Source organism: Amblyomma maculatum, chromosome 8 (genome assembly GCF_055883805.1).
Source record: "Amblyomma maculatum isolate TAMU_Amacu chromosome 8, ASM5588380v1, whole genome shotgun sequence".
NCBI classification, from domain to species: domain Eukaryota; kingdom Metazoa; phylum Arthropoda; class Arachnida; order Ixodida; family Ixodidae; genus Amblyomma; species Amblyomma maculatum.
In genome coordinates this window covers 65,895,303-65,967,391 of record NC_139351.1, presented here as the reverse complement: position 1 = coordinate 65,967,391, position 72,089 = coordinate 65,895,303, and the positions used below count along the sequence as shown (strand labels likewise).

Here is a 72,089-nt window from a genome sequence, read left to right as displayed (position 1 = left end):
GCACTCACCAAACCTCGCAGCCAAGAATCCAACGCAGTCGTTCCGATGCAGGCAACCAGTCATCACACAGGGCTCGTTGCACTGCTCCCGCCTTTCCGCTGAGCTGCTTTGATTCACGAGTCACGCCTCGGACATCTCCGCTCTTCCCACCAGATGTTGCACCTCGGTCAGGCCTGTCTCGTTTCACCGACCACAATCACTGCTTGGTCGTCCTCATCTCTCCGCTTTCCGCTGTTCCCCAGTTGTTGGACGACGGTATCGCCTGGCTCGTCCCTCCAACCACGGTTACGGCTTGGTCGTCGTAGTCCCACCGCTGTTCCCCAATTGTTAGGTTTGGTTTTGCGCGCCCCTCGGTGGCGTTGGCCTGGAGGCTCCTTGGTCGGCGGACGGCATCAAAGGTGCCAGCAAAGACGAGGCGTCTTCCAACGAAACAACAACCTTTACTACAACATTGTGAAAGAACAGGCAGAGAAGCTGACCCGGAGAGATTACAGACACTCTCACACAGCTGGTGTCTAGCGTCGTGCCAACGGCGCGTCAAAGTAGTCTCTCTCTCAGCGGAGTCGGCCGCTGCTTTTTATAGTTTTTCCAGTTCACAGGGAAAGGGTAAACACTCACAGGAAAGGGAGAGCCAAACATGTTGGTTCACGACGAATGACTCAATCGCAGGTGTTCCGACCTCATCTCCTCCACCTCCAGCAGACAGGAGAGGGCGACGCACTTTCCCTCGAGCTCCAGGCTTGGCCAGCTTTTGCACACACACGCACGCACACACATTTGGCGCGTGGCAGGAACACGCTGAGACTTGTCGGCGGGAGGAAGCGTTGCGCGGCCGATGAACGGCGCCGAAATGGCCGATCCGCTCGCGGTTCTGCCTGTTGCTATGCGGTGGCCGCGTCAGCTGTCCCACTTCTCGGTGGAGAAACGTAACAGTAGGAACAAGTCTCTGGTAATCCTAACAGACTCCAAAGCAACATGCAGGAACTACACACGCGGCAAAATAAGCAAGGAAGCGCTGAGCATCCTCCTCGAAGCAAGGCTTCCAAATAAGACCTTAAGACACAGGATTTTCTGCATACCGGCACACACCGGGATAGAGGGTAACTCGAGGGTAGACAGCCTAGTTCGCGAGATCACGAACCGAGCAGGGCAGTCAGGAGCCCTGGAGGACCCCATAACGGTTGAACCAACGTATACAGAAATACTAAACTGCCACAGAGGGCGGAGATTCAAATACCCACCACCCCACACATCATTAACATAGCACGAGGCGGTCTGCTGGCGGAGACTGCAAGCAGGGACTTTCCACAATCTATACATACTACACAAGATGTTCCCTACACAATACAGGGACACATGTCCGTGGTGCGGGGCAACCCCCACACTATACCACATCACATGGGAATGCGAACGAAACAGAGCCTTCCACAAACTAAATAACCCGAGTGCGGAACAATGGGAGGGTCTGCTGACCAGCAGCGAGCTCACGGCCCAAAGGGCACTGGTGCGGCACGCCTGCGAAGCAGCAAGACTCAGCGGTGCCCTGGAATAGGGCGCCGACCTTGTGAAGAGGCCGAAGATATGAAGACATCGGCCCGCCACTAAAACCAGAATTTTTAGAGCAATAAATGTTTTTTCTCTCTCTGTCGTCTCCTGCTCTGGAAGTACCTGTCCGAGCGTCTGGAAACAGATGGGGAGGCGCGGTTACTGCAGCGCTGGCATACACGTTTCTTCGTTGTTCGTCCGGATGTTCTCGCCATGCCGCACTCCTTTATTGAGTCTTATAAAGTGTCGTGTGGTGTTTCTTTTGGACATCCCCCTCTCTTCTCCCCCCCCCCCCCCTCTTTTTTTGGAGGGATGTTGAAGTCTTAACACGTGCATGTTGTGTGCTTTCCAGCTTGGCATTAGTGCAATGGTCATTGTGCAAGATAGACCTACAGCTTGTATATCATACTTTGATATAGTGTTGGACAGTGTGTATAGTATATAGTGTGTATGTGTATATATGTTGTAATTAACTTCTCTTCAGTGTCATTCCTTCAAGATTTAAATTAGCATTGCGAACGCATTTTAATATAGAAGCATTGTTTTCGTATGTGAGATGAATGCTGGTACGTTTCGTGTGCCTCATTTTCTTCTGAATGCATACCCTAAAGATTGTAGCATTAAATGTACGGCAATTTTGTAATGTGTCGAAGCAGACTGAGGTTATACTGTTTGCTTGTATGAAACAAAGGTTTTTCGCCTATCTGTTGTATTGGGCTCTAAAAACGCGGTTTAATGTAGATGCGTTCTTTTCGTATCCTATATCCCATTCAAATTGGCGAACCTTGTATTAGGGGTCTGCTTTATGGCCATTTTGAATCGTGTTCTCCTGTGCGACTAGCACGTGTTGTATGCTACAGACTGCGTGTTCGATTCCATTAACTGTGTAGTCCTCTGTATATGCGTGCCTGCAAGTTCCAAGCAGGTTCATGACTGTTTCAAAGAGCTAGGTGCTTACCTTTCAGATGGGCGCAACATTATGGTGGTCGGGGATTTTAATCCACCTTTTTCTCAAAATGTGAAGCCCTCTAAGAGTGGTTGAAAATTCGTCTGCTACTCGTTGAAAACGTCCTAGGGAGATACAGCCGCCAGTGAAATCACAGTGTGTGGATGGATGGATGGAATATATAGGAGCGTCCCCTTTGAAACGGGGTGGTAGCAGTAGCTATCTTGCTCATTTTTCTCCCTATATCTTAATTGTTGTTTTGGTTATACTATACCATCATTCTATTTATTGAATTTTGATTCTACATTATTAACATTATGTCACTTCTCTGCTTTTAAGCCACCAATTTTCCAGTCGTTTTTTGCTAGCTTCCAACGCCGGTTTATTCAACCGGCACAGGTATCTCTAAACCTCAGAGCTTCAGGAAGAGTGACTGCGCCTGCATCGATTTCCAGATGGATACCATTACATTCGAATATAACATGGTCAATTGTTTCACTGCAGTTACCACATACAGCACATGCGTCATCTTCATTGTTACATTTCTTTTTGTAGCTGCGTGTTCTAAGGCACCCTGATCTAGCTTCAACAAGTAGGGCACTGCCTCTTGAGTTATCAGAGAAAGTTTCCTTCCTGATCTGCCTTTTCCACTTTCGGTATAATTCCACGCTCTGTTTCTTTTCCATCGAATTTATCCAATTTTTACCTTCTGTGTTCTTCACCTGTTGCTTAACGCTCTTTATTTCTTTCCCCTTGTGACCAACATACTTACTGGTTAGTTTCCTAGTTATTTTCCCCCATTGTGAGTCAACGCTGTTTATGTATAGGTATTTAAATACTTTAGCTGCCCATCTGTTACTGTTCAATTTCCTCAGGCGTTCCTCATATAATATTTTACTCTGAGTTTCCCGTACTTCGGAAGATGCCCAGCCCATATCTTCCTGTACCGCCTCCCTGTACCGCCTCAGTGTTCTTGACAGCTACCGCCATCTATCGCATACCCCTGTCACAAATATAACTACAAATGGCCTCCGAGATAAGCTATGGCTGGGCCGATTTCGGGGGCCAAGAAATGCGCATGCACAACTTGGGTTGGTGGTTTGCTTTCAACCATAAGAAAGGCGCGTCTGCGCAGAGCGGCCTTGTGAAAAAGGTGGATTGCGCGCTTGATACGCTTTCAAATATTTAGGGTGCCGGTTGAGGTAGGCCAGGAGAGAAAGCCGAGAGCTGCGATGCCTGGATGAACAGTTTGCGCTAACTGATGCTAACTGATGCTTTCTACCTACGTCATGGGTGATTTTTTCTGTCTACATGATGCCACAATATTTCCTTGACCCATCTGATAGGTCGTATGTGTCGCCCTGGCTTGTGGGTAGGGTGTGTGCTGCTGCTTCCCCGGCATCACTGTACATCACCGAAGGGAAGGGGACAGTAGCAAGAGGTTGTAGGGAGGAATTTGTGATGGCCACTACTGCTCCCTCATCCGTGCATGCGGCGTCCACCCATACGGCGTCCGTTTCGGAGCTGTAGTATTTTTTTTAGTCGATATTTATTGCCTCAGGGCATCAGTAGGTTATGAGATGAAGGATGAATAAATGATTAAGTGAATGGAAAAAGGTTGGCTGATTTTATGAAGTCCAGAAGTGAGCGATGATGAGATCCCTGCGTCCAAGTGACGTATGAGGCAGGATTGGTTGCTGAAAGGCCAGCTATGCTCAGGTGCCGGATTCGTGTTGGCTTGAGTGCTGGGCAGTCCCACAGCAAGTGGTGGATGTCGGCCTCGACATCTTCGTTGTTACAGATCAGGCATCCTGGGCGAGGATATAAGTGTTGGAAGTATGACCACGTCCTAGTTACAGCTGGTGTAAGGGCAACACCGACCCGGATCCTCCTAAGCGCAACCTCCCTGCACGGGTGAGACCGCGGGGAAGGGATATCGCACACGGATGGATAAGTGCACGTGTGCGGCGCCGGAGGTGCTCCTTTCTTGACAAAAGGAGGGTAGCGTCGTCGACTTCGAGAAGCCGTGGGATTGATGCGTCTTGGTTCACGAGGCGGGTTGCAAAATCAGCTTGACTTTGGGAAGGCAGCAGATCCCGTGGGACCCACTCAATGCGTATTGATTGTGGGATGCGCGCCGCAAGCTGGTGGATGTCCTGGCAAATTTTATGGCAGCGGCTGACACGTCGGAGCAGACGTACTGCTTGAAGTGCGTCAGTGCGGATGACAACGTGGGCTGTAGGGAGCATGGTTATAGAAGTCACGGAGCAGAGTGCCTCCTGAACTGCCACAAGCTCAGCGCAGAAAGATGTAAGTGGTTCCGAAAGCTGAAACGTAGTTGTCTGATTCAGGCTAGGTCTCCGTGCACAGTAGATTGCCGTTTTGGCTTCACAGCCTTGCAGGCTTCCATCTACGTACACTACTATGGAATCTTGAGGCAGGTTAGTATCTTGCTCTTCAAATCTCTGGCGTAGCAACGATGCAGAGTTGGCAGACGTCGGTCTGCGGATGTCAGTTGGCTTGTCTCCTAACTGTATAAATTTCCAGGAAGGGAGAACTGGCGCAGGTGGCTGAAGAATAATGTGTGACGTTGCATACGCCCTCAGTGCTTGCGTGGAATGTGACAAAGTGGCCTTGAGTCTGCGAGCATCACGGCGCTGCTGCACCAGTTCATCGATGGTGTTGAGCTGCGCATTCTCCTGTAACGCTACGACCGGTGTGATTCGTGGAAGGCATGTTATGGTCCTCATAGCTTCTCGATTTACGGCTTCAAGGCGATCCCATTGTGCCCTTGTAAGATGCTGGAACTGGGCCTGATAAACAATACGGGGCTGCAGAACCGCCCTCACTAACTGGCGTGAAACAGACGAGCCGGCGCCACCCGTTTTAGGTGCAATTCTTCTTATGAAACTTATAGTTTGAAGTGCTTGCTTTTTTGCCTGAGAGAGCCAAGAAGTCGCTGATCCTGATTGGTGAATTGTTAAGCCCAGAATTTTCAGGCTCGAACTTTCTTGTATTGGGGTGCCTGATAGAGAGAGACGAATTGGATTTGAGGCAAGTTTACGGCGTCCCCAGCGGTTGGCGACTGACGTGTATGAAGTTTTACACACAGAAAGTTGAAGGCCAATGGAGGATGCGTAATCAGAGGTTACGTCTAATGCTGACTGAAGGGCGGCCTCTTAAGTGAGATCATGGTGAGTGCTCCATACCGTGATATCATCTGCGTACTGCAAAAACTTGATTTCAGGGATATCATGTAAGCGCCACGCCAATGGGATGAAAGTAATATTGAACAACGTCGGAGACAATACTGATCCCTGGGGCACGCCACGTAGTGAAATGAATGAACCAACAGTGTCACCGCTGAGGTGTATTGCAAATTTTCTTTCGTACAAAAATGATGCCACAGAAGTGCGTACTCTCGGAGGGAGATGAAGCATGTCAGTGGCATTCAGTATTGCAGCATGACTGATGTTGTCATATGCCTTTTCAACATCCATTGCTAATATGGTACGTACATTGCGGCTGCGGGTAGATGATAGAACTGATGATGCCAAGACAGCCAACCCGTCCTCTGTACCTATGTATGGACGAAATCCAATTTGAGCAGGGTGATAAAAATCGTGCTGTTCAAGCCACCAAGAAAGTCGTGTGGCTAGCATTTTCTCTTCGAGCTTGCAAAGCGTTGATGTTAAGGAGATTGGTCGTAAGTTAGCGAGGTCCGTTGGAGGCTTCCCAGGTTTGGGAATAGGGATCACGACAGCGGTTTTCCAGCTCTCGGGTACGACACCATCAAGCCACACTTTGTTTATGGTGTCTAGTAGTTGAGGAAGTGCCGCAGTACTGAGGTTCTTGTAAACCTCATACTGAATTTTGTCCAGGCCGGGCGCTGTTTTCCGAAAAGGAGCTCGCAATTGCATCTGCGTCGGCAGCAGATGGTAGTTTCCATGCGTCTGCAGGGATACCTGCCAAATTAAAGTTTACAGCTGAAGGAGGCAGTATATCGTATTTTGGGAAAACTTCGAGCAGCTTCTTTGGCGGAATCGCCCGGCGACAGATTAGCCGCAAAGCATGCTGTTGCTGCTGCGTCAGTAGAACGACGACCGTGTTCCATTGCACGAAACGTTCGCCATACTGAGGCATTCGATGATTTATCAGAAAATTGTTCACACCATGCATGCCACTGGCATCTCGAGAGATCGCGTTCATATCTCCGAGCCTTCGCGGTAAGACAATTCAATCGTGTACGTAGCAGCCAGCTCAGCTTGACGGCGGGCTGCCCACAAGTTAAGCAGGCCGAGATCTGGTGCCGGTCGACCTACATCAATCCAGGTAGTAGTCGTAGCGCTGTTTAGTGCTCTCTGTATACGGTCAACAAGGAGTGACGGCGAATCTGAAGACATACTGTCGAGACATGAGCGAAAGCTGTCCCAGTTTATCACAGAACATTTGCGGCGTAAAGGGCGGAGAAGGGAGGGATGGAGACCGATGAGGATAGGGTGCTGATCACTTCCCCAGCAGTCCGGCTCTATGTGCCATGAGGGAATTCCTGCGCCCAACCACCACGTCAAGTGTGGAGCATAGGCAGCACTACGTATGTGACGCACAGGCCGTGTTGCTGTCCCAGGGAGATTAAGCAGAACAAACAGGGCATCAGTGAAGGCGTCCCGCACACGCGTACCACCGAGGGCTTGCAGTCGGATACCCCCAATCTGTGTGAGGGGCGTTAAAGTCGCCTCCGACTAAAATTGGACACCCGGGGTATTGTCGACGAACACTTAATAACCAGCCAAGATTAATACGGGAAGAGGCGCCTCCAGCTGGTCGAACGTAATAAGAAACAAGAACAACGGTTCCTTTCAGAAATTTCGCAGCAACTGCTACTACCTCTTGGTATGATGTGCACCAGTTTTCGAGAGAAAGGCGTACATGAGGAATACGCGTTTCAACATATATCGCCGCCTTTCCCGGGGGAGAAGCAGTCTGCACGCGACGGTCGGTCATTGAAGGAGACACGTAGCCGCTGAAGCCAGGAATAGATGGCAAGGCGTTCGTTTCCTGAAGTAACATAGCCCACACCCGAAGCTTGTTAAACTCAGTCGGGTCTTGAACTCGGCCACCTTCATGGAAATGCCTCTACAGTTCCACTGTAGTACACCAGGACGACCGGATTTCGCCATTTTTGTGTGCTAGTCCAAGCGCTGTAGTATCACAGATGTCAGGTTAGACAACTGGTTGACCATATAGCGGAGCAGTGATGTTGCAGAGTTATCATTGGGCGTTGTGGTACTCTGGGAAGAGGCAGCAAATGGCTCTGTTGCGCGGGATGAAGGCGGTTGTGTTGGGCAATTACTAGATTTGGCGGTTACTTCTGCAGCTCGCCGACGTCGAGCAAGCATTTCGCGGTGTTGTCGGAGCTTAGAGACCTCTGCTAAGAGACGATTGATTTGCTCATCCACTACAGCCATATCGTCGTCTGGTAGATCAGTACACTGATGTATTGGCTGTTGTCGACGGCGTTTCTTGAGCACCGTATCATTAGACTTTGTCTTAGCTGGAGGTGCATTCGAAGCGGGCTCAGGAAGTTCTGGCCACTCGTCATCATCCCACTGAAGAGCTGCAAAGCGATTGGATGTCTGCACCGGTATCATGTCCTCTATTGGCCAACGCTTAGTGTTCCGAAGACGAGCCTTCTGTGTTGCCTTTTGCTTTGTCGGACAACTTGGAGATGTTATCTCGTGGTCGTCCGATTTGCAGAGGCCTCATCGGTACGTAACTTTTCTTTCAGACGCACCTTCATCGGCAGTAGCAAAGGGGCAAGATTTGCGCATGTGCCCTGCCCGAAAACAGTTATAACAGTAAACTACACTCGGTTTATACGGCCGTGGCCTTAATATGCAGCCGTAGTAGTACAGACAGGCTGGGAGTGTCGGAGGGCCTTGCAAGGTGATCATGCAGGAACGCCCCTATCCTATGTGTCGGGCCTGTGTGACTCGGTGCGTTGGGCAGTACAGCTCACATTGAAGGGTGGTTTGATCTTCGTTTATGTCGACGTTGTAAACGACGCAACGCTGCAAGTCGGAGCCTTCAACTAGATACACTTGCACAGGCACTGAGATCTCACTTGACTGAAATATAACTAAGCGTTTGGACACGTTCCACCGCAGTAAGTGTCGGGAGCCACACAGCTATAGTGTTTGACTTCTTCCTTGCCGTGAAGCCCCGAAAACCTCTGGTTCCGAGACACGCGTCCAAGTTGGCCTGGATGATCCTGTTTGGTATATCGGTGAGGCTTTTGTTGGCTAGAGATTTAATCGCCACTTTATAAGATGACGATCCCGGTGTAGGTGAAACATAGTTTTCGATAGTTAAACAGGATCGCTTTCCTTGATAGCCACCACTTGCCGAGGACGAATTCGGTTGATTATCTTCCGAAGGACGCTTGTGAGGGGCACGGGTGCTTGTTGATACGGATGGTGGAGCCGATAGGTCCATTGGAGAGCTTGTCTCCTCAGGTCGCACTGTTGGATGCGCATCTCGTCGTGTTAGCTGAGTGGCCATAGCCGTGCTCCGCCCAGAGAACAGTTCACTTACGGGCTGTTGTCCATTTTGGGAAGGCTGAATGGGCGCTGGTGCTGAAGAACCGGGAGCACCAAGCTGGACCTGAGGCCGATGGTCAGGTTGAGGTGTCGACGGCAGGGCAGGAGTGGCAGCGAGCAACTCCGGCGAAGCTACCTCTGCCAGCGTGGCAGCCGCAGCACTAGCCCCAGCCTCCGCGCCGACCTGAGCTGCAATCATGTATCAGTAGCATGCGCCGGAGGTCTCGCAACCTGACGCGGAGAGGACGTCTGGAGCTTCCTCGGAAATAGAAGATCCACTTTTCTGGGGACAGGACAGGTGCTTACAAGGACGGCAAGAATTTTCAGAGGAGCGATGAAGCCACCTTAGCAGGAAGACGCTTCTTCTTCTTCCAGCTGTAGTAATTGTAGCAATTGTGGAGAGCCTTTGCTCGGCAGCGCAGCTCGTAATGTGGGGAGTGCATGCTTCGAGAGAGAGGTTTGATGAGAAGGTCTCGGTGTAGGGGGCGGTAGGGTCATTCGTTGGGATGCGAATGTTTAGCCTGTGGAATATGGCGGCCGGTGGAGGTCTCGTTGAGACAAAGGGGATTGTGTATAATAAACGGCTGAAGACGAAGGCGTAAACACGACGACATAGGTCGTTCTCCGGGCCGTCATGCCTCTATGGAGGCCCCAGACTCGGAGGAAGAGGTGCGATATCGCGCCTGTCATTTGCTTGAGTTTCTTGGAGGTTGCAGTGTTTTCTAGGCTCATGGAACGAAATCCCGTGAGCGAGATCTGTGCATCGCATCTGTGCGCTGATGCGTCACTTGCTAATAATTGATGCATGAGGGAAATTAGGAATGAAAACAGTTGAGGGTGATTGGTAATGAATAAATTTATACGATAGTTATCGATGGATTTAAACAATAACTATCATGAGCAATAAAATAATCATAAAATTACCGTGGAGCGACCATTAAGTCAGACGACTTCTGATGACTGTAACTGACTGGAATTGAGTAACCATGTTTTGCTATGAGTGGTAATGACTACATATGACTCAGTATGACTACGTAACGAGCAGTATGTCAAACGACGACTTTTAATGGCCACAACTGACTGGAAATGATTAAACATGCTTAGCAATGAGTTATAAGAACTACAATGACTAGGCATGGCTTAACATAACAACGGAAAGACTAATATGTCAAGCAACGACCTGTAGTGGCCATACCTAGATGAGTACAAGAGCGGAACACAGGATGAGCGCTAACTTGCAACTGAAATTGGAAGCAAAAAAAATGGTTGCTGTGTTTTATGTAAGAATAACAAGTGGAGGGGATATGGCTGATCAGGGAATCAACAAAGCGAGAAAGGTTTTCCGTTACAGTTCCTATGCCTGAGACAATTGGTCGTCCAGGGACGCCAGGCTTGTGCACCTGAGGTAATAAATAGAATCTGCCTGGAATCGGGCTTCGTGAAAAAATGGAGTGCTCGTCATTATCAGTGATTCTATTTTCTGTGCACTGTTTGTCAATGGCTTCTTTGATTATAGAATAGAACTGTTTCAGTGGCATCAACTACCAATTTCTTATACATGGAATCGGCCAATTGCCTGTGAGCCTCCGCGATGTAGTCAGTCGTGTTCATGATGACGATCGCACCACCCTTATCGGTGGGCTTGATGATATGTACGCTGTTGTTTGTCAATTTCTTAATCGCGCTTTCTTGAACTGAAATATTGTGTTTAAATTAACGCTGCCTATCATAGGTGCCAATGATGTCCTTTTGAACTGCCTTTATGTAAATAACATAACAATTCAAACCTTATCACAAGGAATGTGCAATTTTAAGATAGTCGTACTCTGCGTCAAGCAGCAACAATGGAGGCGAGCTCACACAGTTGTCACCTGACTGTCCACAACCTCCCGGGATCTAAATTGTGACAACGCCTCCACAGAGCTCACGTTTCCTCGAACAGTATGTATGTATGTATGTATGTATGTATGTATGTATGTATGTATGTATGTATGTATGTATGTATGTATGTATGTATGTATGTATGTATGTATGTATGTATGTATGTATGTATGTATGTATGTATGTATGTATGTATGTATGTATGTATGTATGTATGTATGTATGTATGTATGTATGTATGTATGTATGTATGTATAACTTTATTAGGGAGCCGGCAAACGACGGGTTAAAGCGTCGTGACGCTGGCCAAGCGTCTACCCGGGGTTAAGCCCTACTCTGCACTACCTCATTTGGCCCGTTTGGGGTGGGTTGTGAGGCTTGTGCTTTTCGAGCGCACCCCGGGCCTGCTAGACGGCCCATAATTGAATGTCCTTGTCTGGATTTTGCACAGCACTTTGAAGTTCCGGCGGGTATGTCCTGGATGCAGCTTCGGTCGGGAACCTGGCACAGTCCCACATGATGTGCCATTGGTCCGCCGGACCCACTTGACATACACTGCACATATCACTCGTGTAGATGTCCGGGTGGAGGACGTGTAGCATTGCCGGGGCTAGGAGTGACCCGGTTTGCATTTGCCTTAGGATGACCGCCTCCTCCCGACTAAGTGCCGGGTGAGGCGGCGGCATTGTCCGTCGAGCTAGGCGGTAAAATTTTGTCACTTCATCGTAACTGGTCATTCGGTCTTTTGTTTCGAACCACCATTCGGAACGGTCCTTCTCGGGGGCGCGGAAGGTAAGCGCTCGCGCCGCCGAATGGGCCGTCTCGTTGTGATTCGGTGAGGATGCACAATCTCCCGCGTGCGCCGGGAACCATTTGATGCGGATAGTGTTGCCGCGGTCTTGAAGCTGTTCACGGAGGCAGCGTCCGGAGGCAGACAGCGTCCTATCCGTCCCGTATATTGAAAGCTGCAAAATTAAGGATTGGTGTAAATAACCCCGCAGGCACACTCCACAAAGGTATCGGAGTATCGCTCATCACACCCATTCCTTCTCTCCTGCAGTGTATCAAATCTATCAGTGGCAGCACAGATTCGGCCGAGTTTGTTCTTTAGCTAAAATCACCATGTCAACGTCCTATCAATATGCTACCTTCTTAAGACTATAGATACCGTGAAAGTATGGGACAATCGTAAACTTTTTTTCTTTTTGTGGCTTTTTCTTTTAGTTCCCTTCCTTTCATTAGGCTTAGCTTTTGTTATTTTACTACCTTATGCGCCGTCGCAGCGAGCACTGAATCTGGGAACATTGAGTTTTTCAGTCTGGCCACCTGTTCGGCGAAATTGTGATTAGTCTGGAGAGAAGATGACTTGATTATGGACAATTTTAATGCATTTGATACAATGTCGTTCTTAATCAACTTGTGATGACAAGAAGAAAAAAATAACGGCAGTTTATTAAGACAGGCGTGTTCCAGTGAATTTGTCAGTTGATAGTGAATACCTGTTCTGTCTTTCTTCGTCTATGTCCTCGTCCTTGTGGTGCCGACCAGCTCGCCCAGTTCTCTACCATTTTGCTAAATATGCTGTTGCGCTAGTGTTAATTTTTCAGAACATTCAATAGTGCATGCATACGCAGCAAGATATGTGCCATTCTAAAACACTTGACATATTTAGATTACTAGAAGCAACATGCGACAAGATTGATCCGACGTACTCGTCAAAAGGTTACGCCATTACCCGTACTCTTAATCTCTTTCCATAATATTTTTAGTATATTTTCTTTGTTAACCGGAGATGAGAAGAAGATGTGAGACTTTTGATTCTTATCACAAAGGCGGATACCGCTCAAAGCACTATCTGACTTCAACGAGGGGGCAGCTACTAAACGCGGGCTCCAGGTCGTTATTGTCTTTGTTGCAAGACGCCTACACCCGCTCCCTCCTTCCCCACCAACGCACGAACACACACGCAGTCGCACGCATGCAGGCACGCGTTACATCCATAAGAAGGCGCCTCTATCGATCCCCATCATTCGCCGTGCCTCATTAACCACGCCAGCGGCGACAAACATTGCACGCAACGCTGAACCCGTTGTGGTCAGTCCAGCTCGTTTCGACTCCTTCGTTGCTGTCGAACTTCGACGAAGACAGCATTTATGCTTGGACACAACTCGGCCAGAGGATGGTAGAAGAGGTGCGCAGAAGAAGCCAGATGGTACACACCTGTCCAGTAAGGGCTCACGTGGGTTTGCTATATTGTTCGCCGATACAATCTGTGTGCCTGGCAGGAGTACGCTAGAAGAGATAGGGTGATCTGTCTGCACCTTGTAATGGTAGAAGCTGGCCTGATTGGTTCACCGGTTTGTGAAACAACGCTAAAGATACGGACGCGGCTGAAAATGAAAACACGCGACGCTTGCGGTGATACTTTTTAAGGGCAGATGTTTCGACATTAGCGCACCATCGTTCGAAAGTCGTAATTAAGTTTGTTGTGGGAAGGTTTGCAACTAGATGGCATTGTCATATCTGAACCTGGGCGTCGGGGAAACACCTACAAAGACCTCCTTGTAGAAAGGAAAGAGTTGAAGTTCCAAGCGCCCCACGTCTTATTGTTCGAGATTTCACGCCATAACGATACATCTTCTCATATAGACCCAAATTTTCCTATTTTGGAACGGTTCCCTGGTCGGAGCTTGCAAAATCTAGCAACCTGGAAAAATACGAGTTCCGGCTCTCTAACGTCCCGGAAACTTCGAAAAGACTCCCTCCATCCATTTAGTTTTAGCTCTCACGTTCTCTGAAAAGGGGCAAATTTCAGAATAGGAGTTGGCCATCACAGCCGGAATAAACTCGCCCGCAGCAATCATCGTGTGAAATTTCTTCGTGACGTAAATAAAAAGCCAACCATCGCATCATATTATAAGTTCAAGAATATGTTGAAGCATTTTGCTTGTTTACTACAATCTAATATCCCAAATTCGGTTGAGAGTGCATACGTGGGGAAATACGAAAGCATTACTAGTGACATACGTGTGGCCTCAATTGGACCACAACTCTTTCTACGTGCATTAAAGTGCTTTGTATGAATCTCTGTTTCTGTATTTGTTGCGCACCATTCCGGCGATATTCGGGCCTCCTGGCTGCAAGGCGACGGCTTCTGAGTCGGTGCATTAAGGAGGCCTGTCCCGTTGGGCTTTTGTACAGACGTAGATTATTCACTGCCCATTGCACTCACGTTCACACACAATCGGCCTCTATGTACCTCTGCGATGAACTCGTTGTGGCTGTAATGTGCTGTCCCCATTGTTAGCTTCTGCAAATTGATGACATGTGATCCCATGACGTCACAGACAGAAACTCCTGACCAGTTAGAGCTGCCCACGTCACCTACCAACTACTACTAGCGAAAGACACGCTGGTGAGCAGGACCACGATATATGCTGTCCAAATTGACAGGCGCAACATAGATTAAAGCGCTGTAACAAAGCCTTACTAACGTGCCTGCATAGCCTAGGAGTAGCGTGTCTGACACTGGCTCCAAGGGTAGCGGTAGGTACAATCCTCATCTCAAATTTGCTGCCCAGGCTGACAGCCCCTGCAAATTCTTTCATGGCATGTGGTCGCGTGACCTCACAGAAACCGACGACCAATCAGTGTCCGGCTATGTCTCTTCTACGAAAGTCCAGCTGCCATGCTCGTTATTTATTCAACAGACAGGCAAGTTTAACCATGGCCTCTGAAATCAGCTGCGCTGTAACGGAGAACTTGATCGCAGAGGTCACATGTATAATTCCTACCTTAGCGCCATCTGGGAGCTGCCGCTTAAAATGTCGGAGCGTTAACCCTACCCAAACCTGGTTAAAGCTGTTTTCAAAAATGTACACTGGTCCACAACGCCAAGCACATTTATCTTGGTGTGCCATTCGGCAGCAATCGTGAAAGCAGGTCGGTTTGGGCCAGCAACGCGGATGAAATGAAAAGCTAACTACCCGATGAGGTGGACGTGGCCTGCCGGTATTCGCGCGTGCTACAATTTGCAATGTTTTTCTGGCTGCCAAAGTGATATATCTTGCAGGCCCTGTACTGTACACGAGCGAATATACATAAATTCATCTGTGTATTTGCGACTTTATATAGGACTCCAGTGAGAGAGACGTGATGGACAAATCAGTTTCGACCAATATCTAAGAACGTTGCTTTCGACGAGTCAGTGAAGGAGGCCTCGCCCTGTCTCAATTGTTTCTGCGTCAAGTGGTTCTGCGGTTCATGTTTCCCCGCGACCAAAAAAAAAAACCTTTCCTTCGGCGTTTTGTCCAGTTTGTGTTGTTCAATGTATTGCCGGATTTTCTTGTGTCATCTGTCGAAAGTGGACGTTACGGAACATCGCGTTACCTCCGCGAGGTGGTTGCGTCTTATCGCTTCCTTAAGCGTTTCTCGAGGGAAAATCTGCAACCAGTTAAGAGAAAAGACCTCATGAATGCTTTAGTTCACACAGTTTTCCCAGTCCCTTTGTATCGCTCATATTTCATGGTCGCATCCGGGAGATAGGTGCTAAAGCGAGTAAAAAAGTTGTGGGCCACGCCTGTAACGAAAACTTTTTTTCACCTCCACAATGGTACCCTGACAGTAAAAACCTGGCTGAACAAAAAGTGCATTTAGGTACCTCGGGGCACGCAGTGTTTCCTCTGCAAAAAAAAGAGAACAAAGAACACGTCTTTATTTACTGCAGTTATACCGTGCTCTTCTGGGATGAGCTGCAACGCACATTGAAAAAACACCACACCACACGGTGATAGACACAGAAATGCCTTAAGGCACAATTTTCCTCCCGCTGGGGTGGTACAGTGGTAAGACGCCCGACTACAGTACGGAATACCCGGGTTCGAACCCGACCTCGGCGGCTGCATTTCGATGGAGGCGAAGAAGAGGCGTCCGTGTACTGTGCGATGTCAGCGCACGTTAAATATCCCCAGGTAGTCGAAATTACTCCGTAGCCCTCCACTACGGCTCCCCTTTCTCTCTTTCCACTTTAACTCCCACCTTCCTCCCTTCCCTTACGGCGCGGGTCAGGTGTCCGCAGACACAAGTGTGACAGATACTGCGCCTTTCCTTCCTGTGAACCAATTATGATTATGATTGGGCACAATTTTCCTGCAAGGTATCCACGCAGTGCGGCGCAGTGTAATGGCTTGCCAGCACTGCGACCCTGGGACCTAATCTGTACATGAACATTTTAAAGCGAAATCCTTTAATGGATTAAGCTCGCGGTCGTGTCTGTCTGTGCGCTGGAATCGTGCCGGCTGTGGCCTCTGCTCCGCGCAGTACCACAACCACCTCCCCTCAGCAACCGGTGCGCTAGTGAGGGGCGCCCAATATTCTAGAGCACTATACAGCTGTGCATAGCAACCCTGACGTCAAACAGTAGCGGTAGAACGAGCGTGCGCGCGTCGGCGGTGTCCACCGCTCCTACGGCCTCGCAGTTGAGTGAGTGAGACGCATGGCTCCGCAGCGGCCGTTATTCCGCCCCAAGCGGTTCGGGGAAGCGGCAGCGGACGCCGGATTCCCCCAACACTAAATGACAGAAGAACATGTATAGAGTCCCTCGTTTACTACAAGCTACTTTGGGTAATTCAACTGTGCTCCTTCCACTGGGGCGCCATAGTGGGTTGACCACAAGGCTTTCGCCAAGCACATTTCAGAATTTCCACAGTGTCTTGGGTAATTTTGTGGAGAGCGCTGCGAAACTCCGTTAGGTCCCGATCGACAGGCTGCACCAAAGAATCTACCGTCCTGTTTGAAAAGCTAATGCAAATAAAAATGTTACATTACACATTGACAGTTAGGAGTGCTATAGGTGTGTGAAAACATAGCCTATGCTTATTGCAACCTATTATACATGTATCGTGTTATATTCTATCGTATATTGCATTGTACATTACTGTATTATAGCGTTTTGTTATCGTACGGGAGAAAAATAAGCGCAAAGGAGGCGAACACAAGGCAGGAGACAGGACAACGCGCTACTGTACAACTGTAGCGTTTAGGTAAAATTCTAACAATGACATAAAATTTTCAAGCGAAACACCGGCTGCCTTCTGAAAGGGCACGACCCCGTTCTTTTCTATGCATTCGCGAACGGCTATAACAATTCTTTATGGGCAATGGAATGAAAAAGTTCCTTGGCATCAACAGAAATGCCCAACTTGCTTACTGTTTTGAAGAAAGGTAATTATTTCCAAAGAGGGTTTTGTGGCGAAAGAATCCCTAACCGCAAGCTGATCAAAAGCTACTGACTTATAAAGCGCTGCCAAAACCCTCGCTCGCTTACGATGCAACGAAGAGACACACCTTCTTTATGTGTCTCCGCAGTAAAAAATATGCTAACACCCTTTCCCTTGCAGTCACTTATAGAGTTTGCTAACCTTGGTAGATTAAATTCGTTTCAGAGAGCTACGGCCCTTGACTTCGCTCTGGTAGGTTTGAGTTATACATTCCCGTTGGTACCACGATGAACCCTCTTTCGTTGTCTGCTTGCACCAACCGCAGACTCTTCTTGAAGTACTTGACCACGGTGTTGACTGTAGACGCAGAGACAGCCATCAACATTCTGTGGTCTGTGCCTCGAGCTTCCTTTTCTCGCGGAATTTAATTTCAGCTACCCATTCAGGGTACCGGCAAAAACAGAATAGACACAACCAGGCATATGGCGCGCTTGTCTCCCAGCTCTGACCGCAAAATTCTGCACAGACGTTTAACGAGACCATAGGAAGGATGGACTGTGCCGAATTTTGGTGGCATCGTGTTCTCGGCAAACTACCAAGGCCACCAGAAAGGCAGAAGGCAAGGAGTATCGATGTGAAGGTACTCGGTGAGGTTCGTCTGCCGGAAGAACTGAACATGGTCTTGGCTAAAGAACCAAAGTTCAGTCATGAGAAGAGTGGCAGGAAAGGCACCAAAGGAAGATCGGGAGTGTTGTCTGTTGGATGGAGTGAGTGTGCTCTTGAGAACAGAATCCAAGCGAGGGACTGTCTCTGGGTCTGCATTCAACACCGTGGTCAAGTACTTCAAGGAGAACAGTCTGCGGTTGGTGCAAGCAGACAACGAAAGAGGGTTCGTCGTGGTACCAACGGGAATGTATAACTCAAGCCTACCAGAGCGAAGTCAAGGACCGTAGCTCTCTGAAACGAACTGAATCTACCAAGGTTAGCAAAGTCTATAAGTGACTGCAAGGGCAAGAGTCTTAGCATATTTTTTACGGTGGAGACTCATAAAGAAGCTTAGGAGCTTTCTGAGTAACCGGACGGCCGAAATCAAGATTGGCAATATAGAAACAGAGACCTTCTCCCCGCCCAACAAAGGGACACCTCAAGGAGCAGTCATTTCGCCCACGCTGTTCAACGTGGCAATGATTGGCCTGGCCAGGCGCCTTGAGAAGGTGGAGGGCATACAGCACGCTATGTATGCTGATGACGTCACCATCTGGACGACCACAGGCTCACTCGGGGAGAAGGAAGCGAAATTGCAAGAAGCAGCATCTGTCATCGAAGAATATCTAAAGCAGAGGGGCTTGGAGTGCTCATTAAGAAAATCAGAACTGATCAGATTCTGGCGAGGGAAGGGCAACCGCTCTGCTCCCACAGATCAAGTCCACAAGCTCGAGATCCGGCTGCAAGGGGAGACAGTACCCGAAAAGACAACCGTGAGGATCCTGGGGATGTGGCTCCAATCGAATCAAAGGTGTCAACACACACTTAATCTGCTCAAGACCTCGACCCAGCAGGTCGCCCGAATGATAGCACGGGTGACCAGCAAAAATATGGGGATGAAGGAGCCCGACACACTCAAACTTGTCCGGAGCCTCGTTATTAGCAGAGTAGCGTATGCTCTACCCTACTTCAATATGACCAAAGGAGAGGAAGACAGAGCGGACGCCATCATCAAAATGGCTATCAAGACCGCACTCAAGCTCCCCAAGAACTCACCGAACCACAAGCTAGCAGATCTGGGTCTGCACAATACAGTACAAGAATTAGCAGAAGCCCAAATCAAGTCACAGCTAAACAGACTTCTACAAACGAGGACGGGAAGACGGGTGTTGAAAAGACTGGGATATAGCACACACCTGCAGGCTTATAACAAGACAAGAGAGGTATCGCGGGAAGTCAGAAATTGGTACCGAGTTCGGCCCATACCAAGAAACATGGACCCCTGCCTACACCCGGGAAGGAGGCAGGCAAGGGCAGAGTATTATGAAAAAACATTCGGCCAACAAGACACGTCAAGGTTCACCGACGCAGCCTTATACGAAACCAACGCAAAGAGGGCGATAGCCACGGTCACAGTCTGCGAAGGCTGGGAGGCAGTTAGCGCCTCGATCCAAAACTGTACAGTCACGGAGGCAGAGGAAGTGGCTATCGCACTGGCCATTAGGCAAGGAAGAGAAACGGGAGAGAGTCTGACGATACTGTCAGACTCTCAATCCGCATGCAGAAATTTTCAACGGGGTAAATTATCTAAGGTAGCGCACCAAATCCTTTCTTCCACAAGCGAGCCAACAAAACAATACACTCAAACACTAGTGTGGATTCCGGGGCTTGCAGGGATCACGGGGAATGTGTACGCAGACAGGGTAGCACGAGGACATGCAGCCTACCGTGCGCCCAACAGTCTCGGGACAGAGGACCTGATTCCGCTTGACCCTGACTACACCACAATACTACAACACTACAGAGGCTTGCGGAAAGTATATCCGGAGCCGCATAAAAAGCTCAGCAACGAGGAGGCCATAGATCTGAGGCGGCTACAGACGGGCACCTTCATTAATTTATACATATTACACATGATGCATCCCACGACATTCAGAGACGAGTGCCCATGGTGCGGGAAGACCCCTACCCTGTACCACATAACATGGGAATGCAGCTCACATCAACTACAAAAAATTGAAAACCCAAATGAAAGACAGTGGGAGGCCTTGCTGGCCAGCTCTGACCCGGAGGCTCAGCTCTACCTGGTCACAAGAGCTCGCAAACTGGCGAAAGCCAGTGGTGCCCTGGACTGGGGGCGCCAACTGCTCGTCAGCCTCGGTTGAAGAGGCGAAGATCCCCGAGCAGATAATAAAGTTCACTCACTCACTCACTCATAAAGAAGGTGTGTCTCTTCGTTGCATCGTAAGCGAGCGAGGGTTTTGGCAGCGCTTTATAAGTCAGTAGCTTTTGACCAGCTTGCGGTTAGGGATTCTTTCGCCACAAAACCCTCTTTGGAAATAATTACCTTTCTTCAAAACAGTAAGCAAGTTGGGCATTTCTGTTGATGTCAAGGAACTTTTTCATTCCATTGCGCATAAAGAATTGTTATAGCCGTTCGCGAATGCACAGAAGAGAACACGATCGTGCCCTTTCAGAATGCAGCGGGTGTTTTGCTTGAAAATTTTGTCATTGTTAGAATTTTACCTAAACGCTACAGTTGTACAGTAGCGCGTTGTCCTGTCTCTTGCCTTGTGTTCGCCTCCTTTGCGCTTACTTTTCTCCCGTACGATCATGAACCAACTAGCCCAGCAACAAGTTTTACTTAAGTGTTTTGTTATATTGTATCCTACAGCCTTCAAGGCAATAACAATAAAAAAATCTGCGGTAGCTGAGTGTTGTTGTTGTTGTTGCTGTTATTGTTGTGGCTGTAGGAAGAAAGAAAAGAAAATGCACGGGCCTGCTACTGGCTCTGTAGCAGAGTCACCTCCGCTTCCTGATTGATTTGATTTATTTATAGGAAGGGAAAGGCATGGTAACTGTCTCACTTGTTTTCTGTGGACACCGCAACCGCGCCGTAAGGTAAGGGAGGAAGGTGGGAGTGAAAGTGGAAAGAGAGAAAGAGGAGCCGTAGTGGAGGGCTACGGAGTAATTTCGACCACCTGGGGATCTTTAACGTGCGCCGACATCGCACAGCACACGGACGCCTCTTCGTTTCGCCTCCATCGAAACGCAGCCGCCGAGGTCGGGTTCGAACCCGGGTACTCCGGCACAGTAGCTGGGCGTCTTACCACTGCACCACCCCGGTGGGGCCCTCCGCTTCCTCGTGCGGACAGAAGAGAGAAAGTAGAGAAGAAAGAAAAAGAAGAGGGAGAGGAAGACGCGCGCCGAAACAGCCATCGTCCACCACCGAAGCAGTAGCGGGTGCAATGACGGCATACAACAGATAAAAATTTGGTGGCTGGCTAGCCCCCGCCGCAAGCCGCGTTGACCTACCAGTCCCAGCCCCGTAGGGCCAGCAGCCACCCTTCACCACCTCCTTCGCGGTAGCTGAGTGGCTAATACTGCTGTCATACGGGCGCAGCTGAACTCCTTTTAACTCCCTTCAACCAAGGTAGTCTTTATCTCAATGGATATACATGCCGTGTCACACAGCAGTCCTTTAGGAAAGGAAGTTAAAGAAGTTCCTAGCGTAAGCAGTTCCGATTATCTCCCTCGAGCAGGTAATGTGTTTATGACTAATTTTAATATTGTAGCACAACGCAAATCATGGAAATAAGTAAACGCAAATATCCAAGCATGCACGCAAGAATTCTGCAACCACATTGTGGCCTGCAGGACGGACAAACCCTGTCTTCCTGTTCGCGCTGTTTTTATTGACAACGGACAAACCCACAAGAGATGTTTCCCCTGATGGGGCTGGTACAAATGGGTCGCCACCGCTTGCGGTGGGGGAGGGCCTGGCACCGAATTTTTATCTGTTCTAGGCCGTCATTGCACACGCCACCGCTGGTGGTGGACGACAGCTGTTGTTGCGGCGCGCGTCTTTCTTTCCCTCTTCCTTTTCTTACCTATATTCTCTTCTACCTGCACGAGGCAGCGGAGGTGGCTCAGCTACAGAGCCAGTAGCAGGCCCGTGCATTTTCTTTTCTTTCTTCCTACAGCCACAACAACAACAACAATGCTAGTTAAATAGCGCATTTCTTTCACATGAATGAAGAATATCTATATTTCAAATTTAATTCCAACTGTTGAAAAGAAAGCAGTTAAAAATTATTTTGTATGCATGCACAAAACGAACAGCGCCTAAGGGGACCCCGACGGTGTCTTTGAAAAGCTCGTTCTTAGCCGTGTGACATGGCGATAACTCCATTGCAACTGAACTCCCTCCGTGGTCCTTTATGGAAAAAAAGTTCGAGGGAGTTGGGACTTGTCCGTGTGACAGAAGTACAAAGACAATCAGCTACTGAACCTGAGCCAGTTCGAATCCGACCAGTTGTAATCGCCTGTGATTTTTTTTAATGTGAAAGCCATATAGAGACTGCCACCTTCCTCCCTTCCCTCAAGTTTAACAGATGCGGCGATTTTCCTTTTTAAACCAGTTTACAAGCAAAATTTGAAAACATAACCTGGTTAGGTGTAGATGCCCAACCAAAAGGCACCTCCTTTTCCCCAATACCGGCTAGTGTTTCGATGGAGGTGAGACAAAGCGCCATCCGTGTGCTGTGCGTGCTGAAGGGGGGCTGATCCTGGCCCTGATGGGGCTGGAACAGATAGGTCACCGTCGCTTGTGGCGGGAGCTAGCCTGCCACCGAATTTTATCTGTTGTTGGCCGTCATTGCACCCGCCACTGCTTCGGTGGCGGACGACGGCTGTTGATGCGGCGTGCGTCTCTCCCTCTTCTTTTTCTTTCTTCTCTCCGCACGAGGCAGCGGAGGTGCTTAGCTACAGAGCCAGTAGCAGGCCCATGCATTTTCTTTTCCTTCTTCCTACAGCCACAACAACACCATGTCAGCGCGCCTTAAAGATCTACAGGTGGTCGCAATTACTGTAGCCCTCCACTGCTGCTTTCTTTCCCACTTTCAATCCCAACTTCCTCCCTTCCCTTACGGTGCGGTTCAGGTGTCCACAGAAACAAATGTAAGATACTGCGCACGACTTTCCTTTCCTGCGAACCAATTACTATTTTGATGGAGGCGAAACGGAGAGTCGTCCTGAGTTTTGCGATGTCAGTGCATGTTAGATATCCCGAGGTGGTCGAAATTACTCCATAGCCCTCAAATACGGCTCCTCTTTCCCTCTTTCTACTTTCGTCGTTTCTAGTGGCGCTGCTTTAGCTCACCTCCTCCATTCCCATACGGCGCGGTTCAGTGTCTACAGAACAAGTGTGACAGATAAAGCGCCTTTTCGTTCCAGTGAACCAATTATTATCATTATTTTTAAAGAAAAACGATGTACAAAAGTACAAGGGGTGTTCTTTTCCCGAAAACCTAACTTATTGTTAAATTATCCCCCCCCTCCCACGCCGCGGTGACGCAGTGGTTAAGATGCCCGACCATTGTTAAGGAGTTCCCGTGTGCGTGCCCGACCGCCGGCGCCTGCGTTTCGATGGAGGTGAAACAAAGAAGCGTCCGTGTGCCCTGCGATGTACGTTGTTGTTGTGGCTGTAGGAAGAAAGAAAATGCACGGGCCTGCTACTGGCTCTGTAGCTGAGCCACCTGATTGATTTATAGGAAGGGAAAGGCGCGGTAACTGTTTCACTTGTTTTCTGTGGACACCTCAACCGCGCCGTAAGAGAAGGTAGGAAGGTGGGAGTGAAAGTGGAAAGAGAGAAAGAAGAGCCGTAGTTTAGGGCTACGGAGTACTTTCGATCACCTGGGTGTCTTTAACGCGCACTGACATCGCACAGCACACGGACGCCTCTTCGTTTCGCCTCCATCGAAACGCAGCCGCCGAGGTCGGGTTCTAACCGTGCGCACAGATGAGAAAATAGAAAAGGAAAAAGAAGAGGGAGAGAAAGACGCGCACGGCAACAAAAGCCGTCGTCCACCACCGAAGCAGTGGCGGGTGCAATGACGGCCTACAACAGAGAGATAGAGAGAACTTTTATTCGTCCAACAGAGTGACTATCCCGCTCTTCGGGGGTTAGACCCGGAAGGTGGACAGTCGCCTTAGTTGCAGGCCGGTAGTTCTTGGACTCAGCGGCATCTTCGGCCAGTCGAACAATTTCTCTTTGGGCTCTTGAGTCTGAGCTTCGCAGAGGGGTCTCCCAGGCGTCTTTAGTTATATTTTTAGCCCTGCCTGGTGACTTTGCACATTCCCATATGTGATCTAGAGATCCCCTTTCCTTACATAGTGAACATAGGTCTGATCGTATTTCTTGGTATTTCTGGCCATATATGATTGACAAGAACTGGGTTCGGGTATGTATTTGTCCGTAGCTTTCTCCATGCTACTGCTTTCTTTTTGCCTAACGTGGAGTCTGGTGGTGGTAGAACCCTCCTGCTCAGTCTGCAGTGCATTGTTATTTCGCTATAGTTAATCAGGTCCTCTTGTTTGCCTTGCTCCGGTGGCACTCCTCCAGCCCGGTGTGTGAGATCTCGGGCTAGTTTGTGTGCCGCCTCGTTTCCGGGCACGCCTGCGTGGGCTGGCGTCCAAACAAGGGTGACGTCTCTTTCAATTCGCTTTTGATCGAGCATTCTACCCGCGATCTTTGCTGTTACTCCAGCGGTGTAGCTCCTGATTGCGCTTTTGCTGTCACTGACTATGTATTTTGCCTTGGTCTGAGCAAGCCAGTGCTATTGCAGCCTGCTCCACTGTCTGTATCGATTTTGTTTTTTATAGAAACTGCTGTAACCATTTCTCGCTTGCCACTGAGTACGACTGCATTCATTTTTCCTTTGCCGCAGTATGCAGCGTCTACATATGCAATTCTACCTGAATTTTCCGTCTCGAATCTCCGTGTCTGTGTTTCGGCCCTTTTCTCTCGCCTTTGCTTATTATATTCAGGGTGCATGTTCTTTGGTAACGGGGGGATATGGATCCGTTTCCGGACCTCCACTCTCATTTCCTCTGCCATGCCCCAGTATTCCTTCGGTTGTATACCTATTTCCCTCAATATGTTCCTTCCATCCTTAGTTTTCTCTAGCCTTCTTTGTTGTGTACCTAGTGTTGCCTCAATTATTTCATCTAAGGTGTTGTGTATTCCCAGCATCATTAGCCTGTCCGTGGAGGTACTTGCCGGGAGGTGTAGTGCTCTTTTAATGCATTTTCTGATCATGCTATCGCTCCTGTCTTTTTCGGCCTTTTTCAGATCTAAGTATAGCGTGGCATACCCGACCCTGCTTATTACGAAAGCTTGTATGAGCCTTAATAGGTTACTTTCCTTAAGGCCTCCTTTTTTATTAGCTATTCTCCTTATAAGATTTGTCGTTTTGTATGACCTGTCCTTCCAGTTTCTTTATCATTTCTCCGTTGTACCCGTTCGTTTGGAGGACCAGTCCTAGCACCCTCATTTGCTCGACTTTCGGGACTGCTCGTCCCTCCACTTCTATATTTACGTCCACTTGTTCTTTTTGGCTCAGGTGTTTCGGATTGTATATAAACAACTCCGATTTTTCTGAGGAACATTTCATGCCCCTCTCTTTTGCATATTGTACAGTGTTGTTTGCCGCCTCTTGTAATTTTTGTTCGATTTCAGCATCGCTGCCTTTGTTTGTCCAAATGGTTATGTCATCCGCATATAGGATGAATTTTATGTCTTATTTTCTTTAGCTTTTCTGGAAGTCCACGCATGGCTATGTTGAAAAGTGTGGGCGATAGCACCGCTCCTTATGGTGTGCCCCAGCTCCCCAGTTCGAATATCTGAGATTCGATCCCCTGGTATCTTACTTTTGCTTTTCTGTCTGTTAGAAAATTTCTTACATATTCATACATCCTTTCCCCTACGTTTAGTTCCGTGAGGCCCTGCAGAATAGCATCGTGTTTTACACTGTCAAATGCCTTCCTCAGGTCCAAATTAAAATTACTTTACCATCTTTTGATCTTAATTTTACTATATCATGGTGTATCCTGAGCATAATATCTTGCGTACTAAGATGTTTTCTAAACCCTATCACCTCCCGGGGCCATAGCTCATTCTCCTCCATGTATCTGGTCAGTCTCCTCTGAATCACATGTTCTAATAGTTTACCTACACAGGATGTGAGTGATATTGGTCTCAAATTATCGACCGTCGGAGGTTTTCCGGGTTTGGGTATTAGCACTATATCAGCAAATTTCCATTGCTCTGGGATTTCCCATGCTTTCCAGCATTTCTGCATGAAATTAGCTCAACTACCGAGTCGTTATCCAAGTTCCTTAGCATCTTGTTTGTTATCCCATCCGGCCCTGGGGCCGATTTTGTCTTTAGTCTACGGATTTCTGCTACCACTTCAGCTACCGTTATGGGGGCATCTAGTCGCTGGTTTGGATGTCCCTTGTAGGTTTCTAATTTATCTTTCCTTACTTTTCCGATGATAAAATTCGGTGGCTGGCTAGCCCCCGCTGCAAGCGGCATTGACCTACCGTCCCAGCCCCGTAGGGCCAGGAACTGCCACCCTTCACTACCTCTCCTCTCTCCAACTAAGCTGCAAGTAACATCGATGCCATGCTTTCTAGCCACCTCATCGGAGGAAAATAATAATAATAATAATAATAATAATAATAATAATAATAATAATAATAATAATAATAATAATAATAATAATAATAATAATAATAATAATAATAATAATAATAATAATAATAATTGGTTCACTGGAAAGAAAAGGCGCAGTATCTGTCACACTAGTTCTGTGGACACCTGAACCGCGCCGTAAGGGAAGGGATGAAGGTGGGAGTGAAAGTGAATAGAAAGAAATAGGAGCCATAGTGGAGGGCTCTGGAGTAATTTCGACCACCTAGGGATTTTTGACGTGCACTGACGTCGGTCGCAAAGCACACGGGCGCCTCTTCATTTCGCCTCCATCGAAACGCAGCCGCCGGCGTTCAGGATTGAATCCGTTTGTAGAAATTGCCAATGCAAAGGAGCAGATAAGGCAACAGTACCTTCTTTACTAAATATGTACCCTTAAGCGTAGAAACTATTGTACACACGATGTTATACGTTTGCGCAAAAAAAAAAAAAGAAACCCTTTACAAAAAAGGAAGCTATTTGTTTTGCAGAAAGCAAAAGTTTCATTTAGCAGCCCATACGTTGATTAAAAGACGAAGGAAATAATGACCGAATAATTGCCCCGCCGCGCTGATGCAGTGGTTAGGATCCCCGACTACTGTGCGGGAGTACTCGGGTTCGATCCCGACCACCAGCGCGGCTGCGTTTCGACGGACGTGAAACGGAGAGGCGCCCGTGTGCTGCGCGATCTCAGCGCACGTTAAACTCCCCAGGTGGTCGAAATTACTACGTAACCCCCACTACGGTACCTCTCTCTCTCCACGTTCAATGTCACCTTTCTCCAATCTCTTACGGCGTCGTTCGTGTGTCACAGAACAAGTGTGACAGCCCTAAACAACAACGCAAGGAACAACACGGGGTCTCTCCCCTGATGGGGATGGTACAGGTTGGTCACCGCCGCTTGCGGCGGGGGCTAGCCTGGCACCGAATTTTAGAGCGCAGCTCTTTGGCGTCCGTTCCTGGGTTTCGCGTCGGCGTCGGCCTCGTAACCAGCTCCGCCCCCCTTTCATCCTCCCAGCGCTAGCAGCGACCGACTGATACCGCTGGATGCCGCTGACGCCGCTAGAGAGTCAAGATAACGTGACTGCATAGAACACCGTCGCCGCCATGCAGAAAGAGGAGGGGAGGGGAGGGTCCCCCCCCCCTTGTTCCTGTGTGGCGGATAGGGTGCTCTTCAGTTGCCGACGCGCCGGTTATTTCACGTAGGCCCCGGCACGTCGACGAATACGTGACCACCTACCCACGGCTAGACCTGGTTCTTGGCGCTGCGGAAGCGAGGGTATCATATTGTTTGCGTCGGCATCGGCGGCGTTGTCCCTGAAACCAACTCCGCAGCTGGGGTTGACTCACTATCGGCGTCAGCAGCATCAGTCAGTCGCTGCTATCTCTTCTCTCCTCCCTTTATCGCGTTGTCCGCTTGCTGCGCGCGCTTCTGCCCCCATCGTTTGCCGCTGGGTGTACACGCCGCCCCCCTGCCCCCTCTTCCTGCGAGTCTCCGGTTGTCAAAGCGCCGGCTCGAACTTAATTCCTTTCTTCGCGCGCTCTAAAAAATTCTGTGATAGCGCATACATGTGTTGCTCGATTTCTTTGCCTCAATCTATCGAAAAGGTGAAACAGCTTATTTGCTGCGCTCAAATTTCGCATTAGGAAGTAACGTAATCGTCGGTAATTTTTATCTGTTGTAGGCCGTCGTTGCACACGCCACCGCTGGTGGTGGACGACGGCTGTTGTTGCGGCGCGCGTCTTTCTTTCCCTCTTCCTTTTCTTTCTTCTCTATATTCTCTTCTCTTCTATCTGTAGGCGTCGTGTGCTGTGCGATGTCAGCGCACGTTAGAGATCCCCAGGTGGTCGAAATTACTCCGTAGCCCTCCACTACGGCTCCTCTTTCTCTCTTTCCACTTTCACTCCCATCTTCCTCCCTTCCCTTACGGTGCGGTTGCGGTGTCCGCAGAAAAACAAGTGAGACAGTTACCGCGCCTTTTCCTTCCTATAAATAAATCTCTTCTATCTGCACGAGGCAGCGGAGGTGGCTCAGCTACAGAGCCAGTAGCAGGCCCGTGCATTTTCTTTTCCTTTCCTACAGCCACAACAACAACAACAACACGGAGACACGCAGGAGAATAGAGGGTGTCTTTTCTTGCCTGTGAACCAACTTAATTCACGGAATAAACCAATTTGAATTGTAAATCCAAAAGTGAATTAAGAAAAAACGTGCATCACTTTAGAGTGTTATCAAACTATGTAGTAACAATCTGCCGGGCGAAAGGCTGAAAAAACACAACCATTGAACACAAAAAAAGCGCACCACTTTATTGCGAAATATTTAACACTTTATTGGCCTATGATGGTGCAGAACTTACACCTGATTCCACACAGGACGTGTGGAATAAAGTAAAGGCCAGCGACAATGCGGATATTCAACCCCAGCCGTAACATATGTAGTGTGTCGCCATCACTTTTCGGACGCACCTGTTGACCACCTTTCATTCTCCAACCTTTTCTTTCTCCGATTTTCCCAATGAAGATATACCTGACTTGGGGTTCTATCTCCTGCATCTGCTGCTCACACGAGAAAAAAAAAAAAAAAGTCCGGCAGCAGCTTGTTGATTGGGAAGACCGCTCTGATTGGAGACATATGTTTTCCCAAAAATCGAGAATGCGCACTTCCGGGAGCACCTCAAAAATTAATAAACAGCTTTAATACGAATTTAAAAAAAGCATGTTAACTGTTCCAGACGCTGGTGTACTACAGTGAGAATGATTAAATTTTTAGCCTTGTTGGCTGTTCAATTTTTACTATCGTTATTATTTAATTATCATAACTATTTTTATTAGCGTTCGAGTGCACAATTCACTCGTACGAATCACCAAGTTTTGCGGCGTCAAAAGAGAAAAGTAGTAACAGTAAGGTTCACATTTTTAGCAACTGGATCTTATTTCTGTCACCTGTAGTTTTACCAGTCGGCTCCATTAAAAGTTGGTTTATATGCAGTCATTTTCTTTCAAACTGATTTGCTATGTTATCTTTTGTTTATGTTTGCGCGGGGAAAGCGTCGCTACAGCATAATTCAACTGGGAGTAAGTCGTCAAGTTTGAAAGATAGTTTGAACTTCGCGCGAGTGAAGGTCGCTTGTGGTGGCGTTGCTATCGCAATCTCCACTCTTATGGGAACATTATTGACGTTCTGTGCTTTTCAGCACTGACCGGGAAAGCACAAAAATCACCTTAAGCGCACCGCAATGCATTTAAATTCGTTGAGAGCGTTGGGGTGTTACTACAATAAACACCTGCTGCCCGTCCTCGGCTGACGAATTGGATGCTTGGAAAATATGATACAAATGAATGCTTTCAGTTTCACCCTTCTACCGATGCGAAAAAGGACAGTGCCCCAATAAACGACATGACCTATTTCTAAGCCAGTAGAAAATATAGAACAAAATGTTCTTTGCATAGAATATGTGCGGCTTATACGCAGGTCTCTTTTTCAACATGAAGTTTTCTATTACCAGCTGAAAAGCGCGAGTTTTATGAGCCCTCATTAATGCTTCGTTTCTGTGCGGTGATAATATTTAAAAATATGTAAGATAACAACCGAAGCTACTAAAGACCGCCGCCGGTCACCAGACCGACATCAGCACCGTTGGCTGACCTCTTCAAAGATTAATGGTGCTGCAGAAGGAACAAGGCGAATTTCGCGTGCTCAAGGAGCAAAAGAAATAAGTGGACAACCCGGATTGATTTACGGTCGCCTGCAGTTTGTGCGTCTTTGCTCGTCGAACGGAAAAGCAAGGATAGGGAAACGAGTGGAAGTATAACTTCGCTTCCGACGGAATCGATTTTGTGCTTGACCCGGATGATCGGCTGCGTCTGTTGCCGCGGCAACTATGCCGAGAGAAGCCAGAGCCACGTGACACAGGCTCGACCAATCGCTCTGCACATTCTTTCCCGCGCTTCAGAAGCAACGAAAAAAATCCCGCGCCTTCCTGGAGTTGCCGGCGCGACGGTGTCCGTGAGTCTTGTGCCTGCACTTATTCGACGTGCTGCGTAGGGAAAGCCCATCAGTTTACCTGATTCCAACGCCCTGTCAAAATGGTCATCGAAATCGTCGAGAACACGGTGAGAAAACCTTCATACTTGTGATACTGATCAGCTGGGTGAACTTTGCTCACGCTTGAAACTCCAGCAGCAGCCGCCGCCGGTTTTCGTAAGTGCCGATGTCGGCGCGTAGGCCTAACGCGAACTCTCCGTGGCCCTTCTTTCAGGGGCGTTTCGACTTTACGGGAAGGGCCTTGCGGGCGAGATATATCGTCCGTGCCTTGCCGTGGCTTATGTTTTTTTGCGAGATCCGCAGGTTCTAGCCCAACGCCGATCCGAAAACTCTATCAACGAGTTAGTGGAATAGCTTGGCATGCATGCATGTGGGTGGGCGGGCGCCAGACGAGCAGCCGCCCCCCTCCTCGCCGCTGTTTCATTCATTCAGTCGTTCTCCAAAGCGCGGGCAGTCGTGGTGGGATGTCGCTTTCACCGAGCGCGCGGGGAAGGCCTCTTGTGGTGTTTAGGTACAGTGCATTCCGAGTGATGTATTTATTTAAGCGCATATCTACTTCGTAAACACAGAGCTCTCTTGATATCTTATCTCTGCTTGCTGGAAAGTTGATGGAACGAATGAGTAAGAAAACCAGAAAGTAAACTGGACGAAAAGGAAAAGAGCAAGAAAAAAGTTCGGCAGCTTGCCAACTGCCTGCGCAGGTGGCTTTTCTTGGTTATTTTAATCGTTCCTCGCTGCTGTTTTGTCGTTTCAGTCAGATGTGGCTGGTTTTGTCGGAAACCTGCCGTTCGCAACTTTCTGGCTGCGCATACAATTTTTTTTTTTTTCTCTCTTCCTTCCCGGACTTTCCTGTTCAGTTCCTTCTTCGCTTGCAATATCTTACTCATATGTGACGGAGCGGTGGTTTTCTTCGCCACGCTCTCGCTCCCTGAAGTAGCTAGTCTCAAGGACGTCACTTCGTGTGGTTAATCGGGTGGTGTCAGCTATGTTCGCCAGGCACTTAGGCGCCTGACACGCCCACTCTCGTCTGCATGAAAAGAAAAATAAAAGCGCTGGAACAAAGGTGTGTTTCTTTATCGACACAATGCAGAGTTTTAGGACTCAGTAGTGCGCGTTACTTATGCGTAACCTGCGTTCCCTGCGGAACACAAAGGCTTGCGTTGATTACCGCGCCTGGTTCAGCTTCGTACGTGGAAATCTCGAGCGCAGTATCTGCTCTTCGCTGTTTTGTCTGCTCACAACCCGAGTAAGAGGTGACGAGGTATCTTTAGTGCTCGCTGTTTGCAGTACGTGGCGACCTACTTTACCGGCTAAAGGGGCGTCCGGAAACGGAACCTCTTGGGGCAGCAGCGTTAGAGATAAACTTTGGGAGCGGGAAGGACACGGGCGAGGCAGGTGATCGTGTGGAAAGCTGGAGCGGTGAACTTCCTTTGTGGCGGGCAATGTTAGCTGCCTGCCATTTCGATAGTGCGTGCAATGGACATTACTCGGACGATTGCACTGATTATTGGAGAGCTCTGTCTGCTCAGGGCCACATGCAGAGAGAGAGAATTTACAGGCTTGCTTTATCGTTGGACCTTTGTATTCAGAAACGGCAGTTCTCTTTTTAATATTGCATGATCATTGACAGAGTTGAAGGTGAACCCAAATTTTAATCACTATGGCTGTCTCCCTCAAAATTCTGTGCGGGGTGGTTGGCTCAAGAATATTTCTGCACCTGAAGCACTGTAGATGCTCTATTTTAGCCGTACATTTTCTTCTGTCAAATTATGAGTCAGATGTTAGAATCCATATTTCACCGTGTGGTATTTTCAGGTACTGGAGTTGATCCATGTACGCTAATGTTTGACATATTTTAAAGAAGAAAACATATTTGCAAAAATTTTGGTGTCTATGCACATTGAGTAAAAAAGTGGCATTGAATTGTACATGACTCCGTGTGGGTAATTTTATGAGCAGGTCAGTGCAAGTGCAAGGCTTGCAATCAAACCATAATTGCGGGCAGTAGTTTTATATGGCATTGCAATGGGAGCTGAGTGTGTGAAACAGTTGGGCGCATATCCACAAAGTGTTAATGTTTCCTGCCCACTGCACTTGGTGACAACTTTCTGCGGCTGCGCAACCAAAGCTGCAGAGCTGTCACGCACGAGCTCAGTGCATAACAGAATATAGTCCCTCCAGAAATTTATTAGAGCGCAGTCTGTAATATTCGACTATTGCGGAATTCACATCACATCGAGAGTATACTGCAATAACCAGTACAGCGGTTAGTGTAGAGAATTTTAACTTTAGTACAGTGCACCATGCTCAAGCCAGTGGCTGCAACACCTTTCAGAAATCCCGCAAAGCATACATGGGCCACGCCTGCTGCATCTCTCCATTGGTTTTTGCACGTGCTTACAATGTGCTTGTTTTGACAATACATGTCATGTGGGGTATTGATTAGCCGAGAGTTTAAGTTCACGTAGGCTGCAGTGGTGTAAAGGGTCACATTTCTGTGTTGTTGGGGGCTCGAAAACTATTAATTCAACGTAAAGGCAGCGTAAAGAATGAATTTCATGGGTTAGACTGGTGCACGTTAGTTTCTGCATATTTAAATGCTTGGAGATTGTTACAGCACTCTTGCTAGGCACTGCTTGATATGCCAGTTTGAATAAGCCAGGCTCATCAAAGCCGGCTGTTATTTCTGGCTCCTATGAGTCCAGCTCGTCATGTGTTTTGTAGCACTCTGTGTTCAGTTAGCATTGAATAGGGTCTGTCCAATACAAATTTTAGTGTTCTTTTGTGAATTAGAGATTTCTTCTGTGGAATACGTTGCGACCAGTAATAAGTTCAATTTGAGAACTTAAGGTGTTTCTTGCGAGGCACTGCACTGCCCTAGCATGGCATCAAAGTCAGTTTTGAAAGCTTGCTCTTGGGTCGTGTCAGTCTTGTTTTTTTTTTTCTTCTTTTTTTTTAATAACTTATAATCGTCGACCAGTGTGTTTTCCCACCTTTTCAGTTGTCAGGGAATTGAAGACTGAAATAATCGTGGAGAGCATGGAAAAGTCAGACCTTGAAAATGTTAGCCTGCTGGACTCCTTGCTATTCTGCTTGCTCTGTTTATTTGTATTTAATTTGTCAAAGGGGGAGGACATTCCATGTTGCATTAGTAGGGCAACCAGTGTTCCTCAGTAATGTATGCCGCCTCTATTTCCGGTCATAAGCACCAGATCTAGAGAAATGTGGCCAGTCTTTGAAAAATTTAATATACCGCCTCTATAAAAATAATTCACATTCCCATTGTTAAGTTTGTTGAGAAAAGTGCTAGTTGTTAGATTTGAGAGGACTAGACGGACATGAATATCTTTAAGAGACCATTGAAGAACTGTGCTTAGTAGGAATTGATTCTCTGGGCCTTTATTAGCACCGTAGCATTTGTCTAGGAGCAAAAGATCCACTATTGATGAGAAATCATATTTTCAACTTTTAATATTGGAATTTACAAGGACTTGGTGATCACAGTCAGAAGTGGGCTGAAGTCTAGTGTCCAATAAATTGTGTTGATGCACCACAGTTCCATTAAAGAATCGCTTGGCAGTGATACGGGTAATATAATTGCTGCCACCTGCAATTTTGCAGGTGCGATGCAGGAACTTGAGGGCAAATCTGTTTAGAATTTAGCCATATGTTGACGCTGAAGCATAAAGAAAAATAAAGTAACATTTCAGTCACTTATGGTCATATGCCTTTTTATTGCACAGAAGAGCTGGAAAAAGGAAAAACAGGCATGAAAAACTGAGTCAAGGTATCCCAGACACTTGATGAACCAAACGTTGCTTTAACCATGATTCCCTAGGCGGCACAGCAAACTTTGGGCCGAGAGAAAGGACTCAAGATGTAAAGGGCTCGCCCGCTCCACCTTGCAGCGTGCACATCGTAGGTGACGTTACATTGCCAGCTTACGTGTAATGTGTCCTTTCTCTCGGGCCAAAGTTTGCAGGGCCGCCTAGGGAATCACGTTTAGAGCAACTATCTTTGGTTCGTCAGGTGTCTCGGTTCAGCGCCGTCCTTGTCGTCTCGTCTTGTCCTTGTCTCTTTGTTCCGCTATATATTTGTTCAAGACATGTACCAACACGGCCAATTTAACACGTTAATCCCAGTACATTTGGTGTTATCCTTAACCGCACAACTTTGAATAAGTGGTAGGAAAAGACATTGTAGCTCGATGCTCAAGTTGCTTAGCACGGAAGGCCCGTCTATTGGGTTTTACTGAAGGCGGTAAATCTCGTGCAGTTTTCTCCAGTGTCCCTTTAGTATTTCTAGATGAGTCGTATACATAAATATGATCAAATGTGGTGAGCAGGAAAACAATGAAAGTTGCTTGGGCTTTGAAGTAATAAGGTAGCTTTTGTTAAATACAGAAATCTGATACAAAAGTGTTCTTATGTTTCAAACAAATGTTTTTATAGTCCTAGCAGCAGTTTTACTGCCACCTTCCTGAATTTCATCTTTTCTCGGCCCCCTTAAAGGGAAGCTGAAGCGGTTTTCAAATTGCATGAAATGCTGTGGTTGGGAAGAAAAGACCTCGAAAATCATATGTGTAAATTTTTTCTCGATTCTGTCCGTTAGAACAGCCGCAATCGCCTTTTAAAAACCCGCCGCGGACACGCCCCCGCCGCCTCCGGAAGCGCCGGGTTGGGGGATGTCAAAATTGGAGAGCTGGCGGAAGTGACGCCATTCACGGAGAGCCGGTCGGCCGTCCTGCCCGTCCCGCATTGCTTGCTCCGCTGCGCCTCGCGCTTTGGCGTGGCGAACGACGATTCAACGTAATCCTTTGCTAGTGCCGTTTGTTTTTTCTAGTTCGAGCGTTCTGTGTCGAGTAGGTGTAGCGACAAGTGGCCATCATGCCGTCGTTCTGCGCAGCATTCGGCTGCGCGAACACCGCCTTACTGAGACATACAGTCATGAACTCTTTTGAGCTTGTTACACACTGCGTGCCTTTTAGCTTTTTCTTGATTTCTTGCACCTCCTGGCAGCACAAGCAGTCCTCTTCATTATTCATCAGCGCGCAGCACATGCAGCTGCACCTGATTGAACAAAATTCGATTATTTGAACTTAAGAATATTTGAGCAATGCAAACAATTTGCATTTGTGAACGCTTGACAAGGCTGATGATCGACAATGGTATAGCGTTCGGGCAAATTTTTCCTCGAGTAAAAATGGCAAACTCGTCGAGCCGCGGTATGCATATATCTGTTGTAAGTCATTCTGCTGGCTGTCTCGCTGCGCAACACCACCAACTACATCCTGCCGAAACAAGACCAACGGAAAGCCGCAGACAAAGAGGTGCACAGGACGACGCGGCAAAGATCTGCCTCGTTTTCTAGCTGGCTTTACTTGTTTAAAATGTGCCAATTCACCTAGCTCTCCACTCTACTATATCTCGTAGGACGACAGAAGAAAAAAAAAATACAGGGGCGCACTTAATAGTACACACGAATAGCTTCCTCTGTCATCTCGTTACACTGCAGTCCAGCAGTGAACTCACTAAACAAGTTTGGCGCTCTTCCGTAGTAATAAAAGGCCTTCGGATGTAAGTAGGCACCGTGCTCTAAATAAATGAAAAACAAATGCTTTACCTCGCGTGACTCGTGTAAGCATGCCGGCGTTTTGAATTCGATATTACAGGTGTCTATTGTTTCGGCTGTTATGCAGCAGCCAGTAAGCAACAGCGTTTCGACGTGATTTACTTTATTACCACTTACACATCTACCTCGCAAAGATATGTAAAAACAAGCACCTACGCAAAACATACGTACCAGAGGAGATTTCCAACCCGTGGAAATGTCGCGGCGTCACTTTCACCATCGGCGCACTCCGCGGCGTCGTTGGTTCCGCCGTTTTCTGCAGCCGCTGATGGCTCGAACATATGGCGAGAGTCCAAACTGTTCACTACTGCCCGCACTATCCATAATTTTCAAGACTAGGCCTTGCAGCCAACTGAAGCAACGCGCTAGCAACGCACTACGCAGCAACGCCGTCGGTGCAGGCCGGAGACCCGCGGGACACCCGAAGATGACGTCACGATGGTCCCGACCACTCACAGGCGACAGTGGCGTTCGCTCGGCGCCCTGAGGCGCTGGCGTGCGTTTTCTTCTAAAAAACAGCTGTTTGCATTTATTTGAGCCCTTTTTTAATGCGATATTCTTGTTCAGTGGACAAAACACAACTATATGCTGCCAAAAGCTCAATTTTTTCGAAAAGTGCTTCAGCTTCCCTTTAATGTTTAACCTGATGCTTTTGTAATTACTATTGGAGCAGGTAGGTGCTTTGAAAAGCTATAGTTGAGAATAGTTAATGGCCTTTTAATGCTGGAGCAATACTACCAGTTTTGATGATACGTCATGTAGTATCAGCCCAACTACACCCACCCAGTATATGGTTTTCTAAAAATTTCATCTGCCTGATGTTCTCTGCTGAGTGGCAATATCTTGTTAAGAATTTCTTTAATTTTGCATCGAGGTGGGGCGGCCATGGCATGGAACAAGCTCTTGCTCAGCCTCTGGTTTCCATAACCACCGAGTAGAAGAGTGAGTGAGAGGAGAAAGAGAAGGTAGGGAGGTTAATGAGGCAGTGTCCGGTTGGCTGCCCTGTGCATGGGGAAAACGAGGAAGCAGGAGGAGAAGAGACGGAAAGTTAGATTGTCGTATAATTGGCGCGTGACCATAATCAAGAGTTCGTTGTCAGTAGAAACGGTATATCTACTGGTCACTGGTAAATGAGTACTCAAACCTGCGGCTCTTGATTGGAAACAGGAGAAATAAGGGTCAACCTATGCTGGTTCTAATCAGACTACTCTCACCAAAAGGAAAGCTATTAAAGAGCTGTTGAAAGAACTGGAAAACAAAATTCAAGTGGCATCACCACTACCTGATTTTTCTGGTTGAAAAATGGGCATGCCAGCACATTTTTGGGTGCTGATTCCAGATTTGGCCACAACGGTTCTCACTTCAAAGCACTGACAATGACCTTTTTGGTAATGATCACACAAGTTCAAATTTCGTGGCTGAAGGAGTTTAGAATCCGATTTTTGCGGCAATAATAAGTGTCTTTTGCTTCCAGGCAAGTCTGCATGTTCAGGAGGGTTCCGAGAACCATTTACAGATTCTGACTGTTTGTCATATGATGGCCTTAGTTGTTAAGTTTTCATTATACAACAGCCCCGTTAAACCCAACAAAACAATGTAATTTTTACTGGGGGCAGTAATTTAATGTAATGTCCTCAATGCTGCTTTGATTCCCAAATGCGGTGTTAAATAATGTGTGGCATGGCCCAGGCTGGCCACTATATGCATATGTTAAAGGTACTAGTTAATGGAATTTACTGAAACATGCAATGATGCATTTTTGTAATCCCAGAGGATGATTTCCCATCCATGCATGGGCTTCTGCAGCATAATGCTATTGTGTACTTGTCATCACGGCTGAGCAGTTATGCTTTGCAGTAGAGCGTTATTCACTATTTTTCTTTAGGTCATGCAAAATAATTTGAAAGGCGCTGTAAAAGACTGGGTGGTCAAGCAAGCCAGAGCCATTTGTTACTAAAGCAATCTTTTCATTCCAGTTGGTGTTTTCCTTTCTTCACTATTCACACCCCTTACATGCTTAAAACATTCAGGAGGACTTCGACGCGAAGCTGGAGGAAGCCGGTGACAAGCTGGTGGTGGTGGACTTCTTTGCCACGTGGTGCGGGCCTTGCAAGATGATCGAGCCCTTCCTAAAGGTCAGACACCTTGCTCCAAATACTTGTGGCAGGCTACATTTTTATGGCCAATGTTATGGTAGACATGCTGCATGCTATAACTGCAAACTGTTATTGACTCTAGACTGTCACTCTCCTGAGACAAGCAGTTGTCAACTTGTCTACTCTAGGAACACCTCTTTGGCTGATTTGATGTTGTGATGACGTTCCAAGTGTCAGTCTCTTCACCAGCTGTCAGCTGAAACTTAATTGCCTTTTTAAAATAATGAAGAGCTCAGCAGCAGGGACGTAACATACCTCAATGCATGAATGCAGCTGTTACTTAATAACGGCGAATTTCTTGTTGTTGTTGTTTTTTATTCCTTTTTTTTTTTGCTTTTTTTTTTTTTACTAGCGTACTGCAATGGCTGCTGGTTTAAGTGCATGAATCATAAGTTTTTCACAGCCTTCTTTCTCTATCTGTCTGCTTTCGTGGCCACTTCCTATTGACGATACTGATTCAGTCTATCCAACAGGTGCCGACTTTTTGAGAGCTGAGGTTTGAAAAGGCACAGAGAACGAAAGGCATCTTTCAAAACAGGGCTGCGGGCTCCCTTCTCTGCACAGAGCAGCTGTGCTTGACATGGGCATTGATGAGCACGCGAGTTAATGCTTAGAGGTCTAGCTTAATGTGAGCGAACTCTGTTTTGGGGCGACTGGTAATGAAGCGCAGGCTGATAGTTGTGCTTCTGTGCCAGTCACATGGGCTATTTTAGCTAATGTTAAACCGTTGCCTCTTGGTAATAATTTCCATTTAACGCGAATGTCCTTGCACAGCAGTCCAACAGAGCAAAAATGGCAGTCACATTGCTTGCCAAGATTGTCATTTGTAATCTGATGCATCAGCCGACTCAGGGTTCTATGACGGCGATTTTCTTGTGCTGTTAATGCCCTAGTAGGGAAGTCTAGCTCTGAGTTCAATTAGTTTGTGCGAACATTAAAAAAACTTGCGCAATAGTTTGCAGAAAAGGAATGAAAGACTCTCAAGGTGTGCAGATGACATGGGATGACAATTAACAAAACAAAGTGAGACAAGTTATTGCTGAAAATGTGACATGAGACTTCAGTGACAGTCCTGCAGGTGTCATGCTCCATTAAGGGGACAGAGTGCGAACTGGCCATAGATAAGCACGCTGAAGTAACAAAAAGGGTACTTCCGCAGGAAATGGATCTTTTTTAAGCCAAAAAAGGCCAATTTGTTTTCACAAACTGCAGTGACATAAAAGGCCAATTTGTTTTCACAAACTACAGGGACATAAAAGGCCAATTTGTTTTCACAAACTGCAGTGACATAAGGGCAGTTTTTGTGCGCAGATCTCCGCCACCCTTTTATTCCAAATGGTGATCACTGACTTCTCTTTGGTCTTGTTTTCACGGGTATGCATATTGAGTAGTTGGGAAAGAACTGCTCCATTTTTAAATCTGATTTACCCAAAATAAATTTATTCTATAATGCGTAAAATATAACTCGGAAAAATCTGCACTGAATCAGTTTTAACAGTAAAAATAGGGTGTTTTTTTTCTCTCTCATTAATGCGCTTTCTCAGTGTTTTCATTTGCCCTTTTCTCCATAGATTTTATCCAGTTCGGTTGCATACAAGATTACTCTTTTGGTTGTCCTCTGTTGTGAAAACACACAAAGGATACAGAAGATTTCTGATGTCCATAAGTCACTCGTTCGAACTAATGTTATGCTGCTGTAATGTGGTACTTAATATAAGCTGTAGTAAAAGCTTGTGTGTAGATTGACTGAGTGTTGGTCACATTTCTTGGGGTACAGTGCATGAGCGGTGGACACTATAATCAGTTCAGGTGCTAAACTATTTATCTATTTATACCAGCAAGCTTTCGGGTTTCTATGAGAAGCATGCGAAATTACACTGAAAAAAAAATTTCCTTCCTCTTCCAATGGGTAAGTTAAGCAATCTGTCAAATCCCCGTATGTCCACACCGTGGCTCGGAAACTGCTCTCAAAATCTCAAACTTAGGCTAATTCATGTCCTACGAAGTGTCTATGCAAAGAAATTCACACATTTCAGACGTTTTGATGAGGCCATGCCGTGCCAGAGCTCACAGAAGCCCCCCCCCCCCCCCCCCCCCCCCTTTTTTTTTTTTTGCAGTGATTGCGCTTGTGTGCCTTCAGGCGGTCTTGGTCAAGCTTTTTAAAATATGAAACCATTTGTATTTTCTATATTTGTCGACATTGAGTCTTATGTGTGACGATTCGGCGGTGTTTCACGTTGTGCATACGAGTAAGGATGCAGCAATAAAAGGGGATAAACAGCCTTTAAAATTTTACCTAGCTTTAAGAGTGGAAAAATTCAGAATAAACAGATTTCACGTCCTCAAGCTGCGCACACAAAAAAAAAAGGTCAACTTTGTCCTTGAGATACTTCCACACATTTACGTATCAAAACTGCTGTCACAGTTTTGCAGTAGGTTATCGTCCAAAGAGCCAGTGAGTCAGTGTTTGCGTACATTGTGCCACGGCCGCTCGATGGAAGCTAGGTGCGGCCTGCTACGTCGCCCGAAACCGGCGGGAGGCGCCTACTTCCAGTCGCCATTGCCGCGGCGCCACCGTTCGGGGACAGCCGCGCGCGGAGAGCTGCGCCTGGCTGCACTTTGAGGGAGGCGTCGGCGTGGTAGAAGCCTTTTATTTTAAGGATATAAGAGCTCCGCTTCACACAATTTGGTAACAAGAGTTAGTGTATACTGTCATGTCTAGTGTGACCATGTTAGCACTTAGCGCTTGCTCGGCAAGGATGTATACTGGGGTGTATCCCGAAAAACTTATAGTGACGCTGGTTCAAGGCCACTCGATTGGAGAGCTCGCATTACCGTGATGTTGCATTCGGATCCAGTTGTTCGTCACATTAAAATGTGACCCGGCTGTTAACAATTCGAAGCTGTTCAGCTGCCATGGTAGCCTAATGCATAACCATTTAATTAACTATGTCGCGAATTCCGTGTGTCATTTTCATACCATTTACTCATTCCTGCATACAGCTTTTATACACAAATTAATGTCAACCTGTTCTAAGCGGCCAGCGCTATCCAATAAAAAAATGTCCTACTATGAGCAACCTCTGTGAAAATGCGACATGTAACCAACCTTTCTATCTCATTATGACAAATTTTACGGTGGAAATATGAAGATGTTTATTAGGTTAAATCTAGATGATAACCTGGGATCTTCTACTCAGTTGGAGACCTTAAACTTTGTACGCCAGAACGCTATCCGTCATGGCTTCCCGCATTTTGCATGACCGGACAAAGTAAGCGCGCTTGATAGAGCCGATCTGCCTCAAGGTGCTACGTATATGAGCCGAAGGTTTTTATTAATATTTTTATTGCCTGCTCGCAAACCCATACAATTTTGCTGGTTCGTAATTTTCAATGGAAGAACGCGCATCGAGTGTTGCTGTTGTGAAACTCTTAGCTGTGATCACAAGAATGTTCACGCGTCAGAGCGCAACTGCAGCCGAGATTCAGCGAGCAGCCGAGTACGCTTATTTAATGGCCACACACAAAAAAAGGAAGAAAATTACCAATCGCAGACGGAAAACCTTTCTTGAGAGAGGTTTATGCCATAGCCATAAACATCGCTCCACTGTTGAGTTGACATTTCCAGCTTAGCTCGCTATCAGTGGGGGCAGCAACTTAACGATATCTTGCATAGCGTCTTAGCATGGGCACGATCATTGTTTCTATAGATTAGCTGCATGTACTGTGTACAGTGAGAAAACAATGATGAAACCAAAAATTTACACAGCTTGCTACTTCACCGGACCTCTTCAGACTTCATCATCCTGTTAATGAAGGTGCTCGTAAGCTGACAAAGCTTGATTACTTCCTTTGCGGGGTACATCAAGCCTCCATTGTCCTTGGCTTTCATTAACCTGTAACTGGTCCAGTTGACTATATTTCCTGCAACAGGCTCTTGCTCGACTGACATGTCTCCTCAAAACCATTACCAAATATCGCATAACTTAAGCAACAACTTGGTAGTGATAAAACTTGGGGTTCTTAAATCTCCTTGAGGAGCCTCGTTAGAGTGTCCGCACTTTACTATCTGCTTATTCACGTATCCCGTAATTGCTGCCTCTGTCGCATATCATTAGAATGCAGCCTTAAGCCACCGCATTATATGAAATAGCACGCTACACATAGCTATATGAAGCCCCTCTTTACCGAAGCCGTACTAACGTGCTCTATAGAAGTATAGTGTGCCTGACTTGGGATCTAAGGGTCCCGCTTTCAATAATTCCCATTTCACCCTTACATCTTATTGTCTCTCTCTGGTTTGGCAGCTCCTGCCACATTGAGCATGTCATGTGTTCTCATTGCGCCAAAGGTGTCTGGCCATATCACCAACTGAAGTGTCTCTTACCAGAGAGGTTTTTTTCCGACTTTACGCCGACAGAGCGGGCGCCGGATTTTCTGTGGAACGTGGCTCTTCATTTTATCGCATCGGCTCAAACAGTCTCAACAGTATAAACAAATGCTGTATGCACAGGCTCCTTTACTTGCAAGGCCACTCAGATTTGCGCAGCAAAATTTATAACAAATTGCATGTTTATATAAAAAAAAACCTTCGTAGCTTTTTCTGATATGTCCTCGCAACATAACCTGCGAGAAAAGCTTCTGGTGCTACCTCATCGTGTTCATCTGCTTCACAACACATCGTAAAAATCCTAGTTCACTGTCCAGCTCCCTGGGAACTAAATAAGTTCAACAACGTGACTGGAACACAGGAAAAGAGGACGACACAACTAGTGCGGTTGCGTCTTCTTCTCCTGGGTTCCTGTCACATTGTTTGCACGGTTAACCTATAATTAATCACCAACAAGTCCAATCTGCTGTCCCTTGTAGCAAATTCAATGGCAGCTGATAGGGCATTATGCTTCAGCATCTGGACTTTTTAACCTCAGCGCCGCTTTTATTTCAGAGGAAGCGAGTGCATTTCCACTCATCGTTGCTGTCTTTGCCTGAAGCGAGCTCAGCAGATAAAATTAGAGAGTCTCTTAGATGTCTCTTAAGTGTAGGACGGCGAAAGCCTACCCTTCTCCTATCATTTGCCTCTCATCATTTGCCACAGTTCATTTCAAGTCGTCGTATGATATATTGGTCGTTTCTCAGTCATGGTGAGTCTGCCTGCGTAGTCATTGTAGCCCTTATCACTCATAACTAAGCAGGTTACTCATTTAGAATCAGCAGTGGTCATTACATGTAGTCATTTCACATATTGGTCATTTAGTCATTATTAACCATTATTAGTCATTAGCATTAGCCATTACCTCTATCAATGTCTATTTATAACTTTTACTGATTACCTATCACCCTCAATCATTTTCATTCTTAATCTCCCTCCTTGTACGTCCGCTTTTGCGACTGGCACATCAGTGCACAGATGCGACGCACAGAAAACAGGCACAGCATCTGCGCATAGATTTTCGCTCCATGAGCCTAGAACGGCTTTCGCCTTAAAAAACAAACGCATCCGGTATCAACGTTAACGTGCTTGCACACGCGCACACAAAAAAGTTTGCGTATACCACGCAGACGCGAGGCGAACGCGCCCAGAAAGGAAGCAAACCGCGCGCTCAGAGTCGGCGACCCCGGCGGTGACGTGTCCCTGAACAGTGACGCCCTCAGCAGAAATAGCGGGCGCAATTGTAAACTCCCCAAGGACGCGCTTGCCCATTGACGGCGGCGCGACGCAGCAGGCCGCACCCAGTGCGCTTCCATCGAGCGGCCGTGATTGTGCTATGCCTAATGTGTCTTGGCTTTACTCTCCCTGCAGCAACAGTCCGAAATCTACAAGGAGGTGGTGTTCCTCAAGGTGGACGTCGATGAAAACGAGGTGAGGCCTGAGCGAGTAATTTCTGCTTCGAAAACGCCAGTTTGCTGCAATTTCAGGGCTCATCAATGCATATTGGACATCCAGCATTAGGTTTGTGCCCTCCGCTTCAGAGAGGTGGAATTGGTGTGTCATTTGCGCTGTCGACGATAAATTGCACTCGAAACGATATCCACCGCAGTTTTGCCGTTTACATTGCAAATAGGGCAGCGGTTTCTGCACATTTAAGTGCCACGTAGAAAGTATGGTGCCAGCAATCAAAAGCTTCGGCCTAGTTTTGGTTTTGTCTTCTGCTTGGCTGTGGCTTAGCTGAAGCAGTTTCGGTCATTAGGGGGACTTCCTTTGGCTGCCAGAAGCTGCCATCGCTAGAGAAGGGCTGGGAGCGGAAAATTGCAAAACATTGGCGCCTTTTTGTTGCTTTAATCCGTGCAGCTCACCATATGTGGTTAAACGTGGCTATAACGGAAATTGTAAAGTGCCCGCAAATATGGTAGCATGACAAGGGCAGGAAAAGTCTCCTCGGTTGCATGACAACATAGAGACATGCTTTCAGAGGCTGTGTAAAAAAAAGTACCTTAAAAACCCTAATATAATTAGGTTTTTTTTTTCCAAATTCTGCAGTCACATCTCTATCTCTCATTATACACGGATCCAAAAATTTTTGGCTCAAATTCAGTTCTGGTTTCTTTACTGCTCAATGCTATCATCGTCAATACTCTGTGAAAGAAGCGTCACCTAGTGGTGGCATCGGTAACCTTCAGTTTTTGTTTGTTATTACTATGCCATTTTGGTCTTGCTGACACATTGGAAGAATGGAAGAATTTCGCACGATGTAGTATTCAGCCGCCTTTAAAAGGAAGGCTATACTCGCTGCCGAGACCATTGGGACTTGTGCGGCTGGGCGGCAGTTTGGTGTCTCTGAGGGCAGCATTTTAGGCTGGAGAAAACAGAAGAAAGCCCTATTTGCATGCAGCGGCAAGAGAAAGTCTTCGAGGACGAAAGAGCTGTGTTTCCCGAAATTCAGCAGGATCTCACCGCCTTCGTCTAAGAACAGCGTACAGCACACCTCGCAGCAGACATCGAGCTGCTCCAGGCAAAAGCGAGAGAGTCTGCCACTGATTAAAGGCATTCTGCAGAGTGAGTTTAAAGCAAGAAAAAATTTTGCGTCTCGTTTTATGCACCCAGCAGGATTTGCATTGCGGAAACTGCAGAAAATAGCGCAGGAACTCCCCGAAAGTTGTTGCGAGGAACAGCTTGTGGCTTTCTAGCGACATGCGATATCACTGCGGAAGAGTCGCGATTTCCAGCTGGGGCAAATCGGGAATGCTGAGCAAACTCTCATCTATCTTGACAAGACGTCAGCGCTCACAGTGCTCGAAAAGGCAGCGTGCAGGCTTGTGTCCGATCGGCAGGAAATGAGACGTGGAGCTTCCACCCTATCTTGTGTTTAAACGGAAGATGCTGCCTAACAGTCAGAAACTCTCGAAAAATATTGTTGTCCGGTGTCAGGACAATGGGTGGATGCGCGAAACTGGCTCGATGAAGTCTGTGTGGTGTTGGCGACCCGGAGCACTGCTGTGGATCTGATCATTGCTCGTATTAGATGCTTTCCGCTGCCACCTGGCCAACTCGCTAAAGAGGCTGCTGCGCAAATCGCACACCTAAGTTGGTCATTCTGTGAGTGGTGACTTCCCTGTTACAACCGCTAGACGTTTGTATTAACAAGCCATGCTGTCAAGCGCTGTTACCAGGAATGGGTGAGGTCTGGAGACCCCGAAGTAACTGCTTCCGGGCAGCTGAAGGAGGCCTCTCCAGCGATCATTTGTGGCTGGGTCGCGGATGCTTGTGCCAGCATTCCTGAGAAGCTTGTAAACCGCTCTTAAGAAATGCGGTATTTCCAATGCACTCGACTGGACGGGGGAACGAGTTCTTATGGGAGGATATGTCTGACAAAGGACTTTCTTCAAAAAGTTCGACAGTCGATTGACCATGAAATGAAGAGCGCGAAATGCTGTGAAAATAAAGGCTTTTGAAAAGTTTTCCTCGCTCGCATTATATGCATGCGAAAACTTTCCGTTTTTGCCACCCCCAAATCGCACCTCTTATTATATTCGAGTCTTTACGTTAAACTACATTCGCTCTGGTCTGCCAGTGTTTTAAAAGTTGTGTCCCAAAATGTGTATGATGAATGTAATAGTTATTCGACCTTCTCAGTTCAATATGTATCATTTTCTCATGTTGCTGTGGTAGCATGGTAGAAAATCCTTGTACTGCAGATTTGACAGCTGTAGTCTTTACTTCCAATCAAGTTCATGTATGCTGTGCAATCTTTTGAATGTGTAGAAGGCAAAACATTTTAGTGCTTTTCATTTCAGCCTAGTCAGAAAACACAGTTGAGGAATGGATCCAAGCAGTGATGTCTAGTTGATATTGGGACTAAACGTATTTCACAAATGTATTTCATTGTTCCTTGACCAATTAGCCCAACAACAAGTGTTGCATCATTACGTTGTGAAGGTTATGAATTGTGCAAGCTTGAGGCATCATCAGCATCGCTTTTTTTTTTCCCCTTGCAGGAAGTTGCCTCTCGGTACGATATCTCATGCATGCCGACGTTCCTGTTCATCAAAAAGAAGGAAAAGGTGAGAACCAGGGGTTGGATATTGCCTCTCGTTTCTTTGGTTTCTTTGGAGCACTTTTGATATTCTGATGCCTCATCTGTCGGAATCAACGTGATGTTTTCGAGCTGTATTGCTGGCCTTGATGTAGCTGGCGCAAGTTGACATAGTTGTTGTTCTCTGCTGTAGTTCAGACTTATTTTTAATTGATAATGAGAGTTGATACAGACATCCATTCCACATATGTAGGCTTGTTGCTTTTGCGCATGTATATATGTGCTTGTGTGTTTCTATACAACTCCAAGGACCAGCCATTAAGAGACACACGCAGCCTGTTTGCTTAGCAGAATACAGCCAGATTTCTTGACCATAAAAAGTGCTTTTAAAAATTTAGAAATGCTGAAATAGCAGCACCTAATTCATGAATTGCAGTTTCTATCATTGGGCAGTCCAAACTTTTGTCATAGAAATGAGTCAGTTTCAGGGTTGTAAACATTCAATTAATGAAAGGGATTTTTTTTTTGTCATATAGACAAACTGTTTAACTTGTCTGGAAATTCAACTTAAGAGCTTATCTTAAATGAAAATTTTATTGTTGAAACAGTTTTGTTGCAACAGCACATTTTCTGAATTACTGAAGGATGTTATTTGCTAAGTGAAGTAAAGATTAAAGCCTGAAAGACTGGTTAAAAACTGTTGGATATGAGGTTGCAAGTCAACTGGATGACTAGAAGCTTAGTTTGACAGCTATCAAAATATGGCTAAAATGATTGAAGGGTGGCTCTCAGGTAAGGGAATTGGTTGAAGTAGGTCATTGTTCTTCTTTACGGCTTCGTCTAATTTCCGGTTGCAGTAGTTGCTTATTAGCCCTATCCACTTTACACTTCCATTAATGCATTCTCTTTGGGCGAGATTTTCCTTCACATTGTCTTTCCACGTCTTCGTGGGTTCTCCTTCCTGCTTTTTGTTCTTGGCTCACGTTAACATATTTCGATATACAGTAAAACCTGGTTGATATGTTTTTAAAAAATGCGGGCAGAAAACGCAGTACCCGGGAAGATGTATGATCTGAACTGTCTGATTTTGAAAATTTTAATTGTGGAATGTACAGAGGCATGTAATAATGTAATACAGTCGAACCGGGATATATTGAACATGAATGTGATCCCGAAATAAGTTTATATACAGAAATTTGCTTAACGACTCCACTTGCGATAATGAAAAATGATACTATGTTGCATAATAAACCCACTCCCCACTTTTGCCTTCGAGAATTTGAAAGGAAAAAAAATGCATTTGGTGGCATGTCCCTCTGTTCCGACCATCGCATCCACTGCTCATTTATTGGCAGCACGCCAAGCTGCTGCACAGCGATAACGTCACGGCGTGTTTATCTTTTGACTATACTTTTCATAGATCCTGCGGTGGCAGGGAGCGAACTTGGCAGAGTGCCCGCGTGATGGCTTGATTGCACAAGCCTGGTTCGATTTATCACGCTGCGCTTGGGGTGGGCTCAGTCCACTGCCACAAAATCATTGGAAAGCTTGATAGCTGCAAATACCATTTGAAGTGGACAATGCTAAAACCCGGTGTCATGATCGCAGCTGACCATGTGCTTTCACTGATTCATAGGAGAGAGATATCAACAGCCTCGCAAAAAAAAAAAAATCTGCCGCTTAACATTCGCAGCCGCCATAGCTTACACTGCTCCGCACATTCAGCATGACAAGTAAGGACAACTCTCGCAAAAGAATAAAAATGCTGCTTCTTAACGTCTGCAGCTGCCTTAGCATACGCTACGTCGCACGTTCAGCACAACGGCAAGAATGAAAGACTCGCAAAAAAAAAAGAAGAAAAAAAAGATCTGCCTCATCTTAGCGTCCGCACTTGCCGTAGCTTACGCACGTTCAGCACGACGACTCGAGACATGCATCGCACATTAGCCGCCACGCGCTGAGCGTTCACAACACACACTCAACACACTGGAGAAGTGTCTGCCCGGTCTGAGCTGGCTTGTCCACGCATGCGTAGTGGGTGCTGCTGCGAACGAAGACTGGGAAAAAGAGGAAGACGGGAGATAAAGCTCGACAGAAAAGTGGGCACACACTTGCACTTCGCTCTATTGCGTTTTTCCCCTCTTCCAAACACCACGACTGCATTGGTTCCCTCTCGTTCCTTCATGCACATGGCCTGCAAACGTCACGTGCCGGCGTGCGGCTAACGATCACTGCAGAAGCGCGCGTTTTTTGCATGCCGCTTCAGAGCAGCCATCGCCGAACTGGACCCTCTGATTCCTTTCGCACGTGGCTTGAAAACGTCACGCGGCAAATGGCCGACGGTGATGCGGTCGTATTTGGGGAAGACTCACCGTCCAATACGTGGTGCGGAGTTTGACATATCGAACGACCGATGAAATTGAGTTGATATACGACTCACCTTTCCTATACTTTTACATGGGATTTTCACAGGGATATTACGTGAGTTCAATATAACCAAAATTCGAATTATCCGGGTTTGACTGTATTGACTGTATTGACTTGTCATTAAAAGTGTAGATTAGCGTGTAGACATCAAATATGAACTGTTCCTTTTTTTTTAGGTCACAGAATTTAGCCCATATTTGCGGTGTCCTAAGTGCAGAACAGGTTTAGGGATAAATCCAGTTTTTAAAAGGCAATGACGTACTGGATCACTTCCTTGGTTGCTTCCGGATGCTTCGCCCCCTTACATTAGTGGCATGTGGAGAAGTCATTATGAAGCCGTACAGTTTCTGCATTTTCTTTTATGCTGCATCCCCCGGACCCGGCCTGTTCCTATGCAAGCAAATACAGTCGAACCCGGATGTATCGAACTCGAAGGGGATCGCGAAATAGTTCGATGTATCGATAATTCGATATACAGAAATCGGTTTGTGACGGCACTTACGATGCGAAAAAACGATACCGTATTTGTCGCGTAATCAACCCACTCTCATAATGAACCCACCCTCCACTTTTGCACCCGAGAATTTGAAAAAAAAAAAAGCGTTAAGGCCAGCTCGCTCACATGCAAGCGACTGAGCAATCTCAGCGACGAGCGGCAGCGACAGAGCGAAAATTTTCAAATTTGTTGGAACTGCGTCCCTCTCGCCGCTCGAGCCACCGCGGCAGCTCAAAACAAGGTTTCTGTGTCGCCGCGGTAGCAGAAATCGCGAGCATTTTCGCTTGCATGTCGATGGCGCGCGTCAGTCCGTTTTGGTCGTCTCATCCACAGCTCATTGGCAGCGTGCCAAGATGCTGCGCAGCGATAACGTCAGGGCGCGTTTATCTTTTTATAGCTCCTCCGGTGGCGGGGAGCGAACTTGGCAGAGTGCCCGTGATGGCTTGATTGCGCAAGCCTGGTTAGATTTATCACGCCGCGCTTGGGGCGGACGTCATGATCGCAGCAGCTGACCGCGTGCTTTCACCGATTCATACATACCAGGACAAACGATAAAAAAAAAAATAAACATCCCCGCAAAAAAAAAAACAACAACCTGCCGCTTCTTAACGTCCGCAGCCGCCAAATCTTACGCTACGCCGCGCGTACAGCACAACAATAAGAAGGGATGACTCGCAAGAAAAAAACTGCCGCTTCTTAACATCCGCAGGTGCCATCGATGTTAGGAAACGGCAGTTTTTAAGAAGCCACGTCCGCCGCCGCACGCATAGGGTTCCCGACACACGCTGAAGAAAGCGTCGTCCGACGTCTGTCTCAAAATGGGCTGAGCTGGCTTGGCGCATGCGTTGCGCGTGCTGAAGGAGAGAGATAGCTCAGCAAAAAAATGGGCACACCCACGCACGTGGCTTGCAAACGTCATGTGTTGGCGCGCGGGAAACAACTGCAGATGCGCGCGCCTTTAGGGAATGGGCGTGGCGCTGCCCAGACCAGCCGTCGCCGAACTGTCCCCTCTCATTCCTTCCGCGCCTGGCTTGAAAACGTCACGCGGCAAACGGCCAAGGGTAATGCGATCGTCTTTGGGGACGGCACACTTTCCAGTGCGTGGTGCGGAGTTCAATATATCGAACGACCGGTGAAATTGAGTTCGATATATAACGCGGCTTTCCTATACTTTTACATGTGATTTTCAAGGGGATATTTCGCGAGTTCGATATAACCAAAATTCGATATATCCGGGTTCGATATAACCGGGTTCGACTGTAATTGTAGTTCTCAAATGGTTCGCCCCTATGCCCCCTAAGGCACCATGAAGGAGCGTCCGTGTTTCTCCTCATGAAGTCATGTTTCCGCAGAATCGGGCGCCTCGTATGTTGGCTTTTCTTTGATGCTTCACCCCTTTGCACCTTGATACTGCAGAAAAGCATCTGTGGCGGGTAAACACTGCTGATCATTTTCATGCTGTGAACACTCATTAGCATGTGTCCGGTTGATTGCAAAACATATTATACCACCAAAATTTGTCGAGCTTTCAGATGTTCAGTAAAAGCTCGTTAATTCAAACTCGAAGGGGCCGAGAAAATTGTTCGAATTAAGCGGAGTTCGAATTAACAGTCGGGCACTGGAATGAGCGCCATCGTGGCCCACCGTGCTGGCCGAGCCCACATGTTGACTCTTACCATGAGTAAAGAGGGCTAGGCGCTACTGCACGTTTACGGAGGGCGATTCCGATAATTTTTGCAATCGAGCTGCAACGGCGAATGAACGGGACTAATCGGTCAGTCAATGCCGCAAACAAGAACCGGAATGCATTCGTGTGAGTAGCGAGCTTCAAAACATGTTTGTTTACACGGAAAAATAATCAGTAATATGCGTTTCCTTGCGTTTCTTGTGCCGCGACTCCACAAGCATCGACTACAGCTTGCCCAAGAGTCCCAGCGCAGGATCCGAATTCTCATCGGCGGAGAAGTATCGTGCAGCGAGATCAAGCGCCGACGCTACTTCACATACACTAGGGGGTGGCACCGGATCGTCGCCTTCGTCGGACTCTTCATCGCTTTCAGCCGGGTTCGCCACCCGTGAGCCCTGTGGAGCACATGCAGCCGCGATTATATCCTCATCACTCAAGGGCCCAGACGTCTCCACACCGTTGTCAACGTCAACGTAGACTTCAAAGGCGACACCCTCCGACAAAGCCGCATCGCCACGGTCGAGCACGACGGAGTCATCATCAGACGAAGCCTCCGCTACCTCTGCGCTGCATGCTTCTGGGGCGTCACCGAAGCCACACTTGTGGAAACAATTTTTGATAGTTTCCGGCTTGACGGTATTCCACGATGATGCCAGCATGTGGACAGCTCCAAGCAAATCGATGTCGTACGACTTGCCACTGTCCAAACAAAGAAGTCTCTCTAGGAGGTGGTGCCTGTAAAGCGTTTTTAAGTTCTGAATAACTCCAAGATCGATAAGCTGAAGCACAGAAGTCGTGTTTTTAGGCAAAAATGCCAAGCGGATTGCTGTCAGTCCACTCACGTCACAATGAGCTGTACATTTGACCACGAACATGAGAACATTCCTGTTCTGTGCAGCGAATTTCCTGTCTAGCTTGCGCAGCCTGTCGGTGAAAATTTCCCATGTCATCCACGACTTTTTGTTTGCGGTGTAATCAACAGGAAGCGTCTTGATGCTTTTAAAACAGCGAGGCTTCTCTGCCTTGCCGATCACCAGCAAGCGGCACCTTCCGTGCCCGTCCCATTTGCGCACATCATGGCAGTGATTCTTTCTTTGTTTCTCTTTTCGCCAGCACAAGTGTCGCCTTTGTAAGTGACGGTCGTGTTGGGGAGCAATTTGAAATACAGCGCCGTCTCGTCAGCATTAAATACATCGCTGAGCGCATAATCAGCGAGGAGTTCCTTCCGTTCACTGGAGAACCACTGTTCACACGTTTCCTTGTCGACTTCAGCTGACTCCCCACAAACGTTTCTAAATGTCAGCCCGTGACACTCCTTGAAACGCAACAGCCAGCCTTCCGACGCACCGAACTCGCTGATGCCCATTTGGCTGGCAAAGACTGCAGCCTTCGCAGCAATTATGGGCCCGCTTAACGGAATGTTCCAGCTGCGAACTTTTTTTATCCATGCCATTACGGCACTCTCCACTTCGGGATGGGCTGACATCCGTAGCCTTTTGCGAGAGGGCTCCTAACATCTTTACGAAAGGCAGCACTGATCGATTCCTTGTTCCTGAGATACGTTGACAGCGTGCTCTTCTTGATGTCGTACTTTTTGGCTATATCTGTCTTGGATAGGACACCACGTTCCGCCTCACTCAAAATCCATTTTCGTCTTGAGGCCCTTTGCCGTGTATTTACCACGGTTTGCCATGGCTGTCACAATCGATGAGTCGTCGCTGGCAAAGCGGTGAGGCAACGAAAACTGTAAAACTTGGACCACCGCGGCACGGACAAATGCACCGCACCGACAACTGCGTTGTGCACACAACGTGACCGCAGGACAAAAAGAAAAAAGACTTGTCAAAAGCACACCCAGCAACAGCGGTGCAGCCAAAACCTGCAACAGCTTGCGCCGGACCGTTGGTGTGATGGAGCCTGGCGGCACCTGGCAGCGAAAACCTGCTACGGCATGCACCGGAATGCTCGCTGTGGCTGTCGAGGGCGCACCTTGTGTCGCGCGTGCGCGGGCAGATTTGAAAGATTTTGTTTTTTGCGTCTTTAGTAATCTTTCTGCGCATTGTACACGGTATGGGCCTACTTCTGTCTGCGAGGAGCTGTGTGAGCCACGGGCTCCTAGTTCGAATTAACCGTTGTGGATACTGGCATGTTCGAATTATCGGGCGTTTTCTCCTATTGAAATACATAGGGCCATGCCAGGACCCGAGCGTCAGTTCGAATTAACCGTACGTTCGAATTAACCGAGTTCGAATTAACGAGGTTTTACTGTAGTAACCGGGAAATTGTGTTATCTGGTAACATATTAACTGGGAGAAAAATAGTGTAACTCTGTGGGAGATTTTTTACTGCCAGCCGTTTTGGAGCATATCAAATGGGAAATCGTATGAACCGGAAATGTATCAATGAGGTTTGACTGTACACTAACATCATTTCAGCGTTGAAAAGAATGAGAAAAGTGTTTGACTTATCAGATGTTCCCTAAAAAGCTATTGAAAACTAAAAGTACTTTTATCAATGAATGCTTGGGATATGATCGCCTGTACACTTGAGATTAAAACTTGGAACGGCAACCTATCTGTTTTCAGGTGCTTTGTTTTATGTACACTGTTGGGAATGTTGAAGAATTTCTCCTGAATCGTAAAACTAATTGAAAGCAGTGTTGTTTCATGGTGCTTGGCTTTAGTGCTTGGCTTTAAGCACACTGTCGGGAATGTTGAAGGATTGCTTCAAAATGGCAAGTTTCTCTGAGGCTCTTTTTCGCAGTGCGACGCAGCAGCAGGGACAATTAGTCCTGTTGTGTTTTGAGGATGTTTCACTGCACTGTCTGTGGCATCCCGTTTTAACGATGCTTGACTGACTGTGCGGCGAACCACCCTCAAAATACGATAGTTCAGCATGCTCGAAGAGTGGAGGAAACACGCGGATACAGTAAAGAGAGAGGGGTGATCAGGCACGAGAACAATGTGACGTCATTCGAAAATAAAACGAAATGACCATCACGCACAAATGACTGTCCAAAACAGTGCGAGGCCGATGCGCGTGTCCTATGGCAGTGGCGTAATGGCATGAATTTAAGAGCAACTGAGCAAGCTATTGCTAGGCTCAAGCAGTGAGGCACTTCCAATATTCTGTATGCCTGCCATAGAGCGCATGCTTGATGTTAACGGGCACCGCTGTTCAATGCTCTTGAGGTTCAAGGAGGTCTTTGTGGATGATCGCTGGCTTTACAGGTAGCACTTCGACCTGACCCCCATCCGAAAAGTGCGAGCACACCCATTCTTGGATGCAATGAGCATCCGACACCATAGACCTACATTTGCGTTGGTCAATATCATGCTCCTAGTTTGAATGATTCTAATTACTGAATTAGCACGGGTCGAAGTAACAAGATTTCATGTATATTATGAAATCCCTTTTTTTTTACATGGTCAAAATATGACAGCCTTCATTCTTTACTTTTTGTTCCACCATGCTCCTAGTTCAAATTATCCAAATTTTCAGATTAGCAGGTGTCAAATTAACAAAATTTTATGTATAATATGTCATTCCTTCTCATTACATGGTCAGACTTGTCATAGTCTTCATTGTTGAATTGTTATTTCACTATCTGTGGTTTTCTGAGGCAATCCTTTCTTGTTCCAAACATCCATCCCAGCATCCTCATTTTCCGCTTTTGCCTTTACCGCTGCCTTTTGTATCAGCTTTGTTGCTGAAGATGTCAGCAGTTGCTAGATTCCCAGCAATCAAATTCAAGCCTTACCGACATATTCGCATTGGGTTGATGCATATGGGTACAGTATTTAAGTACGTAATTAACCCAATCGTTTTCTTTTTTTTTTTTTCTTTTTTTTCAGAAAGGTTGACATTTTGTAGGATGGGGTTCATATTGCTACAGATATTTTTGCAAAAGTTAATTTTATATCTTGCACCTGTCCATCTATTTGTAATTAACAACACCATGGTGTAAGCCATGATCATTTCACAGGTTTTTAGCATTGCTTACCTCAAAAGGTTTGGCTGTTATTACAGAACAATCCAGGAGTTTCAGGGTAGTAGATGGTACCAGCCAATGGCGATGAGATAAAGACATCTTTCTTGAACACCAGACTCTTGAATCTTAACTGGCTTAATTGGGCACACAATGTGCTAGCAGCCATTGCTGCTGGCACTTCTATCAAGGGTGTTGGAGGGGGGGTGGGGTAAATTATTTAAGCTATTTGTTACTTGATTTAGTACAGAAGAACCCTGCTGTAGTAAACGTTAATTTAGTAAAAAAAACTCTGATATAGTAAAGCAAGACTGTTTTGTGCTTGTATTTCTTAACATTCGGAACACTGTGCAGCGGTGACAAGAAGCGGAGGTGCGGCATGTGCAGTTTTGCCGTGCTTGACTGTCGCACGCAATCTGTTACTCTTGCCTCTTAAATGACAAAAAGAGTGGAAAATGGCACCATGTTTATGCAAGGCTTCAGTTTTCACAGCCTCGCTGTGGTGACATAGTGGTTAGGTGCTGCAGCCAGGATCGAATCCTGGCTGCAGCACCTGCTTTTCGATGGAGGCGAAAAGCCAGGCACCTGTGTGCTGTGTAATGTCAGTGCACATTAAAGAACCCCAGGTGGTCGAAATTTCTGTAGCCCTCCAGTGCGTCATATCTTGTGGCCTGCGTTGCTTCTGGACGCTAAACCCTTTAAACCAAACCAAACCGAAACTATGCAAGCTAAAGAATGTTCTTAAATTAGGCCCTGAAGATGGTAAAGTTGTTAAGCAGCTGTCCAGCAACCTGGTGAACGGTATTTGTCATAGTAATTACATGCACTCGGGGAAATGGGTGTGTGAGAGGTGCCACTTAAGTGTGTTAAGGGCCACATTTTCTTTTCATTTATACTATGTTTTTGGAAATAGCATTGAAATCTGATTCAATCATCTAAATTTTCAGGAACCAGAATGTAGTAATGAATAGCGATCAGCTTCGAGTCTTGCCTGCTTGTTTTCCTGTTCCGTCAAGCAAGCTAGTGACATGATTGTATGATAGGACTTGTATTACTATTGCCATCTAAAGCAGTCAAGTCATATTTTTATTAACATAAATTAGATGTCTTTCGTAAATCTTCAGAGACTTCAAGAACTGGACCTAGTGGGTTATACATGCCACTTTCAATGTGCTATATTCTGTACAATACAAAACAAAGTGGATACAGAGAAGAAAAAATGTGAACTGACAACCGTTGACTAGCAAAAGATGTTTAGAAGTGAGGTGCAGGAAACACTGCAGGTGTGAAAAACACTCCTGGAAACCAAAAAATCGAAAAATAAAGCCCGGCCTAATACCCAGGAAATCAAGTCATGGAAACCATGGAAATTTTGTGGGATACCCCGCAACCCCTGCATCAGTTAACACTTCCTGATCCGACAGTGACAAGGAAGCTTCTGAGACTTCTTTCATTCTTGCTTCTTGCATATGCGCTCACAGTAGCCCTTTTAAACGGTGGCCCACAATTTTAGCAACGGTGGCAGTATGTGGGGACAGATTGGTAGAGGCATAAACAAAAAGTTGAGGAAGCATAGCTACAAGTGTAGTCTAATTAACCACCTTAGTATCTAAGCTGGCAACACTGCCACCGTTAATTTGCAACTTTAAACAGAAACCACAGGACAAGCAAATTTCAATCGAATTATTTACTGCAAAGTCTAGTTAATTCAGATAATTCAAACTAAGGGCGCAGTCCCAGCAGATGCCCATGTAAGTTGTTTTGCCAGAAACTCGTTAAGGGGGGACACGGCTCTTTGGCACCGAAAATCGGCCTGAAAATCGGATTTTCAATTTTTTCATTTTCGTATTCCTCGCACTATTCCGCATCTGCACGCAAATTTTCATCCTTATACCCCGCGTATTTATGAAGTTATAGCGATTAAAAAATGCAGTACCACACCCACTGCCCTTTAAATTGTGGACAAACGACACCCAATTTCGATCGCCCGGCGCATGAGAACTACGCGCTCCACCGCGGCGATTTTGGTCTCGTTCGAAAGCGCGCGTTTTCGGCTTATTTTTTCTTTCGGAAAGCAACCCTGTGCGCTCCGCCTTCCCCATAAAAAACAAACAAAAAGATAGCATGCAGCGCGCGCTACTATTGGCCGGTTAAGGCACGTGATCAAAATGGCGTCGTTTGGTTGGTTCCGGCAAGCTAGCCCTGAAATGCGGACTCCCAGTGACGCCATTTTGTCTTTCTGCCGACCACGCTAGTGCAACGCGAGAGTCATGCCAGGCGCGAAGAAGTACCGCTCTTTGCACAAGTACGGGCGAAAGCAACCACCAAAGAAACGCGTTAAGAATGCGACTTCGTTGCATACTGTGCAAGAAGCAAGTGCCAGTGCTGCGGGATTGTGTGACGATCACGTTGCGGGCGGCGACGCTTCTCCGATTCCGCTGGACAACGGCGCCGTTCTTCGTGCCGACTGCAGTCGTGTACGTATTGATACCGCGCCTGTCACTAACAGTGACATAACTCAAGTGAGTGCCCGTGAGCAGGCTACGCTTGATAGACTGGTATCGACGCCGGCGACGGCACGAAAGACCGCGCTGTTCGCCGATGCAAGTGGTGCGTCCGCAGAGTCAGATGCGGACGGAACGGCCTCCTATGCGGTAATTGACCTCAGCATTGTGAATATCCTTCTGGATGCCGTGCGGTGCAAAACGTGTCGTGGATGCGTGCGTTTAATTACCAGCGACCGGAGCTATGGCCTCGCCGTAAAACTGATCGTGCTGTGCGACAACTGCGGTGAGATTGCGGCCGAGTGGAACTCGCGGAGGATTGACGGCGAGAAAAGGTGCAATCCTTTTGAGCTGAATATTCTGGCTAGTCGAGCAATGCTGTCGACCGGTAACGGCCAGACAGCAATGAACGATATCTTTTCGGCGATGGGGTTGTCGCGGCGTGGGATGCACAACAAGACGTTTCAACGGCATCTGAAGAACACACTGCAACCCGCTGCTACCCGAGCCGCCACGACCGCTATGGCACAAGCCGCGCAGGCAGTGGCGAAGGTCTACGATGACTTGTGTTTTGGGCATAGGGGGAACATTGCCGTGTGCTGCGACGGCACATGGATGACGCGCGGACACTCATCACATATAGGCGTCGGTGCCGTGGTGGAACTCTTCACTGGTTACGTGCTTGATTATGTGGTGTTGTCAAACTTTTGTCTGGGCTGCGAAATTGGTCCTAAGCCAAACACTGACGGCTACGAACTTTGGAAATCACGCCACCAGTGCCAAAAAAACACCAACTCCAAGGCTGGTCAAATGGAGGTAGAGGCTGGCAAAATTCTGTTTGAAAGATCTCTGCAGCGCCACAACATGCGCTACACAACCATGCTATGCGATGGGGACAGTCGCACGTTCAGTGCTCTTAAAGATGCTGCAATCTATGGCTACATTGAAATAGTCAAAGAGGACTGCATAAATCACGTGCACAAGCGTATGGGAGCAGCTTTGCGCAACCTCTTGCAGAGACACAAGGGTGCAGGGAAGCAAAGTCTTGGCGGCAGAGGAAGGCTGACAGCTGATCTAGTTGACAAGCTGGCAATATATTATGGCCGAGCGCTTCGATCAAATGTAGGTGATGTGGATGCCATGCAGCGAGCTGTGATGGCGACATATTACCACATCACATCTACTGATGACTGCCCCAAACACAGTTTGTGTCCTACCGGTGATAAGTCATGGTGCCGCCACAACGCTGCAAAGGCAAAAGAGGAGCCTGCACCAAAGCACAATTACAGTCTGCCAAGAGATGTGGCTGATGCTCTTTTGCCTGTTTATAGTCGTTTATCAGAGAAGAGCCTGCTGCAGAGGTGCATTCGGGGGAAGACCCAGAACTCGAACGAAAGCTTCCACTCGGTCATCTGGACCTTGATCCACAAAGAGCGGCACTCATCACTGTTTGCTGTGGAAGCAGCCACAGCAGAAGCTGTGCTGCGCTTCAATGCCGGCTGCAAGCATACAGCAGCAGCAATTCTGCAAGAATACAGTACAAATGTGACAGCAACTGGGTCCAGGAGAGCTGAAGAAAAGGACTTGCGCCGTAGCGCACGTTCTGCAAAGAAGCGGGCGGCTTCGCTTGGCGTTGCTAAAACAGAAAAAAGAAAACACCGCGACAGCATGCACCCCGACTATGCTCCTGGTGCATTTTAATAGCATGAGGTCTTTGGGGTTGCCCTTCCTGATTAAATGCCGTGAGGCTTGAATGCTTCCGACAATCCCCCAATTTTGGTAGTGTTGCATTTTTTAAAGATCAATATCTCTGGTCCTGTTCTTGCTATTGCTTTGAAAATTTTTTTTTTCTAGAAAGGGAATCCTGCGAGTCTCATGAAACCAAGGTAAATGCAGTGACCACAAAAGAAAATTTGCTGAGAAGGTTATGTTGTCTTCGGTACCCAAATGGAATTTTCCTTTCAAACGTTTCCTATTGCGTAACTTTGGCTCAAATTGGCATAGGCCATTAATTTTCGCTTCAGATCACTTTCCACCTGTTTCTGATCTTGTTGACATATCAGTCATTGACATAATTTACACCTACATGCTGTGAAGTGTTTTTCCTCGTTTTCTCAAAACTGCAATTTTGAGGGTGCTGCAATTTTGGAGGAGAGATATCTCTTAGTCTATTTGTGCTATAGCTCTCATTCTTGTTAGAAACAGAAAACCTTCGACAGTGCCGTAGGACAAAAATATGTACAGTTATTATGCGGCAACATTTACAGAATTAATTATCAATCTTAGGTGCCAACCTGGGCTTTTATTCATAAAAGTTTGACTTATTGTAACTTTGGTTGAAATTCTTCTACCACGTTAATTCATGACTAGCGGCACTCTATGATCCTTCTAGATCACTCTGGTAGGGCTATTCTCATCATGCCATAAAGTGTTTAGTAATTAACTCACCTCCAAACGAAGAACATGAATTAGGTAATATTTTGAAAGCTATTTCATCTACAAGAAAACTAATCAGATATTTGAAATCAGCATGCAAAAGTACATTAATGGTGCAAGTTTCAGTCAGATCCACCCATAAATAAGGAAAAAAGTTTTAAGAGGGGTGTCCCCCCTTAATTTGAACAATGGGCAGATTTGCTCCAGTTAATTTGGGTGGAGGACCGCGTCGAGGTGCAATCCGCACAGCTAGTGGTCACTGAAATAGACCTTGAACTTCATTGATGCCGCATTACCTAAACATAGCTCAGCCGCATAGCTTCGGTTTCGCTTCAACTTCAGGCCTGCGACTGAGCAAGCGTGTCGACCAGTCGCGGTAGTTCAGACACTGTTTGGTGCGTCACTGTTCTGATATATTTATTCTGCAATGGCGTAAAAGCGTTCTAACTCCTACACATATGTATATCCCTAGCGTACATCTCCATGCTGCTTTGGTACACTGAAGTCACAAATTGTGCTTTGGATCCGCAAAGCTTTGCTGCAGTGCACGCATCTCCACGTTGACTGTGTGGTGAAGCATCCTCAAAATGCGACAGGGCTGTTTTGTGGAGGCACTGCTTCTACTGTGTCCCACTGTGAAAAGGGTAGTGGAGGCTTTTACGGTTTGTGAACACCATACATGGCAAAATTACTTTTGAAAAGGAATTAAATTACATTTCTAATTACTTTGCTGAAAATCACAGAAAAGTAATTAAATTACATTACCCATTACTGCTCCCAAAAAGGAATGAAATTACATTACAATTACTTCCACTGAGTAATTAAATTACTTTTAAATTACTTTCTAGTTTCCATCCATGCAAAAACTAAGCAAAGCTAGTAAGCAAAACAACTTCTCCAGACGTGAAGCACCCACATTCTTTCGTCTTCCCGCCAAATTCCATCCCAGAGAGCTATTCCTTCTCTCTCTCCTATAGTACAAGCGATTACAAAAACAAGACTACCGCAAAAAAAAAAAAGAAAAAACATGGTCAAACGGTCCTGAAATGACCGACGAAACCAGCGTCTTGCTGGCCCGGAGCTGTCTCCGCCATTTGAAGCGCCCGAAAAGCTAGGTTATTTATTGCTTCCGCAGTCCCAAGAATCGATGTCGGCACATTTGTGCTCTGCTCACTGCTCAGTAATGCTCAAGCCACGGTTCCTCACGTCATGGACCCTTCTGCCAATCTCCCCCAATCCTCCTCCGCCCCATGGTGTTGAGTGTAACCAGGCACCATACACTGTGCCCTAGCCGACGCAACAGGGAGTGCCGGTACGCCGCATTCCAAACTAGTTCTCAGTTGCAGCCTTCTTGCACCATCTCTCTAGCATTCCCTTGACGCCTTGTATCCTGCTGCTTGGAGAATGGTTAAGGTCTCAGACGCACTGTTCTGCACAACTCTGTCCCCCTTTGCCGATCCGTTACGCTGGCTTCGCTTGCCGCACGCTGTTCCTGCTTTCGCGGCACTCTACTTCGTCGTCTATTGAAGGAGTAGTGGCGCATTTTAGTAAAAGTAATTTCGAAAGGAATTACTTTTGCTGCGAAATTACTCCCAAAAAGTAATTCATTACATTACTAAATTACCAACACAAAAAAGGAATTCATTACATTACAAATTACCGAGAAAAGTAATTAAATTACAGTAATTCAATTACTGCCATGTATGGTGAACACGTCTTCAGTGTGCTAGAAACTGTGCGCAGAGCACTCAAATGCTTGAATAAACCCATCCCGGCCGCGGCAGCCGCTTTTCGATGGAGGCAAAAAGCAAGGTGCCCGCTTGCTGTGTGATGTCAGTGCACGTTAAAGATCCCCAGGTGGTCCAAATTTCCGGAGGCCTCCACTACGGCATCTCTCGTAGCCTGAGTTGTTTAGGGGTGTTAAACAACACAAACCAAACCGAATAAACCAGGAAGAACTGTCTTTCTCTCTTGGGTTGCATCTCAAACGCAGAAAAACATCAAACTGGGATGCAAACAATTTTCTTTTTCCATACCCATTCAATAATGCGCACGTTTGGTTCAAACATTTTTTTTTTTCTGGTTCCTTGAAGACTGAATAAATGAGAATTTGCTGTACTGGGTGCTGGCAGATTCCATGAGATGATCATGTTTACGACTGTCATATGCATAGATCCAAAGCAAAAAAGGGAAATTCACACCAGACTTGGTGATTTGACGAAAATGACTTGTGGCCCCTACCTGCCTTGTACAAACCTCTGCTTGTGGATCCTGCATACAAGAAAGCTGAATGTTTACCTTCTTTCCCAAAAGTAATGAGTGCTGGGAAATAACTAGGAAAATAAGGTTAGAATGGAGTGCATTTGGAAGGTACTCACATTATGACTAGCAGCTTACAGGTATCGCTCAAGAGGAAAGTATATAATAGTTTTATCTTGCCTGTACTCACCTAAGGGGTTCAGCACGAAGGCTAACAAAAAGGATTCTACTTAAGTTGAGGACAACGCAGAGAGCTGTAGAACAGATAAATAGAAAGTTAAGAGACGGGAAGCGTGCAGAGTGGATGAGAGAAATAACTCTAGTAAATGACATTCTAGTGGAAGCCAAGAAGAAATGGGCATGGGCAGGGCATGTAGCTCGAAGAGCAGGTAACTGATGGTTGCTAAGGGCAACAAATTGGATTTCAAGGGAAGGGAAGCATAGCAGGGGGCAGCAGGAAGTTATGTGAACGGATAGGGTTAGAAATTTCCAGAGGTAAACTGGACACAGCTAGCACAGGACTGCCCTGCAATGAGTATAGTCTGGCTGATGAATGATGAATCAGTGCCATCTGCGAGTAAGACATGCTGCTTTGTTAGTGCAAGAAGAATTGATCACTCTTTTATATGCTCTTTATTTCTTTAGGTGGATGAAATCTCTGGCGCCAACCAGGATATGATCAAGCAGATGTTGGAGAAGCACAAGTAGGCGAGCTCGGCACTGCCAGCCATCTGGCTACGGGCTATTAGAGGAACAGAAAAAAAGCCCGGGCACTTTTCAACGAGCACGTTGCAAACAGCCTTTGTTTTCCTCATTTTGCTCGTCGTTCATGCCTTCCTACTCAATTCCTATGCCAGCCAGGTGTTGCACATATACACACACATACTACCTGCATCGTATTGAGCGAAGACAAATGGTCCAATCGACGTACATAGCCATCTAGCCACGAGCGTTGAGCACCTAAGCCAGCAGGGAAAGCTGCGGCAGTTCTAGTGTGAGCAGGAACATTGACTGCGCCTTAACTCGTGTATACATTGCACGCGCTTGCCTCCGCTGCCGTCCACAACAGTAACTTGCCTTTGCACTTGTTCAGCAATGCTTGCTGAGGTTCGCTTCTTCATGGCTGGTCTTCATCTCGCTGAGATGATATCTGAGATGCAGAGTCCTAAGGGCATTATGCATAGTTGTGTTGTGTGCAGCCTGCCTTAGTGCAGTCGCAGGTAGCTCGTTTCTAGCTGTGCATCGCAGGTGGCAGTAATAGATTTTTATAGAGAAATTTATAGCAAGCTTGATTACAGGTCATATGATGAAGATAGTGGACCTGTATACAGATGTTACTGTCAACTAGATTACCATGATGCCCGTAAAAGTGGCTTTGCATTTGTGTACTATGATTTTTTCCGATGCTAGTCTTAGGAGAATTGGTCATAATTAGTGTCGTAATGTAGGTAATGTTTTGTAAGCTTCAAGTATTCTTTCCATAATCTGTTCTTGTTATTTAAGAGTTTAAAGTTGCATTCAGATCGGTTATCGCCTCAGTTTTCTACGTGTTGGTTCGCTAGAACACTTTCCCTCGAGCTGCTCACTGTGCTCTGCTTAAGCTTCCTGAATCACACTTGACGTACTGCTCCATTTTGGACCATTTTTACTATAAGCGGTGCGAGATGCTAGTTGTGGGCTCTACCTAGCTGCATCCCAAGTATTAATTGTTGCTTGAAGAGTTGCAGGTATTAAAATGGGGTTGAAAAATTTTTGCGATGTTCTTTGGCCAGAACTGAATGATCGCAAAGTATATTGCAAAGCTTCCTTGAAACATACAACTGTACGGCATTCTGCAACATTTTTGAATATGAGAACTTCCGGTGCTGCGATTTCTCTGATTCGGTTTGCTCAGAATCCTTGATTTATGCCATATTTTATGTGGCCAGGCTGTGATGTGTGTTGGCATTGATTTTTGTACTGTTATAAAAGCTCTTTTGCGCTTCAAGAGGTTTCTCTTTTCTTTTCGTCATATGTGCTTCTGCATGGGTTCCATTATTACCCCTGACACATGTGTACAAGCACTGCTGAATGACACAAATAGCACCGGCACGAAACACATAATCACTGAGGGAGAGGATAAACATGGCGAGAAAAACACCAGGCTTGACCTTGCAATTCAAAGTCAGCTTTTCATGCTTGTTTTAATCCCTTTCAACTAACCCAGTTAATTGCACTTGCCGGTCAGTGGAAAACAGTATGAGTGGGAATGGTCCAATAGCATTTTGGAGTAGACCTGCAGCCAAAAAATGATTCATCTTGAAACAGCTAGGTGCCACCTGTATTCTTGCAAAGATTAGGCACACTTAAGCTTCATCATTAAAGGTTAGATGTGATTGCATTTCATACACATTAGTTTTCTCAGTTTTTATCTTCGGTATTTATTCTATCTTATGGCCTGGCAAGCGCTGGCTCCAGTGGAACGCGCTGTTTTAGTTCGATGAAACACCAAGGGGACTCCACCGTTAATTCCACAATAGTGTTTCACACACACACAGGATGTTTCTCACTTTTTTCTTTCATTCAGAATCATTGTACTTTCACATTACAACGCTGACACTGGCTTTTCTACGAAATGCGCCCTTACGCTCTCGTGTAAAACTTTGGAAAGAAGCTTAGAATACAAATTCATAGCCTCTTATTTGTAGAAGTATTGTGCGTAGCAGTTGTGAACACGTTCAAATTCAGATTTTCTAAAAATTGCAATGAAATATGCGTCCAGAGAATGTTGGGGAAAAAAAGTAACGGCTTTCTGTGGTTATTGGAAAAATTAGTGAATGGCGTAATGTCAAGTGCGCAATGCATGGTCCCTGAATTTTAAGATTTATTGTCAAGTACTGCAAGTTAGAAGGTGGTCACTAAGAACATTTCGGTTCCAAAGTAAACTGTCTATAAAGCAAGTTGTCTATATTAATAGTGATTAAAGAATAATAAACTCTACGATTAAGGTCAGTTTTTATTCATGAAGGTGGCAAGTGAAATAACGATGTCTTTTGAATCTCAAGCCAGTTATCCCAGACATCATTGCGAATGTGATAATGTGCTCCTTGATGCATCTAACGATGTGTAATAACTTCATGGTGTACATTGGATAAGTGTGTTAGCTTCTACAACTGTTCATGTACATGACCTTGGCATTCAGTTAGCTGAAAGTGACTGAATTTGGCATTATAGTTTGCACAAGCTGCAAAGAGAGTTTTCATCACAGCCATTTATGTGCCTGGTACCGAGAATCTTTAGGTGCATTAGCTGATCAAGAAACTTTGCGCTGTACAGCATAAAATCACGAAAGAAGTATACTGAGGGTCATCACTGCTCATTTCCACTTTTTAATTTCCTTCCACATTTGCTAATAACGTCTGCTGTTGATCGACAGAGAGGCTAGGCAACGGCGAAACGCAGCAAAACAGTTCGGGAAATTGACAGAACAGCATCCCTTCCTCGAGACACCTGTAGACATTGTTAATTGTGGAATGCTGCCAGAAATGCAGCTTTCCTAGTGGATCGACTTCATCAAACTGCAAGCATCATGATGGGCCTCAACTGCAATGACCCGAATGCTGCCACAAAAAAAGAAACAACTTCCTAGACGTCCTAGAAATGGCTAGGTTTCGGAGTTTCGCACTTTCATTGCGAAAGCAGTTCAAATAGTGAGTCTGGAGTTGGCAAATTGCGAATACTATTTCGGAACTATGGGGCATTTCGAATATTATTGCATATCGCTATTTTTCACTTCATATTTATTAAGCCGCATTTATAGACACGCCCATGGCTACAGCACCATACCGCAGTATAACGAGTGTTATCGCCAGAATTAATAGGATAAACTGCACTCCTAGTTTGAATTAACGAGTATTAAATTGACTATATTAAATTTTTACAGGAACTTTATTCTGTATGATTAAATTTAAGCAGTCGCCACAAACCTTTTGCAGGGAAACGCTGCGCACATGGTTTTGTTCTGCTTTGTGCTCAAGGCATGTTCCATAGGTACAGCGATCGAAAATGATGGCGCCACTAGCACCCGTTCTGTAAAGCCCCTCTATCTTCCCCGTTCATCGTTACTTGATGATTGTGCCTGGGCCAATCGCACTGTGCCGCACATCACATTTTATCCGCTGGTGCCGCCGCGCCGGCTCTCGATGTTGTCAAAGCATCTACTATACCTATACCTAGCATTATCATTGGCATTAAATCCGCAGATGTCAACATGCGCTGCATCCAGTGAACGCAGTTTGAAATTGGTGATGACTACAGCTGCAAGTTCAGAAACGCGAAACGTCCCATAATTTTCGAATATTCACATCGAAAATATAAGTGCAGTGCGAATGAAATGTGCAGTGCAGCTCGCCCTAATCGTGCAAGGTGCCAAGTTTGCCCTCATACCTTCACTCTGTTGCACTTGTGCCATTGTTTCTAAATGTGCAAGGTTATGGTCATTGCAGAGCTTTTTTTTTTTTTTTATACTGCTGCTTTCTAAGCAACCTTTTTCGCCGAAAAGCTGGGAACTCGATTAAGGAACTGTTATGAGAAACGTGTCGAGTAATTTTCAATTCGGCATCCATGGCAACGCTTGTTTTGTTATGCACAATAATTTGTATGTGTTGCTACTCCATCACATATCAATATAAATGTTTTAACTTCGCGTTGTTTTTTGGCTGCACAAACCTTGGGAAGGGGGGGGGAGGGTGGGGCTGGCTGCGGTGAAACTTCGCTCCTCCTAATACAGAACCCTACGCACGCAGCTATGATTGCGATCAGCAGCTGGTTCAACATAAAAGCTTAATTGTGTCCTTGATGCTACACCATAATGCAAACCCAATCCGCGCTCATAAATAGTTTCATAGGTACCAAAAGCAATCTCAATATGCATCAGCTGTTCCTGACTGCAGCCTGTATTTCCTATTCTAGACAAACGAGGGTAGAGGATTGAGCCCGTAGTATTCCTTAAAAGATGAATTATCTTTTGCGCTATTGCATGATGTTATTGCAACACTGAAGCAGTCATATAGATCGTTTCGTAATAACTGCGGATGCGTAGCCCAGCTGGCCGAAAAAATAAAAAAACGGAGATATTATTATTATTTGAAACTTTATTGCCGCCGATACAGGAGGTTCCCCTACTCCCCCACCCAGGTACGCAGACCCGAATAGGGGGCTGGGACTCTGCAACTAGAAGCGCGCAAGGATACATTGATTCTTCACGGCCTCAGCCACCAGGCGGACGACTTCTTTTTGGGTCTCAAGGGTTTTGCTTTGGAGAAGGGATTCCCAAGCTTCCGTGTCATGAATGTTGGCCACTGCCCCAGGCGAAAAGGGACATTGCCAGATTATGTGATCTAGTGTGCCTCTCTGTCCGTAGTGTTTACAGTTTTCGTGTTGTCTGTCATCTACTTTTAAATGGTGCAGCCATACCGGGTTGGGGTAATTTCCGGCCTGTAGTCCGCGAAGACTTTTGACCTCTTCGTTGTTTAGCTCTTTATATGGAGTGGAGAATGTTTTTCTGTTTAGTTTGTAGTATTTAAACACCTACCACGAGATCTGTGAATACTACAAACTAAACAAAACGGAGATATGCAGTACGGCTTCCCTTAGTATGAGCATGCCTTATAGGGAAGAAAACCTGTGAATACCTCCCGCAGAAACAATGAGATAAGGAGTTCATGTGTGGCCAAATTTTCTTGCATATATGTATAGTAGAATGACGCGTCATAAGATCGCCAAGCACAATACACAGCCTAAGCCCCGTGCGAAGCTACAAGTTGCACTACACGAGAAAACTTGCTCTGCAGCTATATGTCACAATCAAGCGCACTAGCCGAGTCCAAACGCTGCCTTGAACGCGGCGAAATACAAACTTGGCGCTCGCCAGCGCGACCAACGCGCCAAATGCCTGCGCATACCTGCTCTAAAGACCATTACCATACTCCATACCTGCGCGCTTGCGCGCGCCGACGCAACTGATGACTACATGAGCTAAAATTATTAATGCGAAAGCATTGCTTTGGTTTGGTTTGTGGGGTTTAACGTCCCAAAGCGACTCAGGCTATGAGAGACGCCATAGTGGAGGACTGGAAATTTCGACCACCTGGGGTTCTTTAACGTGCACTGACATATCGCACAGTGCACGGACGCCTTACTTTTCGCCTCGATCGAAAAGCGGCCGTTGAGGCCGGGATTCGATACCGCGGCCCCGCAGGGGTGGCGCAATGGTTACGGCGCTCAACTACTGTTCCCAAGGGCGAAGCATACTTCGCTACGTTTACAGATTTCTGTCCGCAGACCGCGTCTTCAGCAGTTTTGAGTAATTGAAAAGTGGTAGAGGTTAATGAGTAGTTTCAATCGATACAGGGTGACGTAATGTTGTGCCCGGAAAATAATTAGGCCAATAAGTTAATTAGGTAAATAATTAGAGGCAAAATATAAAAGTAAAGGCGAAAATAATCTCATTAGCCAATGGCTTGGCGCCACATTTGAATGTATAAAATACAAATATAGTTAAGTCAGTCAATTAGGGTGAAGTCAAAATGTACCAAATTATAAATATCTAATTAAATCACTCAAGGTGATGCATGGATGTGACATCACGCAACCTGAAGTCGAGCCAAAAAATTAAAGAGCACTGTCTACATTTGGAGCAATGTGAAAGCACGGATGCTGCTGTTGGTTGCTTCTGCATTGTTGCTTCTAGTTGTTTAATTCACTTTTTGTTTGAGAGAGAGAGAAGACTTCATTTACACCGACATGGACCTCGGGGCAGGGGCTCGATCAGCCAGTGGGAGGGCCTCCTTGCCGGCTCTCCTGCGCCGTGGCCGCAGAGGTCTTGGAGTAAGCCTCCTCCGCCAGGCGTAGGACAATCTTTTGTTCATCCGCATTTGGGCTTTGGAGGTAGGACACCCAGGTAATTTGATCAAGGGGATCAGTTTCTTTAGCTCCCGGAGAATCGGGGAATGGCCAGATTATATGATTTTGACTCAGAGGTACGTTGCAGAGATTGTAAGCCTCTGGGTCACCTGTCAACTCATTATGTAGAGTAACATGAGGAAAGAAACGATTGGCCGGAAGTTTTCGCCAGGCCTTGCATTTTGTGGGTTTTAGGGACCTATCTGGTGGTGGATAGATCCATCTGTTTAGTCTGGGAGTCTCAGAGAGCTCCTTGTAGGTGATGAGGGGGTCTTTGTCTCCGGGTAGCGGGGTTTCTATGGCCGCTCGGGTGTATATACAACTCGAGCGAGGCGATGGGCAGCCTCATTGCCTGGTAAACCCTCGTGAGCTGGAACCCAGATGGAGGAAGAGGAGGAGGAAACTTTGTTGAGAAGAATTGTGAAAGTTCTTCGTGGGAGTTCGCTTCTCCTCAAGCCGCCCAGGGGTGGTCATCGCTCGATGGTGCTCGACGACCTTCTTGGCCCAAGCCGTGATGGCGTGTTGCCGGCTTGGATCAGAGCTAAGCAATGCGGCCTCCCACTGTTCCGAATTGGTAATCTGCAGGCCCTCCGGCGGATGCATGCTTTCACATTTAAACATGATGTGTTCGAGATCTGCCCTCTGGTTGAAACCTCCTCTTTGGTACTTTCAAATTGCGCGCCAATCCCTTCCTATGCCCTTTTTCGGCTATACTTCTGGTTGCGTGACGTCACGTCCTCTACCTCACGTTAATTCAGTTGTTTACCAATTTTAATCTTTGGTCTGAAGCTGTCAGAATCTCTCAACTGGAAAGACTAAGTCAGACGGAGACAGGCACAGCCATTCTAGACTGGGTCGGACTCCAATCAGACAGAGGCCTACAGACGAAAACATCTATCCCACCCAACATAAGGGAACACATACTGGTACCACCCTTACCTCGAAACATGCACCCAGACTACAACAAAGAACGCAGAGAACACAGAGCCAAAGCCATCGCTAAAAGGATGAAACGCAAAGCAGTCGATGAAGTTGCTTATGTAGACGCATCATGCGGACGACATGGAGCAGCTGTCTCGGCAGTAGTAAATGGAGAAGGTGCACCTAAAATTGCGGCCTCAACACGCACCCGTGACATTAGTACAGCTGAAGAGGTCGCAATAGCGCTCGCATGCACTGGTACACAGGCCAAAATTATAATCAGCGACAGCAAAACGGCTGTCTGGAATTTTGCAAAAGGACGGATCTCAGAGGAGGCCAAAAAGATTCTTCTCAGAAATCCCATTACTAGAACCATATCCATCATATGGATACCAGCACACGAATCTGTCCCTGGCAACGAAGCTGCGCACCTGCTGGCCCGAGATCTCTACCACCGGGCAGCGGTAGAACAGCCCGAATGCAAGGGAATTAAAGATTGCGCTATCACATACAATGAGATCACAGAATCTTACAAATTAGATCGAAAAGTATACCCTCCCCCAGATCGGTCTCTCACTAACAATGAAGCACGCATCTGGAGGCGATTACAAGCCGATAACTACATCTGCCCTGTCTGGGTTTTTTTAACACAGACCGGGGAGGAAGAAGATTCTAAATGTAAAAATTGCGGACAAAAAGGCACGCTAGATCATATAATATGGCAATGCGCCGATTCCCCAGGCGCCGGCATTAACATTGATAGTAGAGAAGCCTGGGAGGTTTGGCTGCGGAGCGGAGATCCCACCGTTCAGCGGCACGCGACCCGCCTGGCGGCTGAGGCCGTGAAGAGTGCTTGTAACCTCACCTGACCTCAGCCTGCGGGGCCCTCCTGACCCGCTACCCGGCCTGCGTGCCGGGGGCGGGAGATGAAGGGCTCCTTTTCGGTGGAAATAAAGTTTTCATTCATTCATTAATCTTTGGTACTTTCAAATTGCGCGCCAATCCCTTTTTTTTTTGCTCTACTTCCGGTTGCGTAACGTCGCATCCTTGACATCATATCTACTACGGCATCCCTTTTTCTCTTTCCGCTTTCACTTCCACCTTCCTTTCCTTACGCGCGGTTCAGGTGTCCACAGAACAATTGTGGCAGATACTGCGCCTTTCCTTTCCTGTGAACCAGTTATTGTAATTAATTACCTAATTAAGTTATTGGACTAATTATTTTTTCTGCAACAACATTACGTCACCCTCTATCGATTGACACAGTAGATGAGATATGCCGCCGCGAGTTAGAGTCGTACAGTGGGGGCACGTAATCATTTCCTCTGTATACTGACGCCAGCGGGCCATAATATGTGGCGTGTAAGCCGCGTGGCTTATTCACAAAGACTTCTTGACTTCGTGTGAGGTGGGTTTTTCTCGTAAAAGGTGGGTCTGGTGTGGCCACCTGTATGCGATGCTGACTGAGGCTACGAAGACTTGTCCGAGTATAGTGCACAAGGGCAAGAGAAGGGGTGAGTTGCCCGCCCAAGGTCGAGCCTGCTGGCCTGGGATGAACAGCGTAACGACAAAATACCAGCCCTATATGCATCCCTTCCCCCTCGGGAGATGCCAGTAGTCACACGCCTCCATCGCCGACCTATAAACCGCGATTTTGTCATTCCCCGAGAGCTCCTCGCTGCCCATCACCGACAAG

At 46.7% G+C, this 72,089-nt stretch overlaps 1 protein-coding gene across 1 annotated transcript; it reads left to right on the top strand.

The window, feature by feature from the left end:
• Window positions 1–30,385: 30,385 nt before the first annotated feature.
• Window positions 30,386–64,517, top strand: LOC146181335 (thioredoxin-like). Its single transcript, XM_084576390.1, has 5 exons — window positions 30,386–30,543; window positions 38,137–38,241; window positions 44,063–44,122; window positions 46,696–46,761; window positions 63,176–64,517. Exons 1-5 carry the CDS (start codon window positions 30,517–30,519, stop codon window positions 63,236–63,238), a joined length of 321 nt encoding a protein of 106 aa, XP_084432516.1. The 5' UTR covers window positions 30,386–30,516; the 3' UTR covers window positions 63,239–64,517.
• The last annotated feature ends 7,572 nt before the right edge of the window (window positions 64,518–72,089 follow it).

What these genes read in the sequence shown, in the direction of transcription:
- LOC146181335 (XM_084576390.1), top strand. Translation starts at nt 30,517, where the DNA reads ATGGTCATCGAAATCGTCGAGAACACG. An exon ending in TCGAAATCGTCGAGAACACG is followed by an intron (nt 30,544 to 38,136) that starts GTGAGAAAACCT and finishes TAAAACATTCAG; the next exon opens with GAGGACTTCGACGCGAAGCT. An exon ending in TGATCGAGCCCTTCCTAAAG is followed by an intron (nt 38,242 to 44,062) that starts GTCAGACACCTT and finishes CTCTCCCTGCAG; the next exon opens with CAACAGTCCGAAATCTACAA.